General features: G+C 35.9%; 2 protein-coding genes across 2 annotated transcripts; both read right to left on the reverse strand.

Moving 5' to 3' along the window:
- Positions 1 to 15,049: 15,049 nt before the first annotated feature.
- LOC139870282 (uncharacterized) lies at positions 15,050 to 15,793 on the reverse strand. Its single transcript, XM_071858115.1, has one exon. It carries the CDS (start codon positions 15,791 to 15,793, stop codon positions 15,050 to 15,052), a length of 744 nt encoding a protein of 247 aa, XP_071714216.1.
- Positions 15,794 to 20,107: 4,314 nt separating this feature from the next.
- LOC139873073 (growth-regulating factor 7-like) lies at positions 20,108 to 23,362 on the reverse strand. Its single transcript, XM_071861002.1, has 4 exons — positions 22,858 to 23,362; positions 21,768 to 21,965; positions 21,319 to 21,673; positions 20,108 to 20,802 (listed from the first exon to the last, which is right to left on the reverse strand). Exons 1-4 carry the CDS (start codon positions 23,210 to 23,212, stop codon positions 20,172 to 20,174), a joined length of 1,539 nt encoding a protein of 512 aa, XP_071717103.1. The 5' UTR covers positions 23,213 to 23,362; the 3' UTR covers positions 20,108 to 20,171.
- Between the last annotated feature and the right edge of the window lie 48,727 nt (positions 23,363 to 72,089).

Raw genomic sequence — 72,089 nt, forward strand, 5'->3', positions numbered from 1 at the left:
TCTAACGATTTCTTGTCCCCGGTTAATTTCTTCACATGAAACTTCTACACCACCCAAGAAAACAAACCCACCTGGTTCTAACGATTTCTTGTCCCCGGTCTAGTTTCATCCCACGAACAACACGACCCTAGTTGAAGCCACACCTTAGCTCTTGATACCAATTGTTGAATCACAAGCCCCTTTAATAACTCATATATTAAAAGAATTAATCGACCATATGAGCAGAACTTAAAACATGAACTTGTTTGGAGAAGAAAAGGAACAAAACTTCTCATTTTATTAATATCAACTAAAGTCTATATATATAGATACAGATAGCCAACCTACATGAAAAGAAAACTACCAACTAATACCATGAAAATAACACATCCCACATTTGCCCACTACCCATTTCCTCCAACGCATTAGAATCGGTACTACAACTATATCCCCACGTACATTTTTTTGTAGTATTTAGTTAGTTTCTAGACATACCAGAAATTATACGGCGGAAGCGAGTAGGATCGACGTTTAGATCACCGGTCGGGAAAGCGATCACCAATAGGAAGGCTTTCTAGTTTCACGGCCTAAGTTCCTTGTACGGTTTGCTATGTTCCACTTGAACAAGTATACTTACAATCTCTCAAATCAATATGTGTATCTTTTTATGTTCTTCGAATGTGTGTTGTTATATGCAGTGACTGATTTATATACAAATGGATCAACAACTCCCATTATTTAACATCAACATATGATAGTGGAAAATGAGATAGCACTAATACAATTAGTGACAATGAGATGTCAATGAGTCAACAACCACTCCCACTCATAAAATAATTATTTGTGGGTGACATTAATTAATTTCTAACATCTCCCACTCACACACAAACAATTTTGATATACTCATATATCTTGAAAAACATACCGTGTAGTATGCAAACCATTCATACTGGGAACTAGGCTGTGCGACCGGCATACTTTGAGAGCTCAATTGCTATACATCTGTTAGGAATATATAGCATCTCAATAAACTTGAAAAGAGCAGATTTAGTAAGCAATGTCCTAGATCATTAATCATATTAGTAACTCGCATGATCTCAGTTTTACTTATAAAACCCTTTTGCATTCACAATTATCATTTATCAATAAGACTTGTCACTAAGACAAAAGATAATTGGTCGACCGGTGAATACAAGTTAATGTGAACTTCAAATGATCTTCCTTTTTCTTAAAATCCGTTGGCCTTAGGTCAACTTGCTTTTCTAAGAACGTCCAGCTAGGTTGAATCACTCATAACCCTTAAGCAACGTCTTAAGATAGCAAACATTAAACTAAGCTTCAAGAGACAAGAAAAAGTCATAAGGACATTAAATTGAGGTTATTAATACCTCAAGGGACTCACATATCATAGAAGTAGAGATCGTTTCTTCTATTTCCCTTTTTGGTCGTCTTAATCACATGTGGTATGAATCACATGCTGCAACATTTCTCCTTCACAATGGAGGTATGTCTTCAAATCAATGTTGCACAGATGATAGTTCAAACATACACAATGTTCAAAACTCGAGTTCACTTATCTACTCATAAACTCTGAAGAACTCACATCTGGATACTCATGACAGATAAGGTGAATTGTGAAAATTCACATAATATTTGTACACCTACAAATGTGGCGTCTAATTATCTCAATCTTGAGCTCTCAATTGTCACTAAAACAATATGCTTAATATACACCACTTTTCCATTTGTCACATGAAATGGAATTGATTACCCATGTGAGTGGGCTAATCTTGTATCTGTCCGACATACTTTTCTCGATTCGCAACACAAAGAGCGAACAATAAAGCAAGGATTTAAAAGAAAACTTATTGCATTGGATATAAACAAAAATTTGTAAGTACATTTATTAAATAGTACATTCATCACAATCTACGCAATCCTTGAGACCTAACATGCTTAACAAATGCATCTCTAGGTATAGGTTTTGTCAAAGGATCTGCTACCATATCATGCGTAGATATGTACTCCATACTTACTTCCTTTCTTGCAACCTTGTCCTTCGCATAATTATACTTTATGTCAATGTGCTTTGTTTTACAATGGAACTTGGGGTCTTTTGAATATGCAATGGCAGCCTCATTATCAGAGTATATCAATGCTCGATCAATGGTATTGCCAACAACCCCCAAACTACTCAAAAATCGATTAAGCCACACAGCTTCTTGTACAGCAGCTGAAAATGCCACAAATTCAGCTTCCATTGTAGACAATGCTATACATGATTGTTTCTTGCTACTCCAAGATATAGCTCCCTTGTTTAACAGAAAAACAAAGCCATAGGTGGATTTTCTTTCATCCATATCTCTTCCCCAATCAGCATCAGTATAGCCTCTCATTTGCAGATCATTTCCTTCGTAGCACAAAGAGTAATGACTAGTACCCTTAAGATACCTAAGTATCCTTTTCACGGCTTTCCAATGGGTTAAACCTGGATTGGATTGGTATCGGCTTACCATGCCAACAGCAAAGCAGATATCCAGTCTCGTACACATCATAGCATACATGAGACTTCTAACCGCACTAGCATAAGGAACATTTTTCATTTTATGTTTCTCTTGTGGAGTTTGCGGACACTTTCTAATGCTCAACGTATCACCAATCGCCATAGGAGTGTCTATGGGGTTACATTTATGCATGTTAAAACGTTCAAGAATCTTGTTGATATAAGTCTCTTGCGAAAGATCCAACAACTTCCTTGAGCGATCCCTTAAAATCTTAACTCCAAGGATATATTCAGCTTCACCCATATTCTTCATTTCAAAGTAGATGATAACCATCTTTTAACCTCGAAAACATACTCCTTATCATTTCCAGCAATCAATATATCATCAACATATAATGACAATATGACTAGTTTTCCTTTAGACCTTTTGATATAAACACAATTATCTTCATTGACCACAGTGAAGCCATGTGACGTGATCACATTGTGAAAATGTATATACCATTGTCTTGATGACTGCTTGAGGCCATATATTGATTTAAGCAATCTACAAACCTTATGTTCGTGGCCTTCTTTAATGAAACCCGTCGGCTGTTCCATATAGATTTCTTCATCTAAATTTCCATTGAGGAAAGCAGTCTTTACATCCATTTGATGTAATTCAAAGTTCATACTTGCCACTATTGCTAGAATCAAACGAATTGATGTGAGTCTTACAACAGGTGAAAACGTTTCCTCATAGTCAATCCCTTCCTGTTGATTATAGCCTTTTGCCACAAGTCGAGCTTTGTATCTTTCAATACTACCATCAGCTTTACGCTTTATTTTGAGAATCCACTTACTCCCTATGGCTTTTCTTCCTTTTGGAAGCTCAACCAATTCCCAAACATTGTTGGAACTCATAGACTCCATCTCTTCTTCCATTACCTTGAACCATTCATTCTTTGCAGGACAAGTGAGAGCTTCATTTATATTTCTTGGTTCATCCTCTTCTAGTTGAACCATAAAAGTATAACCATCTTCGATCTCATACCGAAGTGGAGGTTTACTTTGACGACTACTTCGTCGTGGTTGGTTATCCATTGAAACAGATTCTTGGTTTACCAAATTGCTCCCACTTGGATCAGAATTATGCTCGGTAGCAACGGGTTGAGATTCTTTGGAAACATGTTCTTGGTTTGCTATATTGCTCCCACTCGGATAAGAATTATCTTCTATAACACCCGCGTTTTGGGCCTAGCTGAAATGACCCTCTTGACCTTGGGCGTGTGTGTATGTTGTTATAATAATTATTTGTTTATAATTATTTGGTTGTTTAGTTGAGACCAATTTGTGACAAGGGTCACAGGACAGGTTCATTTGTTTAATTTGAACTCCGTTAGGGCCGCCTAACGAGGTATGTAAGTTATTAGATAACTGGTAAATACCCGTGTGTGATGGGGTATTGTATTTAACCTAAATATAAAAGGAAGAAGTCAGCTTCTTCCCTCATTTTTCTTGAAGCTTCCTAATTAACACCGTACCTTCATCCCTCCCATCTACCAAACCCTAATCCTTAAACATTGATCTTGAGCTCAAATTGGTGTTAGAATCGTGCTTGTTATCGTTTACTGAGTCTATCAAGGTAAGTAACATGTGTTTTTGTGCTCATTTGTTGTTAAATTCATGGTTTTGTGTGAGTTTTGTAAAAAACTTGAATTTGTGTCAAAACAAGTGATTTAAGTGTTGTTATGGTCAAATTGTTGTGGGTTTTGAGTCTATAACAAGTAGTGAATAAGTTGTGGTCAATTTTGGTGTTTAAAACGAGCTCTAGATCGAGATTTGAGGATTTCATCATGATGTCCGTAGCCTTTGTTCAGTTTCTGAGGAAGATGAACACAGTCGGCCGATTGTCGGTCGACGGTCGACCGACTAAGGGTGAACCGACCGACTGGCGAGTGAACCGACCGACTGAGTTTGACTTTCGGCCGATTGTGGATATACCAAATAAGTCGACCGATTGGGAAAATCAGTCGACCGGTTGTGTCAACAGTCGACCGACTGTCTACGTCAGTCGACCGATTAAGGAGACAGTCGACCGACTGAGTGTCCAGGGCAGAATATTTACCAAAGTGCCTTTTCCTATCTGTTATGCTGCCAGTTTGTATTTTGTGTTCAGAATGTAAATTTTGAAAGTGCATAAGTGTTAGGTGGACTTTTAGCGGCGCTTTTTGTGACTAATTTATGTATTGTGTTATTTTGTGTTAACGGATAGAAACTAACTTGATTTGCCTTATGTTCAGGTGATAAGGATAAGGAAGAAGCTCAGTGATAGTTTATCTGAGCTGGTTGCTGGTAATCGGTGAGTGGGATTATCTCTGGGTGTAGTATAGAGTAGCAAGTTGCGCTACTATGTTTATATCGTTGATAGTTGCCATGATTAGTAGTTATGCTGTATAGTTGATTGCAGTTAAGGTTGTCATGCTTTTAGTAGTATTAGTTTCCTGTAGTAGTAATAGTAGTTGACTGGTTGTATGTGCACAAGTTGTTGTTGTTGTTGGGACCTATTGTTGTTAGGTTCAGCTCAGAGAGGTCAACCTAGTTGTGGTTGGGTCTAGTTGGCTACTGTTTGTTGAGTATAGTGCTGAATGACGCATCACCTGCGTGTGGATGACTATACTGGGGATTCAGTAGTAAAGACTATCGGTAGACGCTAGACTGATCAGCTAGTGGTCGTGTGCCCGTACAAGCCGCCGATCCTCTAGTTGGAGCACAGTTGCTGGTTGTTGTTTGTTGTATGTGGTTGAATATAGCTGTTGATATAGGAGTACAAGTTGGTACTGTATGCTAGACCTTTTGATAGTTCCATTCACTTAGCCTTGTGCTAACCCCTCACCTCCTCCCTTGCAGGTTTTGGATCTTAGTGCTGGTAGGGACGGGAGTCGGGCTGACGATATGTTTGACAAGACGAACTCTGATGTTTTAAGTTTTGTAAATATGTAGCTAGTCGTTTAACGTAACACCTGTGGTTTGTAATAAAGTAATTAACTTATGATTTGTGATAATCATGTTTGTAACTAACTAAGGGTATTTATGTAAACTCAGTCTTCCGCTGTGATTTAAAAAAAAAAAATAAGGTGTGGTATCAGTGCATAGGTTTGGCCGCATGTACATTGTGTTGAATGTCATGTTCCCAAACCTTGTGTTGTGTCAAACATATCTGAGGGGACGGGTTAAGTGATTGTAGGGATTACATGCGTTAGTTGATAGGTACTAACATGTTTTTCACTAAGCGTTTGTGTGAGTTGTTTTGGTAGTGCAGATATGGCAGATAATACAGGAAACGCAACTGGTCCGTCAGCCCCCGGAACATTCAGAGCCCCAGATGAAGACGAGTATGTGTCAGAAGAGGATCCGCAGGAAAAACATCTAGATTTAGAAAGTAAGTTAAAGGAAGCACATGACCGAATAAGGGAATTAGAACAATGCCAGTTAACAGTGAATCCCGGTGGTAGTGTACCGAATCAGATGTTTAGTGGGTATCCGATGCAGTCAAATATTTACCAGCAAACAGGAAGTGCTTTCCAACAACAACAATGGTTACCACCTCATTGTCAATTTCCTCAACAGATCATAAATCAGATGTGGGGTCAGTATCAGATGCCGACGTTTCAACAACCGAAAAAATGTACCTTCAAACAGTTTCTGAATTGTAATCCACCAGAGTACTCAGGAAGTTCTAACCCAACGGTAACCCTTAACTGGTTAAGAGAGATAGAAAAGGTTTTTGAGGCCTGTCAGTGCGAACCAGAATTACAGGTTATTTATGCTAGTCGTATGTTGAAAAATAGGGCAATGGTTTGGTGGGATACGGTTATTTCTAGTATACCGAAAGAGCAAGTGAACATGATTACTTGGTAACAATTTTATAGTAAAGTTTGTGAACAGTATTGTTCGTCCTATGATCTCAATCGAATTAAGACAGAATTTTTGGCAATGAAAATGACTCCTCAGATGATGATAGATGAGGTAATTGAGCAGTATATGGATAAATTAAGGTTTGTTCAACAGTGGGTTCCAGATGAACAGTCCAGAATTCAGCATTTTGTTAATATAATTTTACCAGAGTACAGAACAATGGTTAGGATGGCGACGACATTATCGCAAGCATTTGTTATGGCCAAGATGGTAGAGGATGACGTCAGAGCAGCAAGGGATAGAAAAGTAGGTTATGAGATGACACAACAAGATCAGGTGATGAGTCAGTCAGACTCTAGGTCAAAGAAGTCAGTTAAGTTGAAACAGAAAAGTGGGTCAGAACAGAGTGGGTCAGCGTCAACTCAGAATTCTTGGTGTTATAGTTGTAGATCATCTCATAGTGGTCCTTGTTCAGATTCAACCAAAAGATGTTTGAGATGTGGTATTGTGGGACACGAGATTCGGATGTATTCGTTCCAAGAGGATGTATGTTGGAGATGTCATTGAGTGGGGCATAGGTCAGCTCAATGTCCGTATGTAAGAGGATCAGGTTCTGGGGCGGGGCCAGGAGCGCAGTCAGGATCAGTAGGTGGATCTTCTGGTTCTCCAGTTGGGCAGAAAAGAAAGAATCCACCTACGGCAACAGCAAGAGCTTATCAGATGGTTGCAGATGCAGATGTTGAATATGATGTGAATACAGGTATGCTTCAAAATCTTCATACTGTTTAGATATATATATGTATATGATTGTGCGTATATATATGTATGTGTTAGATTGGTAGATCTTGATAGTAGTGTTCGATTTATTTGTTGCATTATGTTGTTTATGTTTTGGTTGCGACCCTTGTGTGCCATGTGGGGTAAGGGTGACCCTTAGGTTGACTTTTTGGGATTGAAGACCGTGACTTTGATAGAGATGTGTTTGGTATCTTTATGGAGTGGACATTTGGATGACATAAATTTGTTAGATAGTGACACGAGTATGAGTGATATGCCGATAGTGGACTTTATTGACCAGTTATTTCCTATGCTTGTTGGATGTGTAATGATGTTGGTTGATTATAGTTGAACATTTGATGGACAGTGTTTTAATATCCATGATTGGACAGATGGTGCAATTGATTAATTATAAAGTAGTTAAATTAATTACCGATGCTTATTGAGGAGATTGATTGGACATAAGTTAGTGAATCAGAGAAGTAGAATTTTTTCGTTACGAGCAACTCAGAATGAAGGTATGATTTAGGATAATATGCTTGTGTCCTGCCAACAAAAGTATATTATGATAAATCATACGGAATTTCTGGGAAGCTAAAGGAAAATTAGGTGGCGTGTGCTATATTAGATTATGATGTGACTGGACATGAGACATATAACCTGTGAATTTCTGTTGACTTAATCGGTAATTTCATGGACATATGTACAGATTTTAGCATGATAACTATTTCAATTGCCTAAGCTTGGGATAATTGTTAAAAGTGGACTGTATAAAGAGTTGAATTGGATGACCGATCGTGAAATTTATGATACAGAATGGCGTAGAAACATGAATTCGACTCTGATTATTTGACTTAATCGTGTAATTTGTGGGCTTAGGTGGATTAACGAATGTTGATCGATGAAGATTGTGACAAATTATTTTGTATAGGGAGTGTATTGACATCAAGAATCTCGTTTCCCTATGCAATTATGGTGGATAATGTCGCTATCGGGGATAAGATCGATAAAGTTGATCGTGTGTTTTGGCGGTTCGGGTAACAATTTTTGATTTTGTTGACCATAGTTGAACCGATTCTGAGGACGGAATCTCTTTTAAGGAGGGTAGATTTGTAACACCTGCGTTTTGGGCCTAGCTGAAATGACCCTCTTGACCTTGGGCGTGTGTGTATGTTGTTATAATAATTATTTGTTTATAATTATTTGGTTGTTTAGTTGAGACCAGTTTGTGACAAGGGTCACAGGACAGGTTCGTTTGTTTAATTTGAACTCCGTTAGGGCCGCCTAACGAGGTACGTAAGTTATTAGATAACTGGTAAATACCCGTGTGTGATGGGGTATTGTATATAACCTAAATATAAAAGGAAGAAGTCAGCTTCTTCTCTCATTTTTCTTGAAGCTTCCTAATTAACACCGTACCTTCATCCCTCCCATCTACCAAACCCTAATCCTTAAACATTGATCTTGAGCTCAAATTGGTGTTAGTATCGTGCTTGTTATCGTTTACTGAGTCTATCAAGGTAAGTAACATGTGTTTTTGTGCTCATTCGTTGTTAAATTCATGGTTTTGTGTGAGTTTTGTAAAAAGCTTGAATTTGTGTCAAAACAAGTGATTTAAGTGTTGTTATGGTCAAATTGTTGTGGTTTTTGAGTCTATAACAAGTAGTGAACAAGTTGTGGTCGATTTTGGTGTTTAAAACGAGCTCTAGATCGAGATTTGAGGATTTCATCGTGAAGTCCGTAGCCTTTGTTCAGTTTCTGGGGAAGATGAACACAGTCGGACGATTGTCGGTCGACAGTCGACCGACTGAGGGTGAACCGACCGACTGGCGAGTGAACCGACCGACTGAGTTTGACTTTCGGCCGATTGTGGATATACCAAATAAGTCGACCGATTGGGAAAATCAGTCGACCGGTTGTGTCAACAGTCGACCGACTGTCTACGTCAGTCGACCGATTAAGGAGACAGTCGATCGACTGAGTGTCCAGGGCAGAATATTTACCAAAGTGCCTTTTCCTAGCTGTTATGCTACCAGTTTGTATTTTGTGTTCAGAATGTAAATTTTGAAAGTGCATAAGTGTTAGGTGGACTTTTAGCGGCGCTTTTTGTGACTGATTTATGTATTGTGTTGTTTTGTGTTAACGGATAGAAACTAACTTGATTTGCCTTATGTTCAGGTGATAAGGATAAGGAAGAAGCTCAGTGATAGTTTATCTGAGCTGGTTGCTGGTAATCGGTGAGTGGGATTATCTCTGGGTGTAATATAGAGTAGCAAGTTGCGCTACTATGTTTATATCGTTGATAGTTGCCATGATTAGTAGTTATGTTGTATAGTTGATTGCAGTTAAGGTTGCCATGCTTTTAGTAGTATTAGTTGCCTGTAGTAGTAATAGTAGTTGACTGGTTGTATGTGCACAAGTTGTTGTTGTTGTTGGAACCTATTGTTGTTAGGTTCAGCTCAGAGAGGTCAACCTAGTTGTGGTTGGGTCTAGTTGGCTACTGTTTGTTGAGTATAGTGCTGAATGATGCATCACCTGCGTGTGGATGACTATACTGGGGATTCAGTAGTAAAGACTATCGGTAGACGCTAGACTGATCAGCTAGTGGTCGTGTGCCCGTACAAGCCACCGATCCTCTAGTTGGAGCACAGTTGCTGGTTGTTATTTGTTGTATGTGGTTGCATATAGCTGTTGATATAGGAGTACAAGTTGGTACTGTACGCTAGACCTTTTGATAGTTCCATTCACTTAGCCTTGTGCTAACCCCTCACCTCCTCCCTTGCAGGTTTTGGATCTTAGTGCTGGTAGGGACGGGAGTCGGGCTGACGATATGTTTGACAAGACGAACTCTGATGTTTTAAGTTTTGTAAATATGTAGCTAGTTGTTTAACGTAACGGCCGTAGTTTGTAATAAAGTAATTAACTTATGATTTGTGATAATCATGTTTGTAACTAACTAAGGGTATTTATGTAAACTCAGTCTTCCGCTGTGATTTTAAAAAAATAAAATAAAATAAGGTGTTACATCTTCATTCGCAATAGGTTGAGGAGTTATATCTAAAGAAACAAATTCTTCATCTTCACTCCTCAAATCTCTCCCACTCGAATGAAGTAATTCTGTAGTCTCAAATAAAGACCAATCTTTATCAAGATCCCCTTGTTTTGGAAACTCATTTTCCAAGAATGTAACATCTCGAGATTCAAATTCAGTTATGCTCCCACTTTCATGTTCACCCAAAAACACATAACCTTTTGATTGTTCAGAGTATCTTATGAAAACACATTTCTTTCCTCTTTGACCTAATTTTCCATATTTGTGTGAGGAATCCAAAGTATACGCTGCACAACCCCAAGGTCTTAACATATTCAAGTCAAGTTTACGACCTGTCCATAACTCATATGGTGTGGAAGTTACTGATTTTGAAGGCACACGAGTAAGTACAAATGTGGCAGTTAACAAAGCATCTCCCCAAAAGGTGATAGGTAAATTTGCTTGTGCCATCATTGACCTAACCATTTCAAGAAGCGTTCTATTCCGCCTTTCTGCAACACCATTTTGTTGCGGAGTTCTAGGAGTAGTTAATTGACGTTGAATCCCTTTAGTATCACATAGAGCTTTGAACGAATTAGATAGGTATTCACGTCCTCTATCGGTTCTTAATGCTTTAATCTTATGTTCTAATTGATTCTCAACAAAATTCATATAACTTTGAAAACAATCCAACGCTTCGGATTTGTGAGAGATCAAGTAGACGTAACCGAATTGAGAATAATCATCAATGAATGTGATGAAATAATACGCTCCATGCCTTGCTCGGATGTTCATAGGACCACATATATCCGAATGTATTAATTGCAATGGATAATCAGCACGAGTTCCTTTTCCAAATGGTTTTCTCGCAGTTTTTCCTGCCAGACAGTGCTCACAAGTGGACAATTCCAATTTATCAATATTAGCCAGTAAACCATCTCTAGCTAACCTATTCATTCTTTGTTGGCCAATATGACCAAGTCTAGCATGCCAATTGTTTACATCATTATCAAACTTATTAGAAGATGCAACTAAGGAAAAACATGGGTTATTATTAAGATAATCAACATCCATCACGATAAAACCGTTAAGGACATAACCAAAACCATAAGAGTTTGTTCCCAAAGACAATTCAACAACATTATCATGAAAGTACAAATGAAAATCAAGTCTTAACAAAACCAAAACAGAAATCAAATTTCGACGAATTTGAGGAGCATATAAAACATCATGTAGGATTAGGGTTCGTCCTTCACGCATGACTAACTTGCATGACCCGATCCCTTCAACTGGAACTCTTGAGTTGTTTCCCACATAAATCCACATAGCTCCATGAGAAACTCGCCGAAATTCTACAAAGGTGTCTTTGTCCTTAGCTACATGGTCTGTTGCTCCTGAGTCTACAATCCACAAAGGTTGAGATTCAGTTAAGAAAACAGAACTAGCAACACAAAGTTTGCTAACATAAGCATCGTAAGAATATACCTTTTTAGGCTCAGGACAATCACGAGCAAAATGCCCTTTGTTGCCACAATTGTAGCATTTCACCTTTGCAATGTTCACCTTCTTGGAGGGACGTGTTCCCTTGCCACAATGATTGGTGTTTGGCCTTTTGTTGGACTTACAAGTTTCTTTACCCTTATGGTGATGAAACTTGCGCTTATGTCCAAAAAAATTTTTAGAGCTTGTTGCCATATTCACCTCAGTGATTGACTTACCGGCCTCAATCCGATCTTCTTCTAGCTCTAAATGGCGCGCACAGTCCTCAAAAGTCTTTATGTTCTCATTATGTGTGAGATGCATTTTCATTTGCTCCCAACTTTGAGGCAAGGAATGGATCATAGCTTGAACCTGTAGTTCATCAGTAAGAACATGACCTGCGTTTCTCAATTCACTTATCATGTTTGACATTTGTCTGACATGCTTTTTCATGGTATGATCAGACTTCTTTTTATATTGGTCAAACTTGATAGTGAGAGATCTTAGTTTGGTCACCGAGGTTGCACCAAACTTGTCAGCCAATGCTTTTCACATATCTTTTGCTAGTTCATACTTGCAAAAATCACGCATGATGTCATCATCCATGCTGCTCAGCAACGTAATGCGAGCAATGATGTTCTTACGTTTCCAAGTGATGTACACTTCTGCATCCATTTTATGTTGTTCCGTATCACCCACCTTAGGTACTTCAATTGATTGAGTAAGAGCAACAAGAGCCTCTTGCTCTTCCAACACATATTCGAGTTTCATGCTCCATATTTCGTAGTTGTCACCATTCAACTTAACACCCTTGTTAAGTTCAGCAACAATGTTCTTTGATGCGGAAGCCATGATCGAACAAAAAATTCTATATTAAAGACAATTATGCAAGATTAGTTATATCCATCAAAATATGCGATTGTCTTGCAACTATATTATCTTATTAATAATATGTCATCATAGGCTATAGAGAAAAAGGTCACTTTGTTTCCAGTTATCATCCATAAAACCTATTATGAAGCCATCACTAACGCAATAATATATGCAAGATTATAAGTTCCTATAAATCCGAATTAGTACGACTTTTTGGTACCATGTTTCAAAACTTGAAACCGTCTAGGTGATAGATTAAAGAAAATTATATTCACATAGATATATATTTTTCAAAATAAAAGATGCTATTTACTAAAGCTCTTTGAACCATTATTAACAAATGATATATTTAACAGAAAAAAAAACGGTCTAATTACATCAAACTAATAATAGTTTTATAAAATTCAACAAATCGTTTCAGATTTCATCCAAAACAACAAACAGCTCTACAAGCTCAGTTTTTAGCTTTATAACATACGAGCATAACAAAATTTGATTCAAAATTACAAATATATAAACATATATATATACAGCAAGTTGTAATTCAGATTATGAATGGATATAATATAGTTTATTATTATAATAGTCACAAATAGATATAGATAAGTATTCTAAAGGGCCACTGATATTCTTATCGATATGTTAATCATTAGGATCCATATTCCATATAATAATCATTATATTATATAGATATATTATACTTCAATAAATATAAATATGGATATAAAAACTTCCACTATACACCATGTTAGGGCATTATATAAATAATAGTCATGTGAGTGGTCTAATATATGTAAATATATATATACCAAATTATCTGATATGAAGAATACTTTTGCATAAAAGCTAGTGAAGCATGTGTTATTTAAAATATTAAATCATAACAGCACTTATCTAAATATAGTCAAGGTCCGATATACATGTATTCACCAAGTTCCAATATACAGTAAAATATATCCATTAACACTTTACACCTAGTTTTCATAGGAACATGTTAGACCAATAAAAGGCTAACAAGTTAGCAACCATAACCATGTAGCACAAATAAGCTCATATACGATTAAAAGGCATATCATAACTCGATTCAGATATCATCATACTAATATACATCTTGAATTTTAGCATATATCCAGTAGATCATTAAACTATATATATTATATGATGATTACATATGTAGAACATGTGCATGGAATATGATAAGAGAATTTAACCAGGAAATAAACATCAAGCTCTTGATACCAATGTAGTATTTAGTTAGTTTCTAGACATACCAGAAATTATACGGCGGAAGCGAGTAGGATCGACGTTTAGATCACCGGTCGGGAAAGCGATCACCAATAGGAAGGCTTTCTAGTTTCACGGCCTAAGTTCCTTGTACGGTTTGCTATGTTCCACTTGAACAAGTATACTTACAATCTCTCAAATCAATATGTGTATCTTTTTATGTTCTTCGAATGTGTGTTGTTATATAGAGTGATTGATTTATATACAAATGGGTCAACAACTCCCATTATTTAATATCAACATATGATTGTGGAAAATGAGATAGCACTAATACAATTAGTGACAATGAGATGTCAATGAGTCAACAACCACTCCCACTCATAAAATAATTATTTGTGGGTGACATTAATTAATTTCTAACATTTTTCATTTTCACCATTTACTGCCTATTCAACTAACATCTAAACAAAACTAACATATAACATAAAATAACGTCCTAAATTCTAATTAAACTCAAACTTAATAAATTTAATAAACCAATTAACCCAACAGTTTTCTAGTTTTGATTTTATATCTGTTTTTTTTTTTTTTTTTTTTTTTGGCGAAAAACATAAAAAAATTTATATCACGAGGAAGTTCATCTAAAAATGAAACCACCAAAAAACATACAAATTGAACTACCTAGCTTAACTATATATGTTTTTTTTATGTGTTGTGTGTTTTATTTTGACTACGTATGCTTCATGTTAGAATCGAATTGCAAATAATGCAATTGAATAGATATGAATGACTCCTTGTGCGTGAATCAACGTTCAGACAAACAATTACAACTATTGAACCACCAATGAAAAGTGAACTACGTTGAAACCTAAAAAACAATTTCAGTATAATTGATAACTAGTTGCAACCCTTGCCTAATACTAACCTATTTATATAGAGCCTTCCAAATTTGACCAAGTTTGTAAAGGACCTACCGATACACTACGTGAACATCCCGAGAGAACAAAACAAGACCATAAGTCATCAACAAACAATGATCACCGGAGAGCCCAAGAACACATGTCCTTCTCACCTTCTTTGACCACCATCATAGTACTTGCATTTGATGTATCTTTTTTTTTTTTGAAAAGCAAAATGTGATATTCATTACCATAAACTCAAGAGATACAGTAGTCCACATTGGTTTCAATACATGTACAGAAACACAAATGTTACATTATGCCAAGGTGCTAAGATAGCAACTAGCATACAAAACCACAAAATAGACAGACTGTAGGGACTATGAACTATGAAAGGAAAATTTGCGGGTTATGTAACCAATTATGCCAGTCGATGGGTTTATATTTGCATCTCTTCGCGATCCATTCGAAACTCTTCACTTGAATCTCGTTTACGGCAACCGGAACGTTCCAACACTTATTTGAGAAAACTTTTTGGTTCCGGTTTTTCCATATTAGATAGCTACACGACCAAACAACCGCCTGCCAAATGTTTTTGCCTATGTCCGAACTTGCACAGCTCGTATCACAAAATAATTCTTCAACCTGCACCGATGGGGATTTGCTACGGCCCCACCCCCACCATTCAAGAATTTTACACCAAATATCATACGTATGCTTGCATAGAATAAGAGAGTGACTTACTGATTCGATATCACCGTCACACAATGGGCAACGCACCGAGTTAAGATCCACCCCTCTCTTATCTAGTTCCGTCAAAACCGGTAGTCGATTCTTCCTCGCTCTCCACACAAATACCTCCATTTTTTTCGGGACAAGGTTGTTCCTCAAGGTTTCGCAATTGTTTTGACCCGAATTTAATACCTTCGACCTGATCAAATCCGAGAGTATACCTGTGGAGAAAACGCCATTGGAGCTCATAGACCATAACCACCCATCTGACTTTTTCGGATCAGCGGTGACAGCCTCCAGCAGTCTGTTCAGTTCAGCCAATTCACCACGTGCTCTACCCGTGAGTTCTCTCGTCCACATCCATCTGCCCGTGCATCCTGACTCCGTGACATGAACCATATCTTTGACCGTAGCCTGTTGGTTCGCGTCCAGTCTCCATAGTCTTTTGAATCTGTTTTTCAGCACCTCATTACCAAGCCATGGCTCGTTCCAAAAAGAAGTAGTCGCACCACCCCCAATTTTTTTTGACAAATGATCCTTTGAAAGACAGCCCCAAATCTTCAATATCGTTTCCCGTTTTCATGATTTCCTTCCATGTTGAACTATAAGAACTACAAGAAGCATCGTTAGAAAAGAGACCACCCCCGTGGCCATAAATACTAGAAATGACCTTGACCCACAAGGAAGTAGATTCGGATTTAAACCTCCATCACCACTTGCCGATCAAGGCCATATTCTTGCATTTAAGCGACCCCAAATTTAGCCCGACCTCATCATATGGTAGAATTGTTTCATCCCATTTGACCCAAGAAATCTTTGATTTATTACCCGACCCACCCCAAAAAAAAGAACGTCTTACACACTTAAGTTTTTTAATCACGCATGGCGGGGCACGAAAGAGCGAGAAGTAGTACAACGGGAGACTATTCAACACCGATTTAACAAGAGTCAAACGTCCACCAAATGACACCGATCTAGCTCTCCAATCCGCAAGTCTTTTTTCGAATTTATTTATAACCGGTTTCCAATGTTCCTCCTTCCTCATGTTAGCACCAACCGGGAGGCCAAGATATATAAACGGGATTGTTCCAACCTTACACCCACACCTACTTGCCATGGCTTCAACCACGGTCTTATCAACCCCAACCCCGAATAAATTGCTTTTGTGGTAGTTAACCTTGAGCCCGGACGTCAATTCAAAACATTTGAGAAGTTTCATAAGGTTTTGGATATTAATCTCACTCCAAGATCCAAAGAAAATCGTATCATCCGCGTATTGGAGATGAGATATAGGGATTTTATTGCGTCCAATCTCCACCCCCGTGAACATATTATTCCGCACGGCGGCTTTTGTAAGAACATTTAGACCCTCCGCCGCCAATATAAACAAGAAGGGAGATAACGGGTCTCCTTGCCTCACGCCACGTTCTAAAGTAAATTCATTCGTAGGAGACCCATTAACAAGGACCGAAAGCGAGGCCGATTTAAAACATGAGAGGATCCACTTTTTCCATTTTGTTCCAAACCCCATTAAATCCATAATTTCCATTAGAAATTCCCAATTTAGACTGTCGAACGCTTTCTCGAAGTCGACCTTAAAAATAAGACTTTTAAGCCGTTTATGTTTCAAAAATTGGAGTGTCTTATTGGCTATAAGCGCCCCGTCTAAAATATTTCTACCCTTTATGAACGCGCTTTGTTCGAAGCCCACAAGATTTGGCACCACTTTCCTGAGACGATTAGAGAGGAGCTTAGCAATGACCTTATAGTAGCTACCGATTAAACTAATCGGACGATAATCATTCAAATAAAGGGGGTCGGATTTTTTTTGGGACAAGTGTGATAAACGAGGCATTGCATCCTTTTGAGATCTCACAACTTTCCCAAAATCCGTTAACAGCCTCAATTAGATCACCCTTAATAACGCTCCAGAATTTCTTGTAAAAACCCATATTGAACCCATCCGGGCCGGGAGCTTTTGAGCTCCCGCATTCACGAACCGCCTCCCAAATTTCAGCTTCATCGAATTTTAGTTCCAACCTATTAGCTTCTGATTCGGACAGCCTGTTAATGTCATGATCAGAGGGGTCAGCCCGGCCCAATATCGAAGGCCTGTTGGGATTTTTATGCCCAAAAATGTTCTGGAAGTGTGAAAAAACAGCCCCCTTCACGTTGCTTGGGATTTCATTCCATTCCCCATTCAGATTTAGGCCTCGGATGTTGCATTTGTTGTATCTTCGTCGAATCGATGAGTGGAAGTATTTCGAATTTTCGTCACCTTCTAGTATCCATCTTATACGCGCTTTTTGTTTTAACATTCCAGATTTAATTCTTTCTTTTTCCATCCAACTTTTCCGGGTTTCCAACCATGTGACACGATGAGGCATTTGATGTATCTTACAAATTCATTCACGAAAAACCACTGAAATTTCGTCTAACACAAAAAGCTTCCCACCTAACTAAAAACCATATAGCTAGCTACATACTATGCTTATTAAGCATTGAATTTAAGGCCTCATTCAAACTTCAAAGGATCAGAATAATTACAACAATAGATCTCTATAATGTCAAGAAACAACTAACCTCACTCTCTATAATGTCAAGAATAATTACACGTTTCACTTGATGTTGTTTGTTTCTTGAATATATTTTTGTCTAAAAATCTATAGACCATGTGTACAATGAACAATGAATGATAATTTAACTATGAGTGCATCACTTATAAATATATTTATTCGCGAACCTATGAAATAAAATATTATTTTATCTTTTGTATTTAGAAAAACAAATACTATATTCAACAATACGTCAATACCCACTATAATACAAAATTTACAGGTTACAAACAAATTATTCAACAATACGTCAATACCCACCATAATACAAAATGTATAAGTTACAAACAACTAATGATTTGTACAAGAAATTAAAACACGTGGAGTCACAATTCCCTTTCACGCCACCAACATCGTGACTCTTAACTAGAAGACTACTTTTATTCATTACACCTGTTATACGACCACATTGTGCAATGGCGATTCTAGGATGTAAACTTATTGGGGTCCTGAATTTTTTTTTTCAGTACTAATTATATTGAATTTTATTTTAGTGGTTGTTTATTTCCAAAAAATTAAAAGTTCAGTAGTTAACTACAGTGGTGTCCTAAACATTTTAAAGGAATAATTATAAATTCGAAAAAGATATGGGGTCCTCCAGTTAAATTTAGTGGTGTCCTATACAATTTACAATGTATTTTCTACTAAAATATTTCAAACTAGCGGTGTCCCGTGATCCCACGGGTAACAATGTAAAGTCGCCACTGGCATTGTGTCACATCAGCGCCACCTCAACAACTTTTTCCTATCACTTGGACCACTTGTGGCTGTAATTGGTGTTGATTGTTGGCGTTAGTTGTTTTTTTGCACTTTTTTGATAAGTAGGATGTGTTAATTTTTAGTGGGGGTATTGGTGGTGTTGAGTTTTGGCGTGAGTTAGAAGTATTGTGATATTGTGTTAAAATATAATTGGGTAAGTATTAAAAGAGGATAAAACTAATAATTTTAAAATAATAAAAAATTATTAAAATCAAAGCAACCCACGTTGGTTGAGCCGTTGCCTTCAACAAACGTCGTCCAAATGCCGCCAAGGAACGTTGCAATACGGCGAAGCTAGGGTTTGCTGACCAGATGATCATAACCCATCACATTCCCTAGTATCCATGACATACTTTTATCATAAAATGGACCCACCAAAATTAATTAACTAATATAATGTACTACTCATAATGCATAATGTACGATCAAAAAAGCTATATGCTCTGTGATCAAACATTACTATTCAACAACATGTTCAAGCACGATCCTTCAATGACTAGCCAAGGAAGCTTGCTATTATAGGTGTCTTCAACGGCTTGGCTTTCACACTCCAACGACTGTACCGACAGTAGTCTAATCACGATCTCTTTCACATGCCTCCTTTTATGAGTCCATGCCCATCATATTAAAAGTTTCACTATTGTAAAATGCCTTTTACTGGCATTTCATTAGGTAGATATATAGGGAGGGTAGATATACAGGGAGTGCTCTAAACATAACAAATTAAGAACTTTCGTCTTCACCAAGCCTCTATATTCCATTGCATAGAGAGATCTTAATACGACGACAAGCGATTCAAGTCGAGTTAAAAGGTACTGTATCAGTTAATTAATCGAATCTAGCTCAACCTTGACTCATGTATTTGCTCGATTACATGAATGGTAAACTTGTTCACAAACCAAGATATAACAATTTCATAACTCATCATTAGTGGCCATCTTGTGATATAGAGTACTACTATTCATAACCCAATAATCATCACCAAAAATAAAGAATCATGACAAACTAGTTGTCTTGTTCACCTTTATTTCATTACCATTTTCAGTAGGATGAACATTTGAAAAGAGTATTCTGCAGACTAAAGTAGTGGGTATGGGGTCTCAAATATAAAGAGAGTCCCCCACATAGAGTTATAACAACCCAACAACAAACATGCTTCCCACCAACCATATATTGCATTCATAATTCATACTTTATTTTCATTCTCAACCTCCACATGATAACATTACCAAAAATTCAAAATATAACTTCAATTTGGTGCCTACAAGTACTAGATTTTGTTCAAAAGTACCTTTCAAACATAGAATAATATGAAACATCAAACATGAAGATAAACAAATGAACAAAACATACTTAAATTAATTAAATTTCAAGACAAAACAGTTTTGGTTTTGAGATTAAGTTTACAACAAAGGCAACGATGAAGTGAAAAGTGTCGATCCAAGAAAACTATTATCCGTTCTTGGGCTGCTTCCTGTACTACTATTCGAAAAACAACCGAACGCAGTCTTTTGAAGTACTCCAGTTGGAGACAATGTCATATGTTGACTATTTCCCCAACCATCCGTCATCAAGTCTAAAGCGGGCGGGCTGTTGTTGGTACTATGATTCAAAACTTCACCTAACGGCCCACCCAACCCACCCAATGATGTTTCCCACGAAACTGGGATCCAATTTACTTGTTGTGACCTTTCATCAAAAACATTGGTGTTGGAAGTATTAGTATTACCAACTCCTAATCCCATTCTTAAAGGCGATGAATTTGACAACATGAAATCTGTTGAAGCCATAGGAATGGAGATAGATAGTTGTGTTTTTTCTGACTGTGGCCAATCGTCCATGAATTGACGAAGGGAATTTTTTGACTTTTCAACTTCGTTGTTTGTTTTATGTAATGGGTTGACCAAAGAATCGGAGAAAACAAGCCCGAACTCCGAAAGTGGATTTTGTTTTAGGTCCATAGATGATAGCTGTAACATTGCATCAGTTGCTTCTTTTTTTGCAGACAATGTATTTTCCTTGTTTAAGAAACTTCTGCACAACCATTACATGTTTAAAGTTTTCGGTTAATGTTAGTACAAAATGACCAAAATGTAGACAACATTGGAAGGAATCTTTATTCAAAAAAGTGTATTTCACTCTTATATAAAAAGGATGGTGATATTTTCACCACTTAATTTGATAGATCCAACATTATGCATTAAATACTTGTACCATACAAATACTTAATGCATGAATGTGGTAGATTTATCATATTGAATGGTGGAAATATTAGTTTCCACCATTTAGTTTTTTTTTTTTTAATTGTTTAGTACTGTGACTGTCTATTGTTTTGGATTCCTATGTTTATGTATCTTCTAGTTTGTTTCGTAGTTAAAGGTTTTTTTTCACCCTAACGGTGAGAAAGTGTGTTAGCTTAAGGTTAGAGTTGGATTACTTGATGTATCAATTGTACTTGTTTGATCTTGGATCAGTTAATGTCATGACGTTTTTTTGTAAAAAAAATAAAATTCATATAAAAAGTACTACATGGACATAGTGACAATTTACCTGTTATCATTGGAACATGGTGCAGGATTTAGTGCTATAGCCGGCTGCATTTTGTTGTTAAGTTGTTGATTTTGTTGGTGCAAGTGGTTGATGATGGTGTTGCTTACCACCGCGGCAGAAGTTGAGACTTTAGCGGCAGCCGCAGTGGTGGATCCGTTGGAGACGGAATGGCCAGTTTGGCCTTCCACAGGCTTTCTTGAACGATGGCGTCCTCTGTTCATATGTTTTTCACAATACTTTTGATCCGCAACTGCATCTCTTGAGCACCGCCACTTCTTCCCATCGGTTCTCCTGCATCGTCCTGGCTCCGGATCAGAACTATTCGAGAACCCCAAATGGAACCCACCCCATCCATCTGTCAAAAAAAATTTACCAAACAACTTTTAGTACTCAACATTATATTATTTATATTAAAATTTATACAAGAAATGGGAAAATAGAAGACTTACAAGTGGTATGTCTAAGATTAGAAGAAAATGAAGCAGATTCAAGGGCTTTTCTAATAGGAATAAGGAGATTTGAAGGAATAGGTGCATTAACAGTTATGTATTTGAAGATCAATGCTTGATGTTCTAATTCCATCCATTGTGATGGTGTGAATGGTCCCTTCAACCCTGCTAGTACCCCACAAATATTTCCACCACAACCTTCAATTAATTCCACAAAAATGTCATATTCACATTCATATTCATATTCATATTCAATTATTCATAAACATAAAATGCTAAACACAAAAAGATTAGGGCCCTTTTCCAAGATTTGGTTTAACATGAAATCCCAAATGAGGGTTCACAAGTTTCATTTCATAATTTTAAGAAAACATGAATTGCAAGTTCATAACCATTTATCACCTAGATTTGGCTCAAAATGAAGCCAGCCTACATGAGCATTCACAAAAATCATTAACAAAAAAAAGAAGAAGAAGAAGCAAATAATACAAGTTTAAAACAACGAAAAAATATATTTCTATATACAAAATATGTTTAATATCTTTACCATCGCCAAGAATTGCTATAAAATGAGACCCCACATGAGCATACACCAAATATTAACACAATGAAAGCACAACAATAGAAATAGAACAGAAAAAACTTGTGTTTTTCTTTCTTTAAAATATATATATTAGAAAATATAAATATGATGCTTGATATTTTAATTATCACCAAATATGATGCTTGATATTTTAATTATCACCAAGTGTTTTGTTCAAATAAAGCCCCAAATGAGCTATAACAAAACCCTTATCATAGTTTTGTTAGTATTATTTTAAATATCACTTATACTTATATTATTTATATTATATAGTACAACACAAAAACTGGAAAACAGAGTAACAATGATACTAATAATTACTACCAATTACTAATTAGTATTAGTATTAATAATAATAATAATAATAATAATAATAATAATAATAATAATAATAATATAATAATAATAATAATAATAATAATAATAATAATAATAGTAGTAGTAGTAAATGTACTGTTTTGTCACAAGAAATGTAAAGTAAACAAACAGTAGTTATTAGTTTATTACCTGTATTATGTCTAGCATAAAAATAAGGAAATGCAGATGTCTGTTGTGTGTTTGGGGAAGAAAAGCTAAGCATATTCTGTGAATCAGAAAAAACAGAGTTGCTACTGTTAGATCTCAGTTGTTGTTGTAGCATTGTCTTTGAGAAACAATCATGAGTAATTTTAGGCACTTTCAAGTCTTGATTGTGAGCAGTAGCAGTAGGAGATCTTTCATGTTTAAAACCATATGATTTTGGATTTGGATCCAAATCATACCCAGAAGTCAGACACTTACTATTATTAGAAGTGTTGTTGTCTATAATGTTAATGTTAATGCTGTCTGAAGAGAGAAGTCTACCTAAACCCCCAAAATCCATAGAGACCCACTTTGAGTCTTTCTTTAAGAAGTTTTTAGAAGAAGATGGAAGAACATTGGAGTTATTTGAGTAACATATGCAAACATGGAATGTGTATATGTATGTGAGTGAGATAAGAGCAGGAACATTTTATTTCAATTTAATTTAAAGTGTTTGTTGTGTTTTGGTGAAAAGATTTTGTGGTTATGATTAAGGGGATAACATTTATGGAAGGAAGAAAGATAGATATGGACACTAGGTTGTTCTATATAAAATTAAAATGTGTACACGATTTGACCAAGGTTTTTTTATTTAGTAGTATTAAGCTAATAAAGTAATAAAGTAATAAGCTAATCTCATAAGAGCAAGTTGGAATCCTATTAAAGCAAGGTGGTCCAGTTTCTACGTTTGTTGGCTCTTTTGATATTTATTTTTCTTCTTCTTGTCCATTCGTCCTGATTTACAGCGATTTGGCGGGATTTTTGTCTTCTCATTCCTTTTCTGGCAAAAGTTCTTAGGTGACAAGTAGTTTGATCTCTAGGAATTATTGTGGCTCGATCTATGTCGTAAGTGGCTTTCTACTCGGTATGAATCGTATCATGTATTTCTTATTCTTTTTTCGGCAGTCGGTCACCTTCGCTGCTTCTTTTCGCCGTTGCGTATCCATAGGCGACGAGGATGGTGGTAAATTACCGTCCTCTGTGATTTCTGCGACCGCTGGTGTCGTGTGTGGTTAGGTTTGGTTGGCAACCAGATTTTAGGCCTTTCTGTTTTTTGACGTGGATGGGCTCGTCAGGGCTGTTTCCGGTCAGCAGCTAACTTTTGAACTTGCATTATTCCCCCTTCGTTCATCTCGAAAAGAGGGGGGTGGTGTGGTTGGTCTTGTCTTGTAGACGGTCGATTTCTCTTTTTGGGTGTTTGCTTTTCCGGCAAGGATGGCCGGATTCTAGTTTCTGGTCGTGTTTGTGCTTCTCTTTGCTATCCATCATTTGCTTTTCACGCTATTAGGTTTGGGTTGTTTTGAGATCATTTGGTTTATGCTTGTAGTGTGTGACTTGTTGTGATTTTCCTCCCACCTTTTCCTCCTCTTTTTAGTGATGCTTCCACCATCTACCGTTTTCTCGATTTTCTTTGGTTGCACTTTGAAAATCGGTCCGTACACCACACCCAGAGTTTCTTCTCCTTCTAGCCGAGAAGGTTGTAGGTTAATCCAAACCACCGAAATGTTTGTTTACTTTGTTTTAGGTTGCTTGCTTTTCGACCACCGATTGTACAATCTGATTGTCCTTTCACCAACATGTGTGACTTCTAATGGTCGGGGTTTTTGGGTCAGATCATGAGATTTATTTCAATTTAATTTTTATATTTTTATCAATAATAAATTTAACAGTTATGTTATCAAAAGGCTTCTAGCCTAGCCGTATCAATGAGTCTCAAACAGTTATGTTAGGGAGTATCAAAAGGCTTCTGGCATAGCGTGTTTGCCTTCCAACAAAACAAACAGTTATGTTAGGGAGTACTTCATATTACATAAAGTCGCTAAAAACAAACAGTTATGTTATGGAGTAGAATGATTTATATACTTTCTATTAGAGCACTCTCAATGGAGTAGTTCCTCCATGCTTAGTCCTGGGTGCCACATCAGCGCCACATCACCACTTCCTCACAAAGACTAACCCGAGGACTAAACACTCCTAACAGTGACACTCCTTTCTCAAATAAATTAAACTTACTAAATTAATTAATTATTGTATGGTACAATTTTTGAAACACAATGTACAAGTCCTCTCTTCCTCTCTCTTCCGTCCACAAATATTACTAGAAAGCACGAAGTAGAACACGAACTGCAGGGCGGTCCCCTGGCGGATGCCTGAGCTAGCTGCTGCCAAGGGCGCCCACCTAGGCGGTGGCCTGGGCTCTGTAGTGATCCGAACTTTTTCATGTTTATATATATTAAATGAAATTGTTATTTACATGATTAAGTGTTTCCAACATGTTAAGCAATCAAACTTGTTAAGACTTGATTAATTGAAATAGGTTTCATATAGACAATTGACCACCCAAGTTGACCGGTGATTCACGAACGTTAAAACTTGTAAAAACTATATGATGACATATATATGATTATATATATAGTTAACATGATATTATGATAAGTAAGTATCTCATTAGGTATTTTAACAATGAGTTATATACATAAAATTGAGTTTATTGAATTAAGAAACTCGAAACGATATATATAACGATTATCGTTATAACAACGTCATACTTAATACATATGAATCATATTAAGATATTGATACACTATGTTTAATCATGATAAATGATAAGTAAACATGTCATTAAGTGGATTAACAATGAACTACATATGTAAAAACAAGACTACTAACTTAATGATTTCGAAACGAGACATATATGTAACGATTATCGTTGTAACATTTAACTGTATATATATCATACTAAGATATATTAATATATCATAATATCATGATAATGTAATAATTTAACATCTCTTTAGATATGATAAACAATGGGTTAACAACATTTAACAAGATCGTTAACCTAAAGGTTTCAAAACAACATTTACATGTAACGACTAACGATGATTTAACGACTCAGTTAAAATGTATATACATGTAGCGTTTTAATATATATTCATACACTTTTGAAAGACTTCAAGACACTTATCAAAATACTTCTACTTAACAAAAATGCTTACAATTACATCCTCGTTCAGTTTCATCAACAATTCTACTCGTATGCACCCGTATTCGTACTCGTACAATACACAGCTTTTAGATATATGTACTATTAGTATATACACTCCAATGATCAGCTCTTAGCAGCCCATGTGAGTCATCTCACACATGTGGGAACCATCATTTGGCAACTAGCATAAAATATCTCATAAAATTACAAAAATATTAGTAATCATTCATGACTTATTTACATGAAAATAAAATTACACATCCTTTATATCTAATCCATATACCAACGACCAAAAACACCTACAAACACTTTCATTCTTCAATTTTCTTCATCTAATTGATCTCTCTCAAGTTCTATCTTCAAGTTCTAAGTGTTCTTCATAAATTCTACAAGTTATAGTTTCATAAAATCAAGAATACTTCCAAGTTTACTAGCTCACTTCCAATCTTGTAAAGTAAGCATCCAACCTCAAGAAATCCTTGTTGTTTACAGTAAGAAATCATTCTAAATCAAGGTAATACTCATATACAAACTTTGATTCAATTCCTATAACTATAACTATCTTAATTCGAGTGATAATCTTACTTGAACTTGTTTTCATGTCATGATTCTACTTCAAGAACTTTCAAGCCATCCAAGATCCTTTGAAGCTAGATCATTTCTTGTCACTTCCAGTAGGTTTACCTACTAAACTTGAGGTAGTAATGATATTCATAACATCATTCGATTCATATATATAAAACTACCTTATTCGAAGGTTTAAACTTGAAATTACTAGAACATAGTTTAGTTAATTCTAAACTTGTTCGCAAACAAAAGTTAATCCTTCTAACTTGACTTTTAAAATCAACTAAACACATGTTCTATATCTATATGATATGCTAACTTAATGATGTAAAATCGGAAAACACGAAAAACACCGTAAAACCGGATATACGCCGTCGTAGTAACACCGCTGGCTGTTTTGGGTTAGTTAATTAAAAACTATGATAAACTTTGATTTAAAAGTTGTTCTTCTGGGAAAATGATTTTTCTTATGAACATGAAACTATATCCAAAAATCATGGTTAAACTCAAAGTGAAAGTATGTTTTCCAAAATGGTCATCTAGACGTCGTTCTTTCGACTGAAATGACTACCTCTTACAAAAACGACTTGTAACTTATATTTCCGACTATAAACCTATAACTTTTCTGTTTAGATTCATAAAATAGAGTTCAATATGAAACCATAGCAATTTGATTCACTCAAAACGGATTTAAAACGAAGAAGTTATGGGTAAAACAAGATTGGATAATTTTTCTTGTTGTAGCTGCGTGAAAATTGGTAACAAATCTATATTAATCATATCCTAGCTAACTCATATTGTATTACATGTATTCTAATATATTATGTAATCTTGGGATACCATAGACAAGTATGCAAATGTTTTGACATATCATATCGACCCATGTATATATATTATTTGGAACAACCATAGACACTCTATATGCAGTAATGTTGGAGTTAGCTATACAGGGTTGAGGTTGATTCCAAAAATATATATACTTTGAGTTGTGATCTAGCCTGAGACGTGTATACACTGGGTCGTGGATTGATTCAAGATAATATATATCAATTTATTTCTGTACATCTAACTTTGGACAACTAGTTGTAGGTTACTAACGAGGACAACTGACTTAATAAACTTAAAACATCAAAATGTATTAAAAATGTTGTAATTATATTTTGAACATACTTTGATATATATGTACATATTTGTTATAGGTTCGTGAATCGACCAGTGGCCAAGTCTTACTTCCCGACGAAGTAAAAATCTGTGAAAGTGAGTTATAGCCCCACTTTTAAAATCTATTATTTTGGGATGAGAATACATGCAGTTTATAAATGTTTTACAAAATAGACACAAGTAATCAAAACTACTTTCTATGTTGAATTATCGAACCGAATATGCCCCTTTTTAGCTTGGTAGCCTAAGAATTAGGGAAATGGCCTCTAATTGACGCGAATCCTAAAGATAGATCTATTTGGCCCAACAAGCCTCATCCGAGTTACGGATGCTTTAGTACTTCGATTTATCATATCCGATGAGAGTCCCGGAATGATGGGGATATTCTATATGCATCTTGTTAAGGTCGGTTACCAGGTGTTCAACATATGAATGATTTTTATCTCTATGCAGTTTGCGAAATGCCTGATATGAGATGTGTTATAAAAATGAAATCTTGTGGTCTATTATTATGATTTGATAATATGTAGGTTAAACCTATAACTCACCAACAATTTTGTTGACGTTTTAAGCATGTTTATTCTCAGGTGATTATTAAGAGCTTCCGCTGTTGCATACTAAATTAAGGACAAGATTTGGAGTCCATGCTTGTATAATATTGTTTAAAAACTGCATTCGAAGACTTATGTTGATGTGTAATATTATTGTAAACCATTATGTAATGCTCCTGTGAAAAACGCTATATTTTAGATTATCATTATTTGATAATCGTCGTAATATTTTAAAGGTTATGGTTTGTTCTAAAATCGAATGCAGTCTTTGAAAAACGTCTCATATAGTGGTCAAAACCTCGCAACGAAATCAATTAATATGGAACGTTTATAATAAATATGAACGGGACATTTCAGACGAGGTTGTGGACGGCAACGATGGTAGTACCCTTATTATATAAGGAATAAGGGGATAACATTTCACACAAATAACTTGACCAAAATATTTAATTAGAGACCAAAACAAATGTAATCTTTTTTTAACAGCAATTTGACATCACTCAAGAAGACTAAATCACCACCCGTTTATCTCCCGTAGTTTTCAAGATTTGTGATGATATTTTTCCACCATCATTTTTGATAAATTCACTATTTCACTATTAAAATTAAAAGTAGTAAATATTTTGCTTTTTGAAATAGAAAAAATTAAAATTAGAGAGTATTTCAAAAATAGAGACGTGTAACTATTAATCTCATTTTGCAAGAGAATACATTACATATATGTGTTTTATAGAGAGTATTTCGTCTTTATTTCACTGTAAAATGAAGAATTTAGTTTTTAAACAGAATGAAAAAAGGGGTATTGACGTTTTTCATAACAAAAATGTCATAACTTACCTCATCACTTGATTCTTTTGTATTGTGAGGTAGTTCACTATTAGGTGAATTACTTTTAATTCAACTCAAGTTTTTTTTGCCAAAAAAAAAATAAAAAAAATAAAAAAATAACTTACTTCATCATTTAAAACGCATGCATGTTAGTTAATGGAGATGTGACACATCAGGATGAATCACTTTTGGTAGGGAAACCAAACATTATTGCTCCATAATTTTTAATACCCTCAAGCCACATACAATGGTTTACAACTTTAACACTACTTTTACCCGTCACATCAGTATCACATCAGCACAAACACTTTAACATTTCTTTCACTAAACCATCACAATCATAACTTCACCACTCCACTTTACCAATTTTTTTATTATTATTTAAAACCTAAAATATAAATATAAATATCATTTATAAACTAAAAAAATTAATAATAAATACGGATTAAAGAAAAAATAATTAAAAAGCCGATTACATTAATTAATAAAAATACGCTTACATTAAAATTAAACTACAAGTACATAAAAAAAAGCGAGTACATAAAAAAAACGAGTACATAAAAAAAACACGAGTAAATAAACTAAATACCGATTAATCGGTATAATAACCATCCTCACTACGATCAGTTACGTGAGGAAGATCGTCCCAAATATGTTTCGTATACACACGACATTTGTCGAGTTGATTATTGCGGTTTCGAGTAGCCACGCCCATTTATCGTTATCCCCGAGCCACTCGAAGACCTTCTTTTTGTCATTCTAGTATGCAAAATGCGAAACTTCATCCCAATCAGTGGTTCGCCTTAAATGATCGAACAAATCGCTAACGTAAATGCCGGTAACCGCCACATCTAAAGTATCGACCCTCCCACCGTCGTATCGGCCAATGTCATCGGAAAACAACCCGCCGCCGTGAACCTCGAACGCAACCGTGTTTGTGATAACCATTTTTTGTGTAAAAATTGAGCGTGAAAAATGTATGTGTGAGTGTGAGATAATTAGAGTGAAATGATATGATAATGGTTTATCTATATATATATATATATATATATATATATATATATATATATATATATATATATATATATATATATATGAAATGGGTTGAAAAAATGAAAAAAAAAAGCAACGAGTCATATTTTTAACTTTGAAAAATCGACTGGGACCCACAAATCGGCCCGTTAACTTCGTTGCAGGGACCACTGGCGGCCCCCTTAACGATTCGCTGGTGGTGGTCGGTGGCGGTGGTGGCTAACGGATGATTGCATCCGGCCTCACCCTCTTTTAGCCATACTCAAACAAATTTAAAACCGCATACAAACGCTTACATGGAAGACTGTAAAATTGTTAAGAACTCGAATACGGTGTTGTGTTTGAAATTCAGTTTGAAACCATTTAATTCGAATATCAACTAAATTGAAAATGAAAAAAAAAAAAAAAAACTTGAACTCAATTCATATTCAACTTTTCGTTTGATTTAGTTTACTTATATAAATTCAGTTTTTGATTTATAGTTTTTTAAAGTGAGAGTAGTATAAAGAATTATAAAAGTAAAATAAAAAAATAAAACACACTTATAATGAGATGGATGGAGTAACATATATAGTAAAACTTTTAGACATCAATTCCAAGTTTTCTAAATTGTGAAAGGTTTTAAAGTATGAACTTTGAGAGCAATGTGAACTTGAAGAGCAAGTTAGATTTAAAAGACAAGAAGAGCTTGGTAGTCAAATTGTGCTTGATGGCCAAGTTGTGTTTGGTGGTCAAATTAAACTTAGTGGTCAAAAATTGATCATCCAAGCATCTCTGTCCAAGTTTTCTAGTATATCTCTGTCATTTTCCTATGAACACATGAAACCTATTTTGATATACGGGAAGAAAATATTAAAGTTTGAATATGTTACTAGCAAGCTCCTATATGAAGAGAAAAGGTAGAAAGGTAATGGTATCTCTTCATTAGAAGTTTCGGTACTGGTGTGTATAGATAGGAGGAAGAAATACTTTGGGAAGAATCTGGTATGCCGGAGGAGCGGGAAGCCTTGGCATGTAAGGGTTAATAGTCCAGGTGGAGCTATTTCGGCAAATGACTTCAAAGGCGCTAACAATTCCTACGTTGTTATGGAGAATGTCGAATTTCTCTAAAGTTAAATCATCCTCATGGTCTGTAACAGTCCAGAACTTGCAGTGTTGTTGCACTTCGCGCAGCCTATTCGGTGCGTCGCACAATAAGGCGTACGACTAGTGGGTCGTTTTGGTAGGTTTTGTAAGTTAAATGAGGCAAAGTGGAACTTTTTAAATAATATCCCAAGATCTGGAGTGTTCTAGATTTCATTTTTTTCCTTCTCTCACGCTCACTCTAAAAGTAAATAACGGGTTTTGGTGTTAGGTTCGGGTTTGTCAATTTAGAGTTTCTATTGAAGATTCGGCACTAAATCGTAGCATAATAGGGTGATTGAAGCTTGTTCTAGCCTTGTATCTCTATCATCCTCTCTATCTCTTGAAGTGGTAAGAAACCTTAACTTTCTTACGTCAATTATTTTGGGATTTTTTGTAACATCCCGCATTTTTCCGTTAAATTTATTTTTAACGCCGTCTTTTTTTTAGATGATATCTTTCGCTATCTAAATTCGTATCTTTCGTCAACCAACGTTCTTAATATTTCCGTTATTCGATTATAACATCTCCCGTTTATTCTCGCGTATTTAAATTTATTCGTTTGGTTAATTCACGCACCCGCTTTTAAACTTGAGGGACCGAAGTTGCCAAGTGGGCAAACTAGTTGACTAGGTCAACTAGTCAACCCACCATCTCATCCACTCATTCACTTCTTCTCCTCCTTCCCTCTTTTTCTCTCTAATCACCAAGAACACACTTTTATCATCTTCAAAGATTCATCATCTATATCAATTCAAGCAAGCAAACATCAAAACAAATTGTACTTTCGTGATCCTCTCTTCATCCTCTTTAATTTGGTACCATTTTCACTACTTGGGGTACGGTTTCTAAAAACTCTAAATTTCTCTAATTCGATTTATAGACTTGAAATGGTGTTAGTTAGGGTCTATGGCTCTAGTCTAGCATGAATATGTGAATTATATGCTCGATCTTGTTGTTTTGCATAAACTAGCATGAGCTTGAAATGGGTTTGTTTAATCTTGAGTTTTGGGATGATTAAATGTTGTTTAAATGTTAAAGTTCATGTATTAAAAGTGTTACTAGCATCGTTAGCTTCATTTTGGCATGTTGGATGACATGAAAACCTTACATTAACATGATTATTGATTTTGTGATTCTTGGTTAGGGTTTGATAGATCTTAAAACGAACTTTTGATGCATTAAATGCTTTGCAATGTTATTTGTAAGTGTTTAGTTGTATTGTATGCGTAATTACCTTCAAAACGGCATACTATATGTGTACGTTCAACGTCCGAATCATGAAATGCGTTTTACGAACTTGAAACTTTGATAATGAACTTTTAACGATCATTCGACGAGGATGTTGTTGTTGTAAATGATGAATTTGATTTATGAAACGTGTTTAGTTGTATTCCTCGTCAAATTTCCTTTCCAATGATATAAGATACGTGTTTTGAGTGTTTACGGTTCGTTAATTGTGTTTGAATGAAATTTGGTTTGCGACTTAGACATTTGAAACGACCTATGCACCAACTCACGTTGAGTGTCGCGGCACAGCCCTCCCCAGTCGCGGCGCGGCAATGGCCGTGTTTGGGGACTTTCGAACTTCGCACTTTTTCGTTTAACTCCAACTATGCTACGCACCTCCGATTAATATGTAACTTGTTCTAACATGCTCATATATGATTATAGAACTCAGAAAAATAGTCGGAGACCCGACCCGAACGTGTTGACTTTTTTGTTGACTTTGACTCGACCAAAGTTTGACTTTTAGTCAAACCTAACCAAATACTTATACAGTCGTTCTAACATGCTTTTATACTTGATTCTTGCATGAAACTTGACAACGTGATTCACATGCTTTATAATCGAGTCGTAACGATCCATATGACTAATTGAACACATTTCGATCGACCTTGTGTCGTAACCGGTAATTGATACAACTTACTTGTTTAGGTCAAGGCTAAACAACTTTCATGCACACTTTTACTTTGTGAAGTACCTTTATACTCATGCACTCGAGGTGAGATCATAGTCCCATCTTTCAACAACTTTTATACCTTTAAATCATGGGATGAGAAACATATACAGTTTTATACTACATACTTTTATGCTTTGAACACAAGTACGAAAACAAACATTCCACGTGCGAGTTAGAACAAAAATCCTCAATTCGATTATCATTAGTTACACTTGCAGGGTGTAAGCGAGAACTTATGTTGTGTGGCCATACGGGTTTGACAAACCCTCATTCGGACGGTTCGCTACCGTTATGCGGATGAAATATATTTTTGAGAAACAGTGTAGGTTCTAACACTATGTGTATGGGGTTCGTGAAACGTTAAGCCTTGATAATTGGGTGCTCGTGAATAACAACTTTTGGAATGCAAACGATTTGGATAATCAACTTTATGGAAATACTAAATCTTGTGGTTCAAACTATAACGTTTACAAATACACATATGATTTCACCAACATTTTTCGTTGACAGTTTTTTATGTGTTTCTCATGTTCATACTTGGCTACTTGATACATGCTTCCGTGTACACTTATACTTGCTTAGAGTCAAGCATACATGCATACACTTGATTTACTTGCTTGGAGTCAAGCATACATGCATACACTTGATTTACTTGCTTGGGGTCAAGCATACATACATACTTACGCTATTTATAGCAATCGTGATTTTCAACTTATATTATATCGCAAGTTATTTCATTTATACTTTATAACTTTTGTAAACTTATACATGTTGTCGAACCGTTTGGTTTACTTAAAACTTTGCAAGTCTTGTACATTTCAAATGAATGCGACATAATTTTGGTCAAACGCGTCTCATATAGGGACTATGACCACGCAACGGGACCTAAGTTAACGGCACCGTCAATGATGATTTTGTCGGGTCGCTACAGATGGTATAAGAGCGTTGGTTGTAGGGAACTAGGATATGCATTAGTGTGTCTGACAGAGTCGTTAGGACGCATTAGTGAATCTAGACTACAACCGGATAGTTAGCCATTGCATTCTGACATACATTTGCTATAGATAGCACTTACTTGACTACTTGTGCATTATACTTGAATCATTCTTAGGCAAACTTCTTAATGGTGCCAAGCTTTCATCATACGAATCCGTATTCTGGTAACACGCGTAAATTCAAGATTCATACACGTAAGGATGACGACGACTTCATTAGTCACTCTAGTTCGGGAACTTTGTCTCCTAGATTATTATTCATCATCGTCCCAGCTTACTATCCACAACTACTATAAAGTTTCCACCCCCATGGCAATCATTAACCACTACCGATGTTACACCGGTGTCCTACACTATCTCCCACTTCTTGTTACTACCACCACTACTCTAGGTGAGTATCATCGTCACTATTTATCACTACGGTTGCGTACTACTCGTTATCATAATTCGTTACTCCTTTCGTACCTAAAGACATTATTGGTTGACTTGAACCGCATTGACATGAACAATCGTTTATACACTTCCCTCGGGAAACGCTTCTTCAGAGTTGCACAAATTCCTTCGATTTGATACGAGTCACGTTAGAGACACTGTTACATTTTGTTCATTTTAAATCTTCACGATTACACGAACTTGATTTTATGGAGTGATGTGGGAATGGAGGTATGAGTTAGCATAATATAACGACACTCGATCAACGTAGTTATATTATGGTAAGTCATACCAAAGTTCTAATGACTCGTGATGGTGATTGGACTCGATCAACCTAATCACCATCATGTTCCATGTACATGACTTTATTTTTTCTTGTTGGACATCCGAAAACTCCGAGAATATTGATAACAACCATACCAAGGACACACCTTAGATTATTGCCGAACCATATTTATGCTTCCGAATGAATGACAAATTCTTTCAACTTCAAACATATGTTACACGTGTATACTATCTCGTCTTCGTACACTTTTATTGACGAACTACAAAATGCTTGATATGCTCACATCGAGGCGGAAACTTCTCTCGCATTACACTCGTACTTCCGTGTAAGGAAAACCTTTATCTAAATTTTCAATGGAGAGAGAGACTCTTCACGTTATACTAGTATTCGCCACGAGGGTGAATAGTCCTGACAAACGTTTTTCGGAAACCGATAAAACCGATAAGAAACTTGTCCCAACAAACGTTCTTTAGAAACCGACAAGATGGGAAAAACTTGTACAACTATACATTATAGGAATGCTATCTCGACACGGTGTTCCTTTGTCATTTGTTTTGGATCGAGATGCTCGTTTCACTTCTAGATTTTGGAGTACCTTACAAGAAGCCTTGCGAACACGTTTAAACATGAGTACCACGTATCATTCACAAACCAACGGACCAAGCAAACATACGATTCAAACCTTGGAAAACATATCACGAACATGTATTGTTGCCTTTAATTGATTTCCCCTTACTACGATAGTTATCATTCGAGTATTAACGCCGCACCTTTTCGAAACTTTACATGGCCGCAATTGTCGTTCTTTTAATTGTTGGGCCGAAGTAGGCGACAAGCAAACCACCGGACCTGAACTCATTCATGAAACAACCGAGAAATTATTCAAATTCAAGAAAGGCTCAAGACGGCCCTTAGTCGCCAAAAGAGCTATGCTGATGTTAGACGTAAACCTCTCGAACCCCAAGTAGGTAACCGCGAAATGTTAAAAATCGCACCTTGGAAAGGTGTAATTCGTTTCGAAAAACGTAGAACGCTAAATCCGCGACATTTGGATCCTTTTAAAATCTTGGGGCGTATTGGACCCGTTGCTTACCATTTCAAACTCCCAACTCAAACAAATTCCGTTCATCCTACATTCCATGTATCAAACTTTAAGACGTGTCTTGCGAAACAAGAACTTGTTATCCTTTTCGATGAGCTTACTATCAATGACAACCATCACTTCCTAGGAGAACTGTGAATCGTGAAACTAAACTTTAAAATAACGTAAAATCCCGACTGTCAAAGTTCGTTGGAATGCCCAAGGAAGTACCTTCACTTATTCGTAGAATTTGCAACACAAGGTTTCGAAGAAGAAACAACAACTACTACTTCCAACTAAATTTCGGGACGAAATTTCTTTTAAGGTGTGGGTAATGTAACATCCCGCATTTTTTCGTTAAATTGATTTTTAACGCCGTCTTTTTTTTTAGATGATATCTTTCGCTATCTAAATTTGTATCTTTCGTCAACCAACGTTCTTAATATTTCTGTTATTCGATTATAACATCTCCCGTTTATTCTCGCGTATTTAAATTTATTCGTTTGGTTAATTCACGCACCCACTTTTAAACTTGAGGGACCGAAGTTGCCAAGTGGGTAAACTAGTTGACTAGGTCAACTAGTCAACCCACCATCTCATCCACTCATTCACTTCTTCTCCTCCTTCCCTCTTTTTCTCTCTAATCACCAAGAACACACTTTTATCATCTTCAAAGATTCATCATCTATTTCAATTCAAGCAAGCAAACATCAAAACAAATTGTACTTTCGTGATCCTCTCTTCATCCTCTTCAATTTGGTACCATTTCACTACTTGGGGTAAGGTTTCTAAAAACTCTAAATTTCTCTAATTAGATTTATAGACTTGAAATGGTGTTAGTTAGGGTCTATGGCTCGAGTCTAGCATGAATATGTGAATTATATGCTCGATCTTATTGTTTTGCATAAACTAGCATGAACTTGAAATGGGTTTGTTTAATCTTGAGTTTTGGGATGATTAAATGTTGTTTAAATGTTAAAGTTCATGTATTAAAAGTGTTACTAGCATCGTTAGCTTCGTATTGGCATGTTGGATGACATGAAAACCTTACATTAACATGATTATTGATTTTGTGATTCTTGGTTAGGGTTTGATAGATCTTAAAACGAACTTTTGATGCATTAAAAGCTTTGCAATGTTATTTGTAAGTGTTTAGTTGTATTGTATGCGTAATTACCTTCAAAACGGCATACTATATGTGAAACGACCCGTCCATATTACTATAAACGCAGTACGTTATTCATTGGTCCCATAGCGAGGTATTCGACCTCTATATGATACGTTTTAGAAAATATTGCATTCGTTTCATGAAAAGCACACCATTATTATACATAATGCATGTTTTTAAACAAATGGGCAATTATTTAAGAAATAATCCCCATGATACATCGGTTTCCAAATACTACACACGTGACATAACAGTCGAATATACTACATGACAAAGGTTTTATTGAATGCAACACTTCATTTAAACAAAAGCATGAGACTTCATGCACAACTTTCTCAGATAATGCAACAGCGGAAGACTTTCTTAATGACCTGAGAATAAACATGCTTAAACAGTCAACACAAAGGTTGGTGACTGTGACGACCCGGAAATTTCTGATCAAATTTAAATTTAATCTTTATATGGTTTCGACACGATAAGCAAAGTCTGTGTAACAACCCAAACCAACACCCGACAAAACCTTGTGAAAATACGAAATAAAAAAAAAAAAATTTCTGTTACAGACCATCGGCGCGCCGCGCCATATGGCCCGCGCGCCGCGCCATATCTGGCTGTCCCCGGGACTTTTAACCGCGAAAAGATTGACTAGTTCCCGGCACTTTTAGACAAAACGCTTTTTACCATACAACCAAATATGTAAAACTAACATGTTTCAAACATAAAATTAAAGTTTTACAAGCGGGGCCCACACGACCCAAATTACAAGTTTAGTACAATTTAGGAGTTTCGACCACCAAAAAGTTTAAGTTCCAAACTACACAATGAGCATGGCGTTTGGGATTAAACTACCCAACTATCGGTCAAACTCCGAGAGCTACTAAAACAAAAAGCGTCCCTTAGCAACAAGCGGGATCCCTAGTCCAAAACGATGCCCTTACCCTTGTCCAACACCGAACCTATAAAAGTGGTAAACAACGAGAGGGTAAGCAAAGCTTAGTGAATGCAATAATTACACATACATATATATCGCCCATCTATTTGCAATCACAACACAAGATACCTCGTACGAAACGTGTAACACAAAAGCATGTCATCAACCTCAAACACTTAACAAGTCATACAATAACATAACCGAGTTAGCATATACTCAACACAACCATAAATAATTTAGCATGCTAAATATCAACAAATCTTAATATGGTTAACCATGACGCTATGGTGCTACCGGCTCGTGGTTCACACCATACGCATTGAGTCTCACTCGTTTATAGTGCTACCGGCTCGTGGTTCACACTTTGTTTATAGTGCTACCGGCTCGTGGTTCACACTCGATGCTACCGGCTTGTGGTTCACATCAATTATTTTATAGTGCTACCGGCTCGTGGTTCACACTCGATGCTACCGGCTCGTGGTTCACATCAATTTACACACATGCTATGGTACTACCGGCTCGATGGTTCATACCATAACACCCACAAATAAACACGCCATATACACGAATGCATAATTATTCCACTCACCTCAAAATCTCTTGGTGAAAGATAACCGAGCTTGAACACTTCAATGTAACGCACCTATTACATTTATCACAATATCAAAATCACAACTCGAGTTGGTCAACACTCTAAAGCTCACTCCTAGTGTTAATTTGACCCATGGTGCAAATCCGACCCATTTGCACCCTTAACCCTAAAATCGGGTTAACTCATCACAAAACCCTATCATTAACCAAAGTAGGTTCATTACACATTTTAACACTAGTTTTAGGCTTCAACCACACATATTAATTAGCTTAGGTTCATTTTGACCCATTTGACACTTTCAAAGTCAACCTACCCATTTTGGGTCAACCACTAACCCATTTACACCCATTTACATAAATCATGGTGTTCTAGCAATTTTACTAGCTAATTAGGGTTCTCTAACAACAATTAACTCTTCCAAACCCTAGTTAACCCAATATGGAGTCTACATGACTCAATTTACCCTAGAACACCCAAAACACTAACAAAATGGGTTTTATATTCATCTTCACCCCAAACCCTAGCCCTAAATCAAATTAAACAAAGAAATTAAGATTAGAGCATACCACAACTATCACAACGAAGCTAGAGGGAAGGCGAACAACTTTAATGCTTGGACTTAAGCAAGAAACCTTCTTCTTCTTCTCCAAAATGGGGTTTCCCTCACTAAAAGCCACTCTCTCTCTAGAATTGATTTGGATAAGTGTTGGTAGTTGTGGAAGGAGTAAATGAACTCCCCAAAACTGATCTAAGGCATTAAATCCGGCCTCCTAGTGATTTTACCAAAATACCCTCAAAATATCTAATTTAAAAGAAAGAGAGAATCTGTCACAGACAGATGGCGCGGCGCGCCACCAGGCCGCGCGGCGCGCAACTCTCCCAGTCCAGCTCCTTTTGCCTTTTTAAAAATATACAACCAAACCCCGATTCGAGTACCGCACAATACACTTATATACACATGTGTACACTTCAATTATTCGGGTCTTACAACTCTCCCCCACTTATTCGGATTACGTCCTCGCAATCCAAGCCGCATGACAAGAGGGAAGATACACTAACACGAACTCTTCGGGTTCCCAAGTGAACTCGGAACCCTTGCTACGCCGCCATTGGACTTTAAAAGTCCTCACTTCTTTATGTCTCAACCTCTTAACTTTCTCATCGAGTATGGCGACCGGTTCTTCGACATATTCCAACTTGTTGTTTAGCTCGATCTCGTCTAAAGGCATCCATAAGGAATCATCCGCAAGACACTTACGGAGGTGGGAAACATGGAATGTATTATGGATCCCCGCAAGCTCTTCGGGTAATTCCAATTGATATGCAACTTCGCCAACACGAGCTAAAACCTTGAATGGCCCAATAAACCGAGGAGCTAACTTTCCCCGTTTTCGAAATCGAATAATACCCTTCCATGGCGAAACTTTAAGCATCACCATGTCGCCTTCTTGAAATTCGATCGTTCGCCTACGTTTGTCGGCATACGACTTTTGCCTATCTTGAGCCTTCTTCAAATGTTCCCGAATAATATCAATCTTGTTGTTCGTCTCCAAAACCAAATCGGTACTCCCGATCTCTCGTTGACCCACTTCTCCCCAACAAACGGGAGTTCGACATCTACGCCCATAGAGCATCTCATACGGTGGCATCCCGATACTAGTATGATAACTATTATTGTACGAGAATTCCACCAAAGGCAAATGCTCGTCCCAACTACCACCAAAATCAATAATGCACGCCCGTAACATATCTTCTAGAGTTTGGTTCGTACGTTCAGTTTGACCGTCCGTTTGAGGATGATACGCCGTGCTCAACTTCAATTGCGTACCCATATCTTCATGAAACTTTTCCCAAAATCGAGATGTAAAACGGGTATCTCGATCCGAGATAATAGATATAGGAACCCCATGACGAGCGACCACTTCCTTGATAAACAACTTTGCCAAGGTCTCCGACGATATTGCTTCTTTAATGGGAAGAAACAAAGCGCTTTTCGTCAACCGATCAACTATAACCCAAATCGAATCATATTGAGTCCTCGCCGTCTTAGGTAACTTAGTGATGAAATCCATGGTAATGTGCTCCCATTTCCACTTCGGGATCTCTAACGGTTGCAACTTACCATACGGCTTTTGGTGCTCGGCTTTAACTTGCAAGCAAGTAACACATCGTTCAACATATTTCACAACATCGCGTTTCATGCCCGGCCACCAATAGTCTTTCTTCAAGTCGTGATACATTTTTGTCGCGCCCGGATGAATAGAATATTTTGACTTATGTGCCTCGTCAAGTAGCACCCGTCGGTAATCACCCATCTTAGGCACCCACACCCTTCCTTGAAACAACAATAAACCCCGCGGGCCTATAGTAATGAATTCCGATTGGCCCACAATTCGCTCCGTATGCTTATTGTGAACATAAGCCTCTATTTGATCTTCACCCATCTTTTCAAGAAAGTCGTCAGTGATAACCAAACGTAACGATGCTACACGTATCGCCGGATGTTGAGTCTTTCGACTTAACGCATCCGCGACCACATTCGCCTTACCCGGATGATAAAGTATCTCACAATCATAGTCCTTCACCACATCCATCCACCTACGTTGACGATAATTCAAATCTCTTTGAGTGAAAAGATGTTTCAAATTTTTATGATCCGAATATATCGTACACTTGACACCATACAAGTAATGGCACCAAATTTTCAACGCATGCACAACTGCCGCCATCTCTAAATCGTGAGTCGGGTACCTCGTCTCGTGCTCCTTTAATTGTCGAGAGGCATAAGCAATGACTTTACCCCTTTGCATAAGAACACACCCGAGCCCATTTAAGGAAGCATCACAATAAACTACCATATCTTCGACACCTTCCGGTAACACTAACACCGGAGCCTGACATAACTTCTCTTTTAACAATTGAAAAGCAATTTCTTGCTCGTTCTCCCAAAAAAATTCGCATTCTTCCTTGTCAATTTCGTCAACGAAGAAGCGATCTTAGAAAAATCTTGGATAAACCGACGATAATAACCGGCCAACCCGAGAAACTCCGGATTTCCGTAGGCGTAGTCGGTCGTCCCCAACTCTTCACCGTCTCAATCTTCCCCGGATCCACTTGGATACCGCCTTCGTTCACAATATGGCCAAGAAATTTGACCTCTCTTAACCAAAATTCACATTTAGAGAATTTTGCATACAACTTCTCCTTTCTTAATGTCTTCAAAACTTCACGCAAGTGACGTTCATGTTCGTGCATACTTTTCGAGTAGACTAGTATGTCGTCAATGAACACAATGACCGACTTGTCCAACATAGGTTGGCACACCCGGTTCATAAGATCCATGAATGCCGCCGGTGCATTCGTAAGACCAAAACGCATAACCACAAACTCATAATGCCCATAACGCGTTCGGAAAGCCGTTTTCTCAATGTCTTCCTCACGGACCCGCATTTGATGATAGCCGGACCGTAGGTCGATCTTAGAGAAATACGTCGCGCCTTGAAGTTGATCAAACAAATCGTCAATCCTAGGTAACGGATAACGATTCTTGATCGTCACTTTATTTAACTCACGGTAATCGATGCACATACGCATACTACCATCTTTCTTCTTCACGAATAAGACCGGAGCGCCCCACGGCAAAGCACTCAGTCGTATAAAACCTTTCTCAAGCAACTCTTGAATTTGATTCAACAACTCTTGCATTTCCGTTGGTGCTAAACGATAAGGAGTTTTAGCGATGGGGGTAGCCCCCGGAACCAACTCAATGCGAAACTCGACTTGTCTTTCCGCCGGAACACCCGGTAACTCATCCGGAAAAACGTCTTCAAACTCATTAACTACCGGAATTTCACGAATAGGTGGTGGCTCATTACGAGTATCAACAACATGAGCAAGGAAAGCCATGCCACCGGTAACAACGGAACGACGCGCCCGTGCAAAAGTGCATATCGGCACCGTTCTTCTTCTCTTATCACCATGAATAATCATTTCTCCCCCACTTGGGGCCTTAACACGAATAAACTTGTCATGGCATGCAATATCGGCTCTGTAATGATCGAGCCAATCCATACCAACGACAATATCAAAATCGCCCAAGGTCATTGGAATGAGATTAATTTTAAAAGTTTCGGCACCAAAAACAACATCACAATTCCTACACACATCAACCACTAGCACCGTCTTGCCATCCGCTATTTCGACTTCTACCGGACGACTTAACTTAGCTAACGGTCTATCAAGTTTAGGCACAAATTTAGGAGAAACAAACGACAAATTTGCACCGCTATCAAAAAGAATTCTCGCCGGATTAGAATTAACCATAAAAGTACCTGAGACAACTTCGTTCGATTGTTTGGCTTCATCATTAGTCATCAAATAGTTGCGACCCCTAGCCGTACCCGCCGCCCTCTCCAACCTTTTCACATTATCATTTCGCAAGTCGGGACACTCCGGCTTCTTATGCCCCTCCTTGCCGCAATTAAAGCAAGTAACCTTGGTCGACGCCTTAGGACATTCGCGAGCCATGTGCCCTCTTTGATTACAATTAAAGCAAGTGGGTCCAAAACTCCCGGAACCACCCTTCTTCGCACTATTAACGCTCTCGGCGCCTCTTTTGGACTTCTTGTTTGAAAAATTCGAATGGCTCGATCCTTCAAACTTCCTTTTCGAAAAAGTAAAATCACTCTTCCTAGGCACCTCCGGCTCAAAACCCCGAGCCAACTCAAACAATTCATCAAAAGTCTTAGCCATACCCCGGCTAATCTTGCTCTTGTAGTCGGCATTCAAGGTACGATAAAAATCTTTCATAAGCTTATGATCATCACCCACATACTCCGGGCAAAAACGAGTCTTTGCCAAGAATGTAGACTTGAGGGTAACTAAATCCATGGAACCTTGTTGCAAATGATGCAACTCGTCCCGGATTCGATCAAGATCGGATGAAGTTCGGTATTCCTTGAAAAACTCTTTCTTGAACTCCTCCCATGTCAAGTCCATGCATTGCTCTTCGCCATACAAATTGATTTTATCATCCCACCACAACTTGCCCTCTTCACGTAACATGCTAGACCCAAACCTCGTCTTCTTCTCGGGAGGACACTCTGCGGTACGGAAGGCCCCCTCGATGTCCGAAATCCAACAAGTACTTTTCAATGGATCCCTCACCCCATTAAACGTCGGAGGTTGAGTATCCTTAAAATTTTTGTAGTGGAAGTCTCTCTTTCCATCACCCCCTTCACCTCGAGGATAAATGTTTCTAGCATCAAGGGCCTCTTCAATAGTGGCCTTCATTCGTTCGTTTATCATTTCGGTCACTTGCCCATCGACCGACTCTTGGAAGACCTTTCGAACGTCCGCAAGAAAATCCGATTTCAACTTCTTAAAGACGGCCTCGACCTTGGTCGAGAACTCGGCGTCTTCACTTGTACTTCCGTTATCGTGATCGGGACCGTTTCTCGTCTTCATTCTATAAAACGAATTAGCTTAAACCACGAAACGAAAGGGCAAATATACACAATTACATACATATACGCCTCACTACCCCATCTCGCTCAACAATCGTCGTACATAGCTTGTTTGACCCGATTTGCACCCGTAGTAATGGTAGCTAGTCATTACTACGCGAGCACGTCGCGCTAACTCGCTAGTACAACGTCCATCTCGCTTGATGATTGCTAAACACAACACAAACAAATAGCGCATGATTAGTTCACATAAACCTATTCACTAATCATTCCGATCCGACCCAAAGTCCTACAAGTCCCACATAATCACGCACACAAAAGTCTAAGTCTAGGCGCCTATCTCAAGTCACCTAAATCCCTTAGACCATGCTCTGATACCACTTGTAACTACCCAAACCAACACCCGACAAAACCTTGTGAAAATACGAAATAAAAAAACCTCTGGCTGTCCCCGGGACTTTTAACCGCGAAAAGATTGACTAGTTCCCGGCACTTTTAGACAAAACGCTTTTTACCATACAACCAAATATGTAAAACTAACATGTTTCAAACATAAAATTAAAGTTTTACAAGCGGGGCCCACACGACCCAAATTACAAGTTTAGTACAATTTAGGAGTTTCGACCACCAAAAAGTTTAAGTTCCAAACTACACAATGAGCATGGCGTTTGGGATTAAACTACCCAACTATCGGTCAAACTCCGAGAGCTACTAAAACCAAAAGCGTCCCTTAGCAACAAGCGGGATCCCTAGTCCAAAACGATGCCCTTACCCTTGTCCAACACCGAACCTATAAAAGTGGTAAACAACGAGAGGGTAAGCAAAGCTTAGTGAATGCAATAATTACACATACATATATATCGCCCATCTATTTGCAATCACAACACAAGATACCTCGTACGAAACGTGTAACACAAAAGCATGTCATCAACCTCAAACACTTAACAAGTCATACAATAACATAACCGAGTTAGCATATACTCAACACAACCATAAATAATTTAGCATGCTAAATATCAACAAATCTTAATATGGTTAACCATGACGCTATGGTGCTACCGGCTCGTGGTTCACACCATACGCATTGAGTCTCACTCGTTTATAGTGCTACCGGCTCGTGGTTCACACTTTGTTTATAGTGCTACCGGCTCGTGGTTCACACTCGATGCTACCGGCTCGTGGTTCACATCAATTATTTTATAGTGCTACCGGCTCGTGGTTCACACTCGATGCTACCGGCTCGTGGTTCACATCAATTATTTTATAGTGCTACCGGCTCGTGGTTCACACTCGATGCTACCGGCTCGTGGTTCACATCAATTTACACACATGCTATGGTACTACCGGCTCGATGGTTCATACCATAACACCCACAAATAAACACGCCATATACACGAATGCATAATTATTCCACTCACCTCAAAATCTCTTGGTGAAAGATAACAGAGCTTGAACACTTCAATGTAACGCACCTATTACATTTATCACAATATCAAAATCACAACTCGAGTTGGTCAACACTCTAAAGCTCACTCCTAGTGTTAATTTGACCCATGGTGCAAATCCGACCCATTTGCACCCTTAACCCTAAAATCGGGTTAACTCATCACAAAACTCTATCATTAACCAAAGTAGGTTCATTACACATTTTAACACTAGTTTTAGGCTTCAACCACACATATTAATTAGCTTAGGTTCATTTTGACCCATTTGACACTTTCAAAGTCAACCTACCCATTTTGGGTCAACCACTAACCCATTTACACCCATTTACATAAATCATGGTGTTCTAGCAATTTTACTAGCTAATTAGGGTTCTCTAACAACAATTAACTCTTCCAAACCCTAGTTAACCCAATATGGAGTCTACATGACTCAATTTACCCTAGAACACCCAAAACACTAACAAAATGGGTTTTATATTCATCTTCACCCCAAACCCTAGCCCTAAATCAAATTAAACAAAGAAATTAAGATTAGAGCATACCACAACTATCACAACGAAGCTAGAGGGAAGGCGAACAACTTTAATGCTTGGACTTAAGCAAGAAACCTTCTTCTTCTTCTCTAAAATGGGGTTTCCCTCACTAAAAGCCACACTCTCTCTAGAATTGATTTGGATAAGTGTTGGTAGTTGTGGAAGGAGTAAATGAACTCCCCAAAACTGATCTAAGGCATTAAATCCGGCCTCCTAGTGATTTTACCAAAATACCCTCAAAATATCTAATTTAAAAGAAAGAGAGAATCTGTCACAGACAGATGGCGCGGCGCGCCACCAGGCCGCGCGGCGCGCAACTCTCCCAGTCCAGCTCCTTTTGCCTTTTTAAAAATATACAACCAAACCCCGATTCGAGTACCGCACAATACACTTATATACACATGTGTACACTTCAATTATTCGGGTCTTACAGTCTGTTAAACTAAATCTCAAAAATTTTGAAGTGTTTCATATATTCAATTGACCTTCGACTGTTTTCGACGATTCACGAACAACTACTTGTAAATAAATATGTATATATTTATTTATATATTTAAATAGTAATGGAAATATAATATACGATGTAATGAATACTATTATTTTATTATATATATATATATATATATATGTGAAATTTGATACATGTAACTTGTTATATTTTTACTAGTATTATTATTAGATATTATTATTACCATTATCATTAAAAATTATTATAGTTATCATTATTATATTTATTTTAAATACTACAATTTATTATTATTATTATTGTTATTAATATTATCATTATCATTTTTATAACTATCATTATTATTATTTATTACTAAGAGTATTATTATTAATATAATTGTTAATTATTACTATTTATTAAAAATAAAATATGAAAACAGATTACTACAAAAATCCATTTCCTATCACAATCAGTTATGTTTTTCTTTTTGCTTTCTCGTGAGTTCATGTCGACAAGAGTAATGAGCTGGAATATTACTGTGTTACTACTTTTGTATCATTCCATATGCACTATCATATTATATGTGCATATAATATATAGATAGATAGATAGTAGATTGAAGGAACCACAATATACAGGTTCTTCATCTATTATCCACAACCACAACTGCAATCACCTTAACACCTTGTATCACCACTTGAGACACTTAAACCATCATCATCAATTATTCCCATTTTTCTGTTTTGATCGAGCAACATTATAACCACCATCATCAATGGTTCAAACTAACACCTTCATCATATCAAACACTACATTCGTAATCCACCATTGAACACCCAACGAAACCACCTTCACCTTCACCATCACTACTAGAATACAATCGAGAACAACCTTAAACCCATCGCACTTTCTCTTCTTCTTCCTGCTTCATTCGTGGATGACTCAACGTCACTACCCGTTTATATCCCTGATTGATTCCCTCGTTTAATCATCACCATCAGCATCACGACAACCACAACCATTAAACCTTTCAACCATGAAAACCACCACCCATCTCAATCACTACCACCACTACACCATGACATCACCCTTAAACCTCACAATCGCCAACCCTTTCATCACCTTCACCAAAACTACAAACTTTGCTGCCACCACTTTCATTACTATTTTTGTTAGCTACTGCAGCTATGATGAAGGAGGCGATGAATAAAAGAATGATTAAGATGATGATCATAAAGAAGAAGATGAATAGTAATATGATTATGGGTCACGATTATGATCATGGTAATGTTAATCGACTGTTGTTCTTTTCTCCAGCTCACGAACAACCCAAAGGACTATTAAAACTAACAGGTCACTGATAATATTCGATTCCTGTTACAACTACTATAATTGTTTCGCTACTTGACACTATTGTAATCGTTAAAAGATGGTTACACCTTCCATGTTCTCTGTGCGAACGAGTCCAAGCCAAACATCACCATGAACCAATCGTTGTTGTTCCTGCTACACTAATACTCGTTTTATGTTTTAAATTCAAAAACCCACAACCGAGAGTTACCAAAACACCACACAATTTGTTGCTGCTACCCAATCCTTTCAGTTTTAACCACCATCGAACATCAAACAAACCACCACTACCATAAACAGCCGCCACTTTCTTCTATCTCTTTCTCTCTAATGATTCCGTTTAAATACCAACCACCACCATCACGTTAAAACTATTATAACTTCTCCCTGCTGTAGCTGTTCCTTTCCAGCTTCCATAATCGCCACACAACACCACCTAATCGCCACTGTACCGGTCACCAATTATTGTTGCAGCTGCCACCATCATTAATAATATGATGATGATGTTTTAGTTGATGATTATATGGATATTTTTAATGGCCGACCAAAACAAAAGGGGAAAAATAAAGGGACGCGCTTTTTTTCTTCTTTTAGTGATTAGGTAAAGTTATTGATTATGATTAAACCCCACTTGGTATTTAATGAAACCGATGTACTGCACTAGAACTGTTGGGCCATCAGATTTTCGATTGGGCCAAAATAATCCGAACAACTATTGGGCCGTGACCTAATTCAGGCCTCTGTTAGGCTGTGAACAAGCTTCTGTTTGCATAGTGGACTAAACTCTGGCCGTATCTATTTAAAGTATAACTAGAAGCTAGATGATGATAATAATAATAATAATAATATACTGATGATGATGATCATTATGATGATAATAATAAAATCGAAGAAGATGAGTTAAGATATAGATGATGATCGGGAATGGTAGGATGATGATGATTAGATTATGATTATGGTAATGTCGTGATGTTCAATGATGACAACAATGACGATATACGATGACGATTATGAGGGTATAAAACTTATTATTATTATTATCTAATACAATTATTATTATTATTATTATTATTTTTACTATTATTATTATTATTATTATTATTATTATTATTATTATTATTATTATTATTATTATTATTATTATTATTATTAATTAATTAATTAATTAATTAAGTTAGTTTTAATATTAATATGATTGATTTTAGAATTTAAAAGTGTTAATCTAGATGTTAATAAAATTATGATTAGATTATAAAAATAATATAAACTATGATTTTAACAAAATAAAATGGATGTAAGATTTTAACTGCTTTTACAAAGTTTATAAGTTATAAGGATAAATATAAAAATACATAAGCTTATTACTATTATTATTATTATTATTATTATTATTATTATTATTATTATTATTATTATTATTATTATTATTATTATTATTATTATTACTATTACTATTATTATTATTATTATTATTATTATTATTATTATTATTATTATTATTATTATTATTATTATTATTATTATTATTATTATTATTATTATTATTACTACTACTACTACTACTACTACTACTACTACTATTATTATTATTATTATTATTATTATTATTATTATTATTATTATTATTATTATTATTATTATTATTATTATTAGTATTAACATTATTATTAATATAAGTATTATTAATATAATTAATATTATTAATATTATTGATAGTATTATTATTATTACAAAAATCATTAAAATTATTATTATCATTATTAGAAAAATTATCGTTTTTATTAAAAGTAACATTATTATTATTAAAATTATCAATTATTATTAAAGTTAGTATTATTATAATTATTAAACAAATGAAATTTTTATAAAAATATACTTATTATACATATCATATTACATACTATTATTTATAAAACTAAAAGGTTATTATTATTTAAGTTACATATAATATATAAATATATTTTAATATAATCATATAAATAAATTTTAATACATTATGTATATTTTAATTAAAACACTTTAATGTGAATCTAATATATAAATATTAAGTATTTATTTAAAATATATAATTAGATATAACTAAGTTAATTATTAAATAAATATTAATATATACACTTGTTAGTATTATCATGTGTGTTAATATATATATATATATATATATATATATATATATATATATATATATATATATATATATATATATATATATATATATATATATATATATATATATATTTTTAATATAGGTTCGTGAATCCGAGGCCAACCCTACAATTGTTCAATGCCGTCATATGTATTTTTACTACAAAATACAGTATTGTGAGTTTCATTACTCCCTTTTTAAATACTTTTACAATATATATTTTTGGGACTGAGAATGCATGCGCTTTTATAAATGTTTTACGAAATAGACACAAGTAATCAAAACTACATTATATGGTTGAATGATCGAAGTCGAATATACCCCTTTTTGCTTGGTAGCCTAAGAATTAGGGAACATCACTAATTTTGAGAATTAGTGCACGCCTAATTGACGCGAATCCTAAAAATAGATCTATTGGGCCTAACGAACCCCATCCAAAGTACCGGATGCTTTAGTACTTCGATTTTGTTTTTATCATGTCCGAAGGATTTCCCGGAATGATAGGGGATATTCTTATATGCATCTTGTTAATGTCGGTTACCAGATGTTCAATCCATATGAATGATTTTTGTCTCTATGCATGGGACGTATATTTATGAGAAATGGAAATGAAATTCTTGTGGTCTATTAAAATGATGATAATGATCGATTATGATAAACTAATGAACTCACCAACCTTTTGGTTGACACTTTAAAGCATGTTTATTCTCAGGTGTTAAAGAAATCTTCCACTGTGCATTTACTCATTTTAAAGATATTACTTGGAGTCATTCATGGCATATTTCAAAATACGTTGCATTCAAGTCGTTGAGTTTAATAGAGATTATTATTAAGTAAATGACAGATTAGGTCATTTATAGTTGGATATTATGAAATGGTATGCATGCCTGTCAATTTTCGATGTAAAGAAAGTTTATCTTTTAAAAACGAATGCAATGTTTGAAAAATGTATCATATAGAGGTCAAATACCTCGCGATGTAATCAACTATTGAGAATCGTTTATAATGTATATGAACGGGTCCTTTCAGTTGGTATCAGAGCAGTGGTCTAAGCGAACCAGGTCTTGCATTAGTGTGTCTAACTGATAGTTGTTTAGATGCATTAGTGGGTCTGGACTTCGACCGTGTCGGCATGTCAAAAGCTTTGCTTATCATTTAGTGTCGAAAATTATTTGCTTATCATCCTTAAAGTCTAGACACGTCTTACTACCTCTATTGCATAGACAGTGTATAGATAAATTCATATCTTAACGTATCTGTTATTGTTACCTTTGCCTGACAGTTTCTGTAGATTCCTCCGTAACTTATGTGATTTTAGTATTATATATGCATATGTAAATCATGTATTGCAGGGTACTAATCTACATCCTATAATCTATTTCTTATCGAAAATTCTTCATCTAATCGTACGAGATGAATCTGTCAACCCAGTTCAAATCCCTCAGATTCCGATAGCTATTCCGATAGTTATTCCGACAGCTATTCCGATATGGATATTCACCTAAGCTCAGAAATCAGTGTAAATGAAATGGATCAACCAACTAGTCATCTTCAATTCTGGATGAATTGGAGATGGGTTCGTAGTCGACTTAACTGATGGAGACGAGAAGAAGGCAATCCTTTCCACCCACCATGTAACACCGGCCATTTTTTTTTTATATATATATATATATACACAGCGGAAGACGTCATTTACATAATTACCCTTATTCGATAACAACATGATTACCATAAATCCTTAGTTAATTACTTTATTACAAACCACAGGTGTTACGTTATTACAAAACATTATTTAAACCAAAGTCCACATCAGAGTTGGTTGTCAAACATGTCATCTGCTGTATCACCCATCCCGACTAGCAGTACCTAAACCTGCAAGGGGGAAAACATGTGGGGGATTAGCGCACCGCTAAGTGAATGGAATCTATCTAACAGATATAGCTTAAGTCACACACAAGCTATATACATCAACAATACCTGCTAACTACCAACTAGCATACAAAAGACAATACGAGGATCGGCGGCTTGTACGAGCACACGACTCCCAGCTGATCGGGACTGAGTCTACCGATAGTCCCTGCTACTCAATTAACAGTATAGTTATCCAGATGCAGGGGGTGCATCGTTCACACTATACTCCACAATCAGTAGCCTATGGACCCAACCTCCCCTAGGCACGGTTGACCTCATACGGACTCTAACCTCTCCTAGGCACGGTCTCGAGTCCCCAGTCTCCCTAGGCCCGACTGGTGCCATTCACACAGTGTACACATAATTCACATACAACATCAGGCAAACGATATTATTCTATCATGGCAATTCCTACACTATGCATGGTAAAAGAGTCAACCACAGTAGCATGATATGCTACTTAAACTCTATCCGTAGATAGACCCACTCACCAATTACCAGCAACTGCTCAGTTATTATTTCTGAGCTTCTTCCTTGTCCTTATCTCCTGAGAACAGCAAAAACCAAGTTAGAATAGTGTTCCCATCAAGATTAGACACACTGACAGCGAATTATAGCAAATTAGTAAAAATTTGCGTCCGCTAAAATTTTCATGCTTAACACTTATGCACTTTCAAAATTTACATCCTGTCAAAATTTACATCCTGAACACCAAAATACAAACGGGCAGCATAACGGCTAGAATTCCACACTTGGTAAGAATTTCACTGTCTAAGACCATCGGTCGATGGTCCCATCCATCGGCCGATCGTCAACACACCATCGGTCGATGGTCTCCCCCAATCGGTCGATCGTCAAAATTACATCCGCTGGTCAGAAATCATACACCATCGGTCGATGGTCTCGTCCATCGGCCGATCGTCCTCACCATCGGTCGATGGTCAACGACCATCGGCCGAAGGTAGTTCATCAGCTGCAACAGCAGCAAAGTGACGGGTTTCAACCCAAAATCACCAAATCTCAACTTTGGACACGTTTTTGACCTCAAAACTGGTTACATCTTTTACACTAAACATTTAGAAACATAAACCCACAACTTTTATGAACAAACAACAACAAATTGAACCAATTTGGGCATCAAAACCCACTTTCATAAAACTTGACTAAAACACCCATTTTGACACTGATTTGATCACGAAATCAGATAAACTTTACCTTGTTAGAATCACAACAACATAAGGAACGATTTGACACCAAAATCAAGCTTTAATTCGAGATCAAATGATTTAGGGTTGTTTGAAGGAGGTGAAGTTAGGTGAGAGTGAGTGAGAGGAAGGTTCAGGAGCAATTGAGAGGAAATTAGCTGGTCTCACACTTAATTTGGGGTTAAAACCTCATACCCCACAACACACGGGTATTTACCAGTTATCTGATATCTTTCGCACAAGATTAGGTAACCCAAACGAGGTCCAAATAAAATAAACAAACCTGTTCTGGGACCCTTGTCACAAACTGGTCACAACACAATTATATTAAAATACTAATAAAATAATTAAAATAAAAAGCACTTAAGACTAAGCACAAACCCTAAAGGCATAAATAGACAACTTACAACTAGCCCGGGTTTCGGTCTGTTACACACCAACCTGCACTCTTAGCGAAGAACCTGAAACACTTACGGCGAATCAGTCCGAAACACCATTTTCACCCTCATTTCTAGAGTAGCTCGACACGATTATATTCTATCTACAATTCTAAACCTTATTCATCCACTCGTTCCGACCGACAATCATCCTGGAATAATTGAATAAGTCAACGAACTTCGCGCTCGAGTAATCAATTAGGAGAATATGGTGCAAAACTTACCAGCTTCAGCAACATCATCGGCATCAACAATACCATCAGTAATAGCACCAGTACCATCAACAATCCATGCCTCAACATCTAATTCTGTACCTCGAGTATAATCATCATTCTACGTATCGTTCTATATCAATTATCTTCGTTCTTCATGGCGATTATGTAATCTCTAATGTTTTAGAGATTATGTACTCTAATTCTAGCCGTAAATCAGATGAGTTAATATCATATTAACTCATTAAATCCATGATTACATCTGAAGAAAATATATATGTATATACGTTTTCATAAAGATTGTAATTAAAAATTCTTTTGTACAAACTGTTAATGGTGAAAATATTTTAACGGGTAGGTAATACCCGAGGAATATTTAGATTTCACAATAATAAGTTACACTGTACATTCTTCGAATCGGATTCAACGTTCATTTACTATCCTACTTACATCCACAGATATACGTATCCGTTCACCACAGAATAACCATTTTCAGTTAATTTCATATTTGGATTTTGACCTATCAAAACCCAACAAGTGGCATAATGAAGAAAACATTTGACAAAATAAAATTTGTTAGAAACAAACAAATTGACTATGAGAAAATTTTGTTAGGAATTCACGCTAACTGCTTCCAGCTAACTGTTCTTAGCTAACTGTTTACATTTATTTATCGCAATTTTATTTATCGTCATTTAATTTCTGTTATTTATTTTACGCACTTTAAATATCGAGACACGTATACAAGGTTTTGACATATCATATCGACGCATCTATATATATTATTTGGAATAACCATAGACACTCTATATGCTGTAATGCTCGAGTTCGCTATACAGGGTTGAGGTTGATTCTAAAATAATGTATATACTTTGAGTTGTGATCGAGTCTGAGACATGTATAACGGGTCACGACATGTATTAATTAATTTGAATATAATATATTAAACTATATATGAATTATTGAACTAACAATTGTGGACTATCAACATTGGACAATTAAAATGAATTAAAATATTGATTATAACATATGAAACTAAACAATTCTTCAAGTTTGCCACTTGATTTCAACTTAAACCCCATTTGTATCTTGATGATTATAATCTGCGTTCAAACCTTTCATGATTCTTGAAAACACCTCAATCGAAAGGATGAACCAACCACACTTCATCTACGGAAGAAAAGATTGATGCATATAGTTATGCACCTGAAAACACTCGGAACCTGAGTAAACGTTAAACATGTATCTGTGCTAGATCCTTTAGCATTATTATTACCCAAAACAACTTTACAATCCCTTTTCAAGGTAGTAAATTTTGTCACAGCTCCAGTAAGTCAACTTCAACTTTTCGTTCGAAACAACCTTATTAACACCTTGATATATATATGTGTGCTCTTTTATTGTTACCGGGGAACCTTTTATATTCCACCATATTACCATCAGAGTTTAAACCTCTAAAAACACAATCCTCCTAAAACCACCTCGGATTGATAACCGATGATTCAGATATCGTAGCATTAAATGCAGAGGAAACATGAAAAAATTGTAGATGGTCTAAACGGCCAAAAGTTTGATGATAAAAAAGGAAGTGTTAGGAACGCTCGATAGAAAATTTAGTACTGAAAAACAAATTGAGCAAACCATGAAGGAGACCAATGTAGTGACCCGAACTTTTCCATGTTTATATATATTAATTGAGATTGATGTTTACATGATTAAATGTTTCCAACATGTTAAGCAATCAAACTTGTTAAGACTTGATTAATTGAAATAGGTTTCATATAGACAATTGACCACCCAAGTTGACCGGTGATTCACGAACGTTAAAACTTGTAAAAAAACTATATGATGACATATATATGGTTATATATATAGTTAACATGATATTATGATAAGTAAACATATCATTAATTATATTAACAATGAACTACATATGTAAAAACAAGACTACTAACTTAATGATTTTGAAACGAGACATATATGTAACGTTTATCGTTGTAACGACATTTAATGTATATATATATCATATTAAGAGATATTCGTACATCATAATATCATGATAATATAATAATTTAAAATCTCTTTTGTTATTATAAACATTGGGTTAACAACATTTAACAGGATCGTTAACCTAAAGGTTTCAAAACAACACTTACATGTAACGACTAACGATGACTTAACGACTCAGTTAAAATGTTTATACATGTAGTGTTTTAATATGTATTTATACACTTTTGAAAGACTTCAATACACTTATCAAAATACTTCTACTTAACACAAATGCTTACAATTACATTCTCGTTCAGTTTCATCAACAATTCTACTCGTATGCACCCGTATTCGTACTCGTACAATACACAGCTTTTAGATGTATGTACTATTGGTATATACACTCCAATGATCAGCTATTAGCAGCCCATGTGAGTCACCTAACACATGTGGGAACCATCATTTGGCAACTAGCATGAAATATCTCATAAGATTACAAAAATATGAGTAATCATTCATGACTTATTTACATGAAAACAAAATTACATATCCTTTATATCTAATCCATACACCAACGACCAAAAACACCTACAAACACTTTCATTCTTCAATTTTCTTCATCTAATTGAACTCTCTCAAGTTCTATCTTCAAGTTCTAAGTGTTCTTCATAAATTCCAAAAGTTCTAGTTTCATAAAATCAAGAATACTTTCAAGTTTGCTAGCTCACTTCCAATCTTGTAAGGTGATCATCCAACCTCAAGAAATCTTTGTTTCTTACAGTAGGTTATCATTCTAATACAAGGTAATAATCATATTCAAACTTTGGTTCAATTTCTATAACTATAACAATCTTATTTCAAGTGATGATCTTACTTGAACTTGTTTTCGTGTCATGATTTTGCTTCAAGAACTTTGAGCCATCCAAGGATCCATTGAAGCTAGATCCATTTTTCTCTTTTCCAGTAGGTTCATCCAAGGAACTTAAGGTAGTAATGATGTTCATAACATCATTCGATTCATACATATAAAGCTATCTTATTCGAAGGTTTAAACTTGTAATCACTAGAACATAGTTTAGTTAATTCTAAACTTGTTCGCAAACAAAAGTTAATCCTTCTAACTTGACTTTTAAAATCAACTAAACACATGTTCTATATCTATATGATATGCTAACTTAATGATTTAAAACCTGGAAACACGAAAAACACCGTAAAACCGGATTTACGCCGTCGTAGTAACACCGCGGGCTGTTTTGGGTTAGTTAATTAAAAACTATGATAAACTTTGATTTAAAAGTTGTTATTCTGAGAAAATGATTTTTATTATGAACATGAAACTATATCCAAAAATTATGGTTAAACTCAAAGTGGAAGTATGTTTTCTAAAATGGTCATCTAGACGTCGTTCTTTCGACTGAAATGACTACCTTTACAAAAACGACTTGTAACTTATTTTTCCGACTAGAAACCTATACTTTTTTGTTTAGATTCATAAAATAGAGTTCAATATGAAACCATAGCAATTTGATTCACTCAAAACGGATTTAAAATGAAGAAGTTATGGGTAAAACAAGATTGGATAATTTTTCTCATTTTAGCTACGTGAAAATTGGTAACAAATCTATTCCAACCATAACTTAATCAACTTGTATTATATATTATGTAATCTTGAGATACCATAGACACGTATACAATGTTTCGACCTATCATGTCGACACATCTATATATATTTCGGAACAACCATAGACACTCTATATGTGAATGTTGGAGTTAGCTATACAGGGTTGAGGTTGATTCCAAAATATATATAGTTTGAGTTGTGATCAATACTGAGATACGTATACACTGGGTCGTGGATTGATTCAAGATAATATTTATCGATTTATTTCTGTACATCTAATTGTGGACAACTAGTTATAGGTTACTAACGAGGACAGCTGACTTAATAAACTTAAAACATCAAAATATATTAAAAGTGTTGTAAATATATTTTGAACATACTTTAATATATATGTATATATTGTTATAGGTTCGTGAATCAACAGTGGCCAAGTCTTACTTCCCGACGAAGTAAAAATCTGTGAAAGTGAGTTATAGTCCCACTTTTAAAATCTAATATTTTTGGGATGAGAATACATGCAGGTTTTATAAATGATTTACAAAATAGACACAAGTACGTGAAACTACATTCTATGGTTGAATTATCGAAATCGAATATGCCCCTTTTTATTAAGTCTGGTAATCTAAGAATTAGGGAACAGACACCCTAATTGACGCGAATCCTAAAGATAGATCTATTGGGCCTAACAAACCCCATCCAAAGTACCGGATGCTTTAGTACTTCGAAATTTATATCATATCCGAAGGGTGTCCCGGAATGATGGGGATATTCTTATATATGCATCTTGTTATTGTCGGTTACCAGGTGTTCACCATATGAATGATTTTTATCTCTATGTATGAGATGTGTATTGAAATATGAAATCTTGTGGTCTATTGTTACGATTTGATATATATAGGTTAAACCTATAACTCACCAACATTTTTGTTGACGTTTAAAGCATGTTTATTCTCAGGTGAATATTAAGAGCTTCCGCTGTTGCATACTAAAATAAGGACAAGATTTGGAGTCCATGTTTGTATGATATTGTGTAAAAACTGCATTCAAGAAACTGATTTCGATGTAACATATTTGTATTGTAAACCATTATGTAATGGTCGTGTGTAAACAGGATATTTTAGATTATCATTATTTGATAATCTACGTAAAGCTTTTTAAACCTTTATTTATGAAATAAAGGTTATGGTTTGTTTTAAAAATGAATGCAGTCTTTGAAAAACGTCTCATATAGAGGTCAAAACCTCGCAACGAAATCAATTAATATGGAACGTTTTTAATCAATAAGAACGGGACATTTCAGTTGGTATCAGAGCGTTGGTCTTAGAGAACCAGAAAATTTGCATTAGTGTGTCTTATCGAGTTTGTTAGGATGCATTAGTGAGTCTGGACTTCGACCGTGTTTTCTTTAAAAATGATTGCTTAACATTTTTGTTGGAAACTATATATTTTTAACATATGAATATTATGTGATATATTAATCTCTTAACGTGTTTGATATTATGTGATAGATGTCTACCTCTAGAACAAGTCCCTTTGACTCACCTAATAATAATGAAGAGTCAAATGTAAATTGGAATGATTTGTGGACTGATTCACAAGTTCCCGAAGAGGAACCGGAAGAAGAGTCGGAACCGGAAGAAGAATCGGAACCGGAAGAAGAATCGGAACCGGATGAAGAAATAGAACCGGTGGGGGAAATAATAAAACGGTTAAGTAAAAGAAAATCCTCAACCAACCGACCAAAGTTAATTATGGTCAATGGTGTTTCCACCAAGGAAGCAAAATATTGGGAGGATTACCAATTCTCCGATGAATCGAATTCCGACGAGAATTCCGATGATGTTATAGAAATTACCCCAACTGAATTTAAAAAGGCAAAAGAAAATAATAAGGGAAAGGGCATAAAAATAGAGAAATCTAATTCCAACCCCGATGAACTTTATATGTATCGTCAACCCCCGAAGTCCTTAAGTTGTAACAATGACCCGGGAACCTCTAAACCACCAGGTTTTTCTAAACCAATGTGGACAACGACTGCTCGTATTAGGGGAACATCATATATCCCTAGAAACTTGGCAAAACGAACCAAAACCGAAGAAGAAGAAACGAGCGAGTCGGAATAAGATGGTTGTATTCGTGTGGTGTAATATATGTAATATAGTGTTCTTATGCTTTATGATATATGTAAAAATTGCTTGTATTAATAAGTATTTTTTTATGAAACTAACTCTTGTCTATTTTACAGTTTAAAAACACAAAATGGATAGACAACCCAATATTTTAAGAGACCTACCCGGAGACATGATTGATGAAATCTTGTCTAGAGTCGGCCAGAATTCTTCGGCACAACTATTTAAGGCGAGATCAGTTTGTAAGACATTCGAAGAACGTTCCAAGAATGTCTTGGTTTATAAGAGACTTTCGTTTGAAAGATGGGGGATATCACATTGGGAAACCCATAAGTTACGATGTGTTTACTTTGACGCATATATTGCGGGGAACCCAAATGCTATTTTACGCAACGGGTTAAGAAATTATTTTGACTCAATATATCCGAATATTGGACTTCGTGATTTAGAAAAAGCGGCTAACATGCAACATAAAGAAGCATGTTATGCTTACGGATTAGTAATGTTCGCTTCTCACCAAAGTGAGAACAAGAACATCGGGCTACAACTATTAAACAAAACGTTTCCACAAGTGACGGAGTCGGTAATTGGGGTAAGAAATGAGGTTTTTAGATTATTACGGGACTGTTGGACATTACGTAACCCTCGTCCCTTTGATGACGTTACAACACGCTGTCTTATCAACGGCCATAACGGTTATGTTGCACAAGACCAAGGATGGGAAGTAGTCCTAGTAAAACCAGAATGCATGATTTGTTTCTGGACGTATGAATTACGTGTCTTTATTGCCTTTGCCGAACGACTTGTGTACTAGCTAGAATTGTCTTCACAACTATCTTGTATCAAAGTTATTGTGTGCTATATTTCATGCTTTATGTAAAATAAGCGGTATTGTAAGTTTGTAAAATATTGTATAAAAGTTTGAACGCGAAATATTATTACAAGCAGTTTTTCATATAGAATTGTAGTAGTTGAATTGTATATTAGCTACTAAGTATGAACTTAACGGGTAGGTACTACCCGAATTTAAACTTATAAAACGCTAATATGAAGAAAAAGCTTTTATAAATGAGTTCATATTATGCTACGAAATACTATTAACTACTCTTAATATTCTGTATGATTAACTTGTTCCATTTAACTATTTTGAAGGAAATGGCACCGACTACTCGACACACCGTGAATATGAATGAAGAGGAATTCCGTACTTTTCTAGCTTCAAACATAGCCGCAGTACAGGCTGCGCTACATACCAACAATAACCTTGGATCTAGCAGTACAGGAAATCGTGTAGGATGCACCTACAAAGAATTCACTGCCTGCAAACCTTTGGAATTTGATGGAACCGAAGGACCGATCGGATTGAAACGGTGGACCGAGAAGGTTGAATCGGTGTTTGCCATAAGTAAGTGTACTGAAGAGGACAAAGTGAAGTACGCTACGCATACCTTCACAGGTTCTGCGTTAACATGGTGGAATACCTATCTAGAACAAGTGGGACAAGATGATGCGTACGCACTACCGTGGTCAGCATTCAAGCACTTGATGAACGAGAAGTACCGTCCCAGAACCGAGGTCAATAAGCTCAAGACAGAACTTAGAGGGTTACGAACCCAAGGATTTGATATTACCACGTACGAAAGACGATTCACAGAATTGTGCCTACTGTGTCCGGGAGCATTCGAAGATGAGGAAGAGAAGATCGACGCGTTTGTGAAAGGATTACCGGAAAGAATCCAAGAAGATATAAGTTCACACGAGCCCGCCTCCATACAACAGGCATGTAGAATGGCTCACAAACTAGTGAACCAGATTGAAGAAAGAATTAAAGAACAGACTGCTGAAGAGGCCAATGTGAAGCAAGTCAAAAGAAAGTGGGAGGAAAACGGTGATAAGAATCACCAATACAACAACAACAACAATTACAACAATAATCGCAACAATTATCCCAATAATCGCAACATCAATCGCAACTACAACAAACGGCCCAACAACAACAACAACAGCAACTACAACAATCATCCCAACAACAATAATAACCGCAACAACAACAACAATCAGAAGCAGCTATGCCAAAGGTGTGAAAAGAATCACTCGGGGTTCTGCACCAAATTTTGCAACAAGTGTAAAAGAAATGGTCATAGCGCGGCGAAGTGTGAGGTCTACGGACCAGGGGTTAATAGAACGAAAGGAACAAATGGTGTCGGAACGAGTAATGGCGGAGCAAGTAGTGTCGGAGCAAGTTATGCCAATGTAGTTTGTTATAAATGTGGAAAACCAGGCCACATTATTAGAAATTGCCCGAACCAGGAGAACACGAATGGACAAGGCCGTGGAAGAGTTTTCAATATTAATGCGGTAGAGGCACAGGAAGACCCGGAGCTTGTTACGGGTACGTTTCTTATTGACAATAAATCTGCTTACGTTTTATTTGATTCGGGTGCGGATAGAAGCTATATGAGTAGAGATTTTTGTGCTAAATTAAGTTGTCCATTGACGCCTTTGGATAGTAAATTTTTACTCGAATTAGCAAATGGTAAATTAATTTCAGCAGATAATATATGTCGGAATCGAGAAATTAAACTGGTTAGCGAAACATTTAAGATTGATTTGATACCAGTAGAGTTAGGGAGTTTTGATGTGATAATCGGTATGGACTGGTTGAAAGAAGTGAAAGCGGAGATCGTTTGTTACAAAAATGCAATTCGCATTATACGAGAAAAAGGAAAACCCTTAATGGTGTACGGAGAAAAGGGCAACACGAAGCTACATCTTATTAGTAATTTGAAGGCACAAAAACTAATAAGAAAAGGTTGCTATGCTGTTCTAGCACACGTCGAGAAAGTACAAACTGAAGAAAAGAGCATCAATGATGTTCCCATTGCAAAAGAATTTCCCGATGTATTTCCGAAAGAATTACCGGGATTACCCCCACATCGATCCGTTGAATTTCAAATAGATCTTGTACCAGGAGCTGCACCAATAGCTCGTGCTCCTTACAGACTCGCACCCAGCGAGATGAAAGAACTGCAAAGCCAATTACAAGAACTTTTAGAGCGTGGTTTCATTCGACCAAGCACATCACCGTGGGGAGCTCCTGTTTTGTTTGTCAAGAAGAAAGATGGTACATTCAGGTTGTGTATCGACTACCGAGAGTTGAACAAACTTACCATCAAGAACCGCTACCCACTACCGAGAATCGACGACTTATTTGATCAACTACAAGGCTCGTCTGTTTATTCAAAGATTGACTTACGTTCCGGGTATCATCAAATGCGGGTGAAAGAAGATGATATTCCAAAGACTGCTTTCAGAACACGTTACGGTCATTACGAGTTTATGGTCATGCCTTTTGGTTTAACTAATGCACCAGCTGTGTTCATGGACCTTATGAACCGAGTGTGTGGACCATACCTTGACAAGTTTGTCATTGTTTTCATTGATGACATACTTATTTACTCAAAGAATGACCAAGAACACGGTGAACATTTGAGAAAGGTGTTAGAAGTATTGAGGAAGGAAGAATTGTACGCTAAGTTTTCAAAGTGTGCATTTTGGTTGGAAGAAGTTCAATTCCTCGGTCACATAGTGAACAAAGAAGGTATTAAGGTGGATCCGGCAAAGATAGAAACTGTTGAAAAGTGGGAAACCCCGAAAACTCCGAAACACATACGCCAGTTTTTAGGACTAGCTGGTTACTACAGAAGGTTCATCCAAGACTTTTCCAGAATAGCAAAACCCTTGACTGCATTAACGCATAAAGGGAAGAAATTTGAATGGAATGATGAACAAGAGAAAGCGTTTCAGTTATTGAAGAAAAAGCTAACTACGGCACCTATATTGTCATTGCCTGAAGGGAATGATGATTTTGTGATTTATTGTGATGCATCAAAGCAAGGTCTCGGTTGTGTATTAATGCAACGAACGAAGGTGATTGCTTATGCGTCTAGACAATTGAAGATTCACGAACAAAATTATACGACGCATGATTTGGAATTAGGCGCGGTTGTTTTTGCATTAAAGACTTGGAGGCACTACTTATATGGGGTCAAAAGTATTATATATACCGACCACAAAAGTCTTCAACACATATTTAATCAGAAACAACTGAATATGAGGCAGCGTAGGTGGATTGAATTATTGAATGATTACGACTTTGAGATTCGTTACCACCCGGGGAAGGCAAATGTGGTAGCCGATGCCTTGAGCAGGAAGGAGAGAGAACCCATTCGAGTAAAATCTATGAATATAATGATTCATAATAACATTACTACTCAAATAAAGGAGGCGCAACAAGGAGTTTTAAAAGAGGGAAATTTAAAGGATGAAATACCCAAAGGATCGGAGAAGCATCTTAATATTCGGGAAGACGGAACCCGGTATAGGGCTGAAAGGATTTGGGTACCAAAATCTGGAGATATGAGAGAAATGGTACTTAGAGAAGCTCATAAAACCAGATACTCAATACATCCTGGAACGGGGAAGATGTACAAGGATCTCAAGAAACATTTTTGGTGGCCGGGTATGAAAGCCGATGTTGCTAAATACGTAGGAGAATGTTTGACGTGTTCTAAGGTCAAAGCTGAGCATCAGAAACCATCAGGTCTACTTCAACAACCCGAAATCCCGGAATGGAAATGGGAAAACATTACCATGGATTTCATCACTAAATTGCCAAGGACTGCAAGTGGTTTTGATACTATTTGGGTAATAGTTGATCGTCTCACCAAATCAGCACACTTCCTACCAATAAGAGAAGACGACAAGATGGAGAAATTAGCACGACTGTATTTGAAGGAAGTCGTCTCCAGACATGGAATACCAATCTCTATTATCTCTGATAGGGATGGCAGATTTATTTCAAGATTCTGGCAGACATTACATCAAGCATTAGGAACTCGTCTAGACATGAGTACTGCCTATCATCCACAAACTGATGGGCAGAGCGAAAGGACGATACAAACGCTTGAAGACATGCTACGAGCATGTGTTATTGATTTCGGAAACAGTTGGGATCGACATCTACCGTTAGCAGAATTTTCCTACAACAACAGCTACCATTCAAGCATTGAGATGGCGCCGTTTGAAGCACTTTATGGTAGAAAGTGCAGGTCTCCGATTTGTTGGAGTGAAGTGGGGGATAGACAGATTACGGGTCCGGAGATTATACAAGAAACTACCGAGAAGATCATCCAAATTCAACAACGGTTGAAAACCGCCCAAAGTCGACAAAAGAGCTACGCTGACATTAAAAGAAAAGATATAGAATTTGAAATTGGAGAGATGGTCATGCTTAAAGTTGCACCTTGGAAAGGCGTTGTTCGATTTGGTAAACGAGGGAAATTAAATCCAAGGTATATTGGACCATTCAAGATTATTGATCGTGTCGGACCAGTAGCTTACCGACTAGAGTTACCTCAACAACTCGCGGCTGTACATAACACTTTTCACGTCTCGAATTTAAAGAAGTGTTTTGCTAAAGAAGATCTCACTATTCCGTTAGATGAAATCCAAATCAACGAAAAACTTCAATTCATCGAAGAACCCGTCGAAATAATGGATCGTGAGGTTAAAAGACTTAAGCAAAACAAGATACCAATTGTTAAGGTTCGATGGAATGCTCGTAGAGGACCCGAGTTCACCTGGGAGCGTGAAGATCAGATGAAGAAGAAATACCCGCATCTATTTCCAGAAGATTCGTCAACACCTTCAACAGCTTAAAATTTCGGGACGAAATTTATTTAACGGGTAGGTACTGTAGTGACCCGAACTTTTCCATGTTTATATATATTAATTGAGATTGATGTTTACATGATTAAATGTTTCCAACATGTTAAGCAATCAAACTTGTTAAGACTTGATTAATTGAAATAGGTTTCATATAGACAATTGACCACCCAAGTTGACCGGTGATTCACGAACGTTAAAACTTGTAAAAAAACTATATGATGACATATATATGGTTATATATATAGTTAACATGATATTATGATAAGTAAACATATCATTAATTATATTAACAATGAACTACATATGTAAAAACAAGACTACTAACTTAATGATTTTGAAACGAGACATATATGTAACGTTTATCGTTGTAACGACATTTAATGTATATATATATCATATTAAGAGATATTCGTACATCATAATATCATGATAATATAATAATTTAAAATCTCTTTTGTTATTATAAACATTGGGTTAACAACATTTAACAGGATCGTTAACCTAAAGGTTTCAAAACAACACTTACATGTAACGACTAACGATGACTTAACGACTCAGTTAAAATGTTTATACATGTAGTGTTTTAATATGTATTTATACACTTTTGAAAGACTTCAATACACTTATCAAAATACTTCTACTTAACACAAATGCTTACAATTACATTCTCGTTCAGTTTCATCAACAATTCTACTCGTATGCACCCGTATTCGTACTCGTACAATACACAGCTTTTAGATGTATGTACTATTGGTATATACACTCCAATGATCAGCTATTAGCAGCCCATGTGAGTCACCTAACACATGTGGGAACCATCATTTGGCAACTAGCATGAAATATCTCATAAGATTACAAAAATATGAGTAATCATTCATGACTTATTTACATGAAAACAAAATTACATATCCTTTATATCTAATCCATACACCAACGACCAAAAACACCTACAAACACTTTCATTCTTCAATTTTCTTCATCTAATTGAACTCTCTCAAGTTCTATCTTCAAGTTCTAAGTGTTCTTCATAAATTCCAAAAGTTCTAGTTTCATAAAATCAAGAATACTTTCAAGTTTGCTAGCTCACTTCCAATCTTGTAAGGTGATCATCCAACCTCAAGAAATCTTTGTTTCTTACAGTAGGTTATCATTCTAATACAAGGTAATAATCATATTCAAACTTTGGTTCAATTTCTATAACTATAACAATCTTATTTCAAGTGATGATCTTACTTGAACTTGTTTTCGTGTCATGATTTTGCTTCAAGAACTTTGAGCCATCCAAGGATCCATTGAAGCTAGATCCATTTTTCTCTTTTCCAGTAGGTTCATCCAAGGAACTTAAGGTAGTAATGATGTTCATAACATCATTCGATTCATACATATAAAGCTATCTTATTCGAAGGTTTAAACTTGTAATCACTAGAACATAGTTTAGTTAATTCTAAACTTGTTCGCAAACAAAAGTTAATCCTTCTAACTTGACTTTTAAAATCAACTAAACACATGTTCTATATCTATATGATATGCTAACTTAATGATTTAAAACCTGGAAACACGAAAAACACCGTAAAACCGGATTTACGCCGTCGTAGTAACACCGCGGGCTGTTTTGGGTTAGTTAATTAAAAACTATGATAAACTTTGATTTAAAAGTTGTTATTCTGAGAAAATGATTTTTATTATGAACATGAAACTATATCCAAAAATTATGGTTAAACTCAAAGTGGAAGTATGTTTTCTAAAATGGTCATCTAGACGTCGTTCTTTCGACTGAAATGACTACCTTTACAAAAACGACTTGTAACTTATTTTTCCGACTAGAAACCTATACTTTTTTGTTTAGATTCATAAAATAGAGTTCAATATGAAACCATAGCAATTTGATTCACTCAAAACGGATTTAAAATGAAGAAGTTATGGGTAAAACAAGATTGGATAATTTTTCTCATTTTAGCTACGTGAAAATTGGTAACAAATCTATTCCAACCATAACTTAATCAACTTGTATTATATATTATGTAATCTTGAGATACCATAGACACGTATACAATGTTTCGACCTATCATGTCGACACATCTATATATATTTCGGAACAACCATAGACACTCTATATGTGAATGTTGGAGTTAGCTATACAGGGTTGAGGTTGATTCCAAAATATATATAGTTTGAGTTGTGATCAATACTGAGATACGTATACACTGGGTCGTGGATTGATTCAAGATAATATTTATCGATTTATTTCTGTACATCTAATTGTGGACAACTAGTTATAGGTTACTAACGAGGACAGCTGACTTAATAAACTTAAAACATCAAAATATATTAAAAGTGTTGTAAATATATTTTGAACATACTTTAATATATATGTATATATTGTTATAGGTTCGTGAATCAACAGTGGCCAAGTCTTACTTCCCGACGAAGTAAAAATCTGTGAAAGTGAGTTATAGTCCCACTTTTAAAATCTAATATTTTTGGGATGAGAATACATGCAGGTTTTATAAATGATTTACAAAATAGACACAAGTACGTGAAACTACATTCTATGGTTGAATTATCGAAATCGAATATGCCCCTTTTTATTAAGTCTGGTAATCTAAGAATTAGGGAACAGACACCCTAATTGACGCGAATCCTAAAGATAGATCTATTGGGCCTAACAAACCCCATCCAAAGTACCGGATGCTTTAGTACTTCGAAATTTATATCATATCCGAAGGGTGTCCCGGAATGATGGGGATATTCTTATATATGCATCTTGTTATTGTCGGTTACCAGGTGTTCACCATATGAATGATTTTTATCTCTATGTATGAGATGTGTATTGAAATATGAAATCTTGTGGTCTATTGTTACGATTTGATATATATAGGTTAAACCTATAACTCACCAACATTTTTGTTGACGTTTAAAGCATGTTTATTCTCAGGTGAATATTAAGAGCTTCCGCTGTTGCATACTAAAATAAGGACAAGATTTGGAGTCCATGTTTGTATGATATTGTGTAAAAACTGCATTCAAGAAACTGATTTCGATGTAACATATTTGTATTGTAAACCATTATGTAATGGTCGTGTGTAAACAGGATATTTTAGATTATCATTATTTGATAATCTACGTAAAGCTTTTTAAACCTTTATTTATGAAATAAAGGTTATGGTTTGTTTTAAAAATGAATGCAGTCTTTGAAAAACGTCTCATATAGAGGTCAAAACCTCGCAACGAAATCAATTAATATGGAACGTTTTTAATCAATAAGAACGGGACATTTCAACCAAGGCCATATACAAGTATCATACCATATATTCAAAGAATCCAGGTAATTCTGGATCCGATGAAACCTTCAACGAGTATCTTGCTCCGTACTCATATTAAAATCTTGCGGAAAATCTTTTTTCATCAACCATTGAACTTAGAAATTCCAAAATATCATCATAAATATCTTCGATATTTCTGAAGATATTTTCATAAATATTCTCGTCCGAAATTATTTATCTCTTCGTACTATCTATATTACATCATAAAGGAAACTACTTTAGTTTCTAAATTTCTTTAAAATTCAAGTTTGAATTATGAATGATTTTGAAGTAGTGTTGGGAACTGATGCATGAGTTAGTATAATATAATGACACTTGATCAACGTGATTATATTACAGTAAGTCATGCTGAGTTTCTAATGAAACATGATGATTCACAGATTATAACGTCATCATGTGCCATATTACACGACTCTTACATTCTATCTAATCTCTAAGCAAATCAAAAACATATTGTTATTAATAGTTTTATATTTTCCGGTGACTTTCGATAATTTGACAAATTTTTTGGAAATATGAATTGAAGTATGAAAGATGAGAGGTGTGGAAATAAGGAAATGAAGAGAATGGATTTATAGTGAAATATCCGATAGAGCAATCAAAACAGATCATCACATTTAACCAAGGAGGATTCTAATTTCCTTAAGAATCAAATCTTATTACGAAGATTTTCTCTAAATCCCTTGAATTCTGGAAATCCACCGTGACTACGTCAAAAGTTAAATCTCTATCTCAATCTTTTGTGATAGCTTCACTCGTACGCTTCACATAATTGAATCGTTTTATCTATATTACTCAATGATGATAAAACACTATTTATCAACTCATATTCGTCATGAAAACATTCTTATTGTTAGCCATGACCATCCCAATCAAATTTCGGGACGAAATTTCTTTAACGGGTAGGTACTGTGACGACCCAAAAATTTCCGATCAAATTTAAATTTAATCTTTATATGATTTCGACACGATAAACAAAGTCTGTTAAACTAAATCTCAAAAATTTTGAACTGTTTCATATATTCAATTGACCTTCGACTGTTTTCGACGATTCATGAACAACTACTTGTAAATAAATATGTATATATTTATTTATATATTTAAATAGTAATGGAAATATAATATACGATGTAATGAATACTATTATTTTATTATATATATATATGTGAAATTTGATACATGTAATTTGTTATATTTTTACTAGTATTATTATTAGATATTATTATTACCATTATCATTAAAAATTATTATAGTTATCATTATTATAACTACTACAATTTATTATTATTGTTGTTGTTATTAATATTATCATTATCATTTTTATAATTATCATTATTATTATTAATTACTAAGAGTATTATTATTAATATAATTGTTAATTATTAATATTTATTAAAAATAAAATATGAAAACAGATTACTACAAAAATCCATTTCCAATCACAATCAGTTATCTTTTTCTTCTTTGCTTTCTCATGAGTTCATGTCAACAAGAGTAATGAGCTGGAATATTACTGTGTTACTACTTTTGTATCATTCCATATGCACTATCATATTATATGTGCATATATATATATATATATATATATATATATATATATATATATATATATATATATATATATATATATATATATATATATATATATATATATATATATATATAGTAGATTGAAGGAACCACAATATACAGCTTCTTCATCTATTATCCACAACCACAACTGCAATCACCTTAACACCTTGTATCACCACTTGAGGCACTTAAACCATCATCATCAATTATTCCCTTTTTTCTGTTTTGATCGAGCAACATTATAACCACCATCATCAACGGTTCAAACTAACACCTTCATCATATCAAACACTACATTCGTAATCCACCATTGAACACCCAACGAAACCACCTTCACCATAACCATCACTACTAGAATACAATCGAGAACCACCTTAAACCCATCGCACTTTCTCTTCTTCTTCCTGCTTCATTCGTGGATGACTCAACCTCACTACCCGTTTATATCCCTGATTAATTCCCTCATTAACTCATCACCATCAGCATCACGACAACCACAACCACTAAACCTTTCAAGCATGAAAACCACCACCCATCTCAATCACTACCACCACTACACCATGACACCACCCTTAAAACCTCACAATCGCCAACCCTTTCATCACCTTCACCAAAACTACAAACTTTGCTGCCACCACTTTCATTACTATTTCCGTTAGCTACTGCAGCTATGATGAAGGAGGCGATGAATAAAAGAATGATTAAGATGATGATCATAAAGAAGAAGATGAATAGTAATATGATTATGGGTCGCGATTATGATCATGGTAATGTTAATCGACTGCTGTTCTTTTCTCCAGCTCACGAACAACCCAAAGGACTATTAAAACTAACAGGTCACTGATAATATTCGATTCCTGTTACAACTACTATAATTGTTTCGCTACTTGGCACTATTGTAATCGTTAAATGATGGTTACACCTTCCATGTTCTCTGTGTGAACGAGTCCATGCTAAACATCACCATGAACCAATCGTTGTTGTTCCTGCTACACTAATACTCGTTTTGTGTTTTAAATTCAAAAACCCACAACCGAGAGTCACCAAAACACCACACAATTTGTTGCTGCTACTCAATCCTTTCAGTTTTAACCACCATCGAACATCAAACAAACAACCACTACCATAAATAGCCGCCACTTTCTTCTATCTCTTTCTCTCTAATGATTCCATTTAAAAACCAACCACCACCATCACGTTAAAACTATTATAACTTCTCCCTGCTGTAGCTGTTCCTTTCCAGCTTCCATAACCGCCACACAACACCACCTAATCGCCACTGTACCGGTCACCAATTACTGCTGCAACTGCCACCATCATTAATAATATGATGATGATGTTTTAGTTGGTGATTATATTGATATTTTTAATGGCCGACTAAAACAAAAGGGGAAAAATAAAGGGACGCAGTTTTCTTCTTCTTTTAGTGATTAGGTAAAGTTATTGATTATGATTAAACCCCACTTGGTATTTAATGAAACCGATGTACTGCACTAGAACTGTTGGGCCATCAGATTTTCGATCGGGCTAAAATAATCCGAACAACTATTGGGCCGTGACCTAATTCAGGCCTCTGTTGGGCTGTGAACAAGCTTATGTTTGCCTAGTGGACTAAACTCTGGCCGTATGTATTTAAAGTATAACTAGAAGCTAGATGATGATAATATACATATGATGATGATCGTTGTGATGATAATGATAAAACCGAAGAAGATGAGTTAAGATATAGATGATGATCGGGAATGGTAGGATGATGATGATTAGATTATGATTATGGTAATGTCGTGATGTTCAATGATGACAACAATGATGATATACGATGATGATTACGAGGGTATAAAATGAAATGTCCCGTTCTTATTGATTAAAAATGTTCCATATTAATTGATTTCGTTGCGAGGTTTTGACCTCTATATGAGACGTTTTTCAAAGACTGCATTCATTTTTAAAACAAACCATAACCTTTA

Source organism: Rutidosis leptorrhynchoides, chromosome 10 (assembly GCF_046630445.1).
Source record: "Rutidosis leptorrhynchoides isolate AG116_Rl617_1_P2 chromosome 10, CSIRO_AGI_Rlap_v1, whole genome shotgun sequence".
Lineage (NCBI taxonomy): Eukaryota > Viridiplantae > Streptophyta > Magnoliopsida > Asterales > Asteraceae > Rutidosis > Rutidosis leptorrhynchoides.

Coding starts and splice junctions, on each gene's coding strand:
- LOC139870282 (XM_071858115.1), bottom strand. CDS start 15,793: ATGGTTCATGTCACGGAGTCAGGATGCACGGGCAGATGGATGTGGACG.
- LOC139873073 (XM_071861002.1), bottom strand. CDS start 23,212: ATGGATTTTGGGGGTTTAGGTAGACTTCTCTCTTCAGACAGCATTAAC. Junction 21,966..22,857: donor TTATGCTAGACATAATACAG/GTAATAAACTAA, acceptor AATTAATTGAAG/GTTGTGGTGGAAATATTTGT. Junction 21,674..21,767: donor TAATCTTAGACATACCACTT/GTAAGTCTTCTA, acceptor TTTTTTTGACAG/ATGGATGGGGTGGGTTCCAT.